This window comes from Cupressus sempervirens, chromosome 3, assembly GCF_028749045.1.
Source record: "Cupressus sempervirens isolate cs-2001-9-10 chromosome 3, ASM2874904v1, whole genome shotgun sequence".
Taxonomy (NCBI): domain Eukaryota; kingdom Viridiplantae; phylum Streptophyta; class Pinopsida; order Cupressales; family Cupressaceae; genus Cupressus; species Cupressus sempervirens.
In genome coordinates this window covers 619280785-619352873 of record NC_143120.1, presented here as the reverse complement: position 1 = coordinate 619352873, position 72089 = coordinate 619280785, and the positions used below count along the sequence as shown (strand labels likewise).

At 34.5% G+C, this 72089-nt stretch overlaps 1 pseudogene; it reads right to left on the bottom strand.

The window, feature by feature from the left end:
• Positions 1–27420: 27420 nt before the first annotated feature.
• Positions 27421–65085, bottom strand: LOC149568193 (lysine-specific demethylase JMJ13-like; annotated as a pseudogene).
• Between the last annotated feature and the right edge of the window lie 7004 nt (positions 65086–72089).

The following is a 72089-nucleotide window of genomic DNA, read 5'->3' as shown; positions in this document are numbered from 1 at the left end:
TCGGCCTTGTTTATCCAGCTCAGTGGGTAGCTTCTTAGAATCCTAGGATGAGAGGTGAGGTTCCTAGATTTTGTGTTGTTTTGCAAGTTTGTGAGGATGGATCCTATGAGAAGATTAGGGTTTCACCCTTGGCAATGTTGAAAAATCAAGTATTGTGAAGAGACCAATTTTTCCCATGTCATCTTGTAATGTGTTGTGATATCAAACTTCTTTTGTTGTTCCTTGTATTGGGGAAAGGATCTACTCCTTATTTTATATCATTATAAATGTGAAGGTGAAATTGGATGCTATGTGTATTATGGGCATTGTAATATATATATATGTGTGTGTGTGTGTGTGTGTGTGTGTGTACACATATATATCTATCTATATATATGTACATATATATATCTATATATATATATATGTACATTTATATATCTATATATATATATATATGTATATATATACATATATATATGTACACACACACACACACACACACATATATATATATATATGTGTGTGTGTACATATATATGTATATATATGTATATGATATACATATATATACATATATATGTACATATATATATATGTACATATATATGTATATATATGTACATATATATGTATATATATGTACATATATATATATATATATATTGTTGGAAATATTTAGGATAAGATAGGTTGCTGAGAGGGGAGGGGTGAATCAGTAATATATAAAACTTTTAAACAATTCAACATTTTAACCATTCATCATTCATTCATCTAATGTACTGCATAAATGAAAGATCAAACATTTATTGCACATTAACACAGAGATTTGGTGACCCAGAAACCTTCCAAATAGAAAGTAAAATTGGGGTGGGGATGATGCCCACTAAAGTTCAATACCATAGCATAAAGTTGGCCTGTTAAGGCTTACAATGATCACTTCTGATGATCTGCCCCATTAGGAGCAAGTAGGACTGCTAGATCCACCTTGTTAGAGGATTTTACAAACATACAATGAAGTATGCACTCTGTTAGGAGATTTACAAAAAGACTGTTAAGTCTACCTTGTTAAAGGATTTATAAACTGATTCACCTATTAGGATGAAGTAGTGGATCTACTTACAACTATTTTCTTATAAGATCCTTTTTGCATTGATCACTTGATGTGACAGATATAACTTTTTTGCTCCTATGTTGTCCTTGCTAAATCCCTTTTACTCTGCTACTGATTTGCAATACCTTCTTTACATGCGAAGATCAATCTCTTCAAATATTTTCATATATTCCCATGCTGAAAGTGATATCATACATTACATATATACCATTCCAATATTTACAATTGCAAGTTTAGCTAAAACACAAGTGAACAAAATATTACTGAGTCGGTCAGATAGTAGAAAACTTGGGTTCCTCAAGTTGACTCGGTGACCTTCTGATACTCAGCATCCACTACATTACTCAGCATCATCATGCACTCGGTAGAAGTAGAGGCTTAGTTCATACTAGGTACACAACATTGCTTGAAACTCAGTAACCATTGGTGACTCGGTAGATATAGTGTCACTCAGTAGAAACTAACTTCTTCATTTACCTTGCTTTTCTCAGTGAACACTAAGTCCTTCATTTACCTTTTTCACTCAATAAAAATTGAGTCCTTTATTTACCTTTTTCACTTGTAAACACTAAGTCCTTTGTTTACTTTTTTCACTCGGTAAACACTGCTGAACTTCTCATTCACTCGGTATCCTCTGGAATGCTTGATGAGAACTATTTACTTGCTGAACTTATAAGGTAACCACTAAATGCTTGATATACACTATAGACTAAGTGATGAGCTAGATAAGCATTCAGAATTGAATAAGTGTTTTCACTAATGAAAAATATACCATAATTCAAACAATCTCCCCCTTTGGCATTAGTGACAAAAACACTTATGAGCCAAAATTTATGTGCAAAATTTGATGTACTAATTTACATATATCTCTATCTCTTCTTTGGTACTCTATCTCCCCCTTTTTGACAATAATGCCAAAGTAAACAATATGTATTTACACAGAAACACCAAAATGGGAGATAAACTCAGAATGTACCTTAACAATAAGAGCCAAAGTCTTATCCCAATTTTCTTGCAAAATTGTGCAGGTGGAGAGTGCTATTTGAACTTTAGCTGAAAGTTCAATCATATGATCTACAACTGAGAAATTTTTGTTATGGATCAATGTTTTAGAGTATACAATGTGTTTCTGTATTGTGCCCATGGTAGGAAGGATCATTATTCTGAATGTCAATCAAGGTAGACCTGATCCTTGCTTCCTATCTCAACAATTCTACCTACTTTTTTGACAAAAATTTGATTCTGAGATGATGGGATGAACTTGAATTGGGGTCAAGTTGCAGCATTTGGGCACTGACCTTCATATCCTCATCAATTTTATTCAATTTTTCTTTGATCTCCTTGGTATACTCGGTAACATCACAAAGTTTGGAAAAAAGAAAAGTTACATTATTAAAAGAATTTTCAAGATTAACCAAAATTGTGGACAATTCTACCTATTTTATTGCAATGTGCTCAAGCACCTTATTATCAAATTTTATTTCAGCCTTTTCAATCAATTTTTCTTGACCAGAGGTGTACTCATTGAATTTATTTACAGCCCCTTCTAATTGAATCAAAATGTGTTGAGTAGAATCTACTTCAACACCTATAGCTTCTATAATTATATTCCTGGCATTCTCAATTATTCTATAATCCTTATCCCTTTCAGACCTTAACTGCTTTTGCGTAGCCTTCATCTCTATTAGTTGACTAGCATACCTCATCTCTTCAATGGTAGCATTTTCATAGTCAATTTTTGGAATCACTATCTTTGTATCTAAGTTAATATCTTCAAGAATTTCCTTTCCAGTGATCAGAAGTCTTACTGGTTGCTTTTGTTTGACTTCTGTGATGACTAGTTTGACCTTAGGAATAGACACAATAGTGAATATGGAAGGACTAGCAGTGAAAACTAGGATAGGACTTGAGGATTGAGTGCCAACAGGAGTATTTTCCAGATCAAAAACTAGAATACTTACCAAAAATGATGATACACTTGGTAATGTAGTATCTAAACTAACTGGATTTGAAGGAGATGCAGATAATGCTGAAAAAATTGTAGAACAAGCTAGAATCAAAACTGTAGAACTTACTGTTACACTGACTGATGATGATGGAGTTGAGGAGGCTGGCTTGGTAGCTGAAGAAGTAGCAGTCAACTCGGTAGATGAAGTGCTTGGCATATCTGTTTTAGATACCTAGAGCTGGGAGGAGGCCGATGAAGATTGAGCAATTGATGTGGAAATTGTGCTCACAATCTCACTTGTAGAAGCTATCAAACTTGCTGAAGCCGACTCCAACCTAGATGATGTGATAGTTTTAGGTGGAGAGTGAGGAAGGGATGTAATAATTGCTACTACAATTTTTATTGGATCATCTTCCTCCTTATCTTCCTCTTTAGCTTCTTCCTTCATTCCTTCTTCCTCCTTGTCTTCTTCCATTAATGCATGTAGCTCTCCTAGTGAGACTGTGATGGATGGAGTGCCATCAATATCCCCACTTTCATTTCTATCATCATCCTTGATTTCCACTGGGTCTTCACTGGGCTTATGCAAATGATAGATATTTTTCCACATGTTTGTAGCATCATTTACAACATGCTCAATGTCTTTGATCAAAATTAAACATGTTTGAAATCTTATCATCATTTTACCTTCATGGTTTTTCATCTCAGTCTTTAATTCTTCTCCAGTGAGACTTGGTCGAAGATTCTTTAGAGATTTCTCATAGATTTCTTTTACCATTTGGGTGGCTAACTCCCATTTCAATTGTAATCTCTCCAATAGTTCTTTTGAGATTTGGGAGGCAAGCTAGTCCAGGGAGTATTTCCATTTATCTACATTTTCTCAGCATCTGTTCTAATTTCAAATTTCAATGCCTTGAAATTTGTGATGCCTACTCCTTCCAATTGTTTAAGCCTTTCTTCAAATGTGGGTGCAGGCCTCACTAGTATAGGTTCCTGCTTACCTTTTCTGGTTCTTCTTGTGAATACTGCAGTAGGCTTCTTCTTAGGTTTGGTAATTATTGCCTTTCCTTTCTTCTTCGGAGGTTCTTCTTTAGATTTTTCTTCTTCTTTTTCTTCTTCTCCTTCTTCTTCTTCATCATCTCCTTCGTCCTCACCTTTTCCTTCCATTAGCATAAGAGGGCCAGATGCAGTTTTCAATTTTGCTATCTTCCTTTTGCCTTTGCTTATGGCCTATGGTAGCTTGATTTCAAGCTCAATTCTGGCCTTTGCTTCATCATAGGTTCCAAAAATTGGTTTCCTTGGGTCTACTGGCTCATTTACTAGTGCTTCTATGATGTATCTAGCTTCATCAATATTTACCTCATAGGGAAGAGGTTTTACCCATGCAACTCGGGGTCTGACTACCTAGATGTATACCTTATCATAGTCAACCATGAAGCATACATCACCTTTGTAATCTTCAACTAATTTTTGTGGAATCCAAAACCTATTATTCATTCTTTCCTTGAAATCTTCAAAATAATTGTCCATAATGCTATCAAAATTTTCACCCATCTCTGCTACAAACTCATTTATCTGATACAAAATTGGAATGTCTTTTCTCCATATGACAGTTCCTTTAGATGGAAAGAATTTTTGAGCATAGAAAAATAAACAGATCAATAGACAACCGAATTTACAAGGTTTATTCTTGGAAGTCCTTATACTATCCATATTTTTATTCAATTGTTTCAACAATACTTCAGACAGATCAAATTCAAGGTTTTTCTTTACAATCTTGAGGGCTAAATCCATAGCTTCACAAGGTTGACTATTCAATCTACTGGAACTGTATAATTTATATGCAATTACATGAATGCCAAATCTTAGTTTAACATCTGATACAGTGTTGAGCTTTAAACCTCTACCGTCCCACTCAGCTAGGGTTTTCTTTTGTAGGTCCTCCTGACCTAGGGTTTTGGTGGCTTTTTCTTTACTGAGCATATGGAGACCCATGATTTTGTGAATCATCTTCTTTGTGATTAGCACTGGCTACTCTAACCATAATTGTCCATTATGCACCCAAATCAAGATATACCTAATCCATTTGGTTTGGAAGTTTCTAGGCATATGCGAGATATGGGTCAAGCCTTTGGTTTCAAGATGCTTGTACTTAGGTTTTAGAGAGCCATCTACACTCATTTCACCTAGGGCATTGTCCATCTCTAGGTTTTCAATTTCTTGAACAGAACATTTAAAATGAGTACGAATATCATTGATAAGAAGTACCTTAGGTGGTATTTTTGATTGAGCTCTAGTTGGGTCGAGTGATTTTGCAATGGTCAAAAAAATCTTGAAGTTGGGAATTTTCCATTCTATACCCTTTACCAACATTTTTGAACCTCTTTTTGCCTTGGTATTGTTGGTGCTTTTGGATGCCATAGTTGCTCATTAAGTATAAGGAAATCTTGAACAAATTCTATGCTTGAAAATCACTTGAAATCACTTGGAATTTCCTCTAGATTCACTAAAAAATTCTTTGCTCTGAAATCACGATGAAGAATGAAATCAAATTCTACCCTTTTGACAAAAATATTGTCATTAATGCTTGGTATGAAAGTAGCTGTGATGACATAGTGCTTGCTAGTATATCATTCACTTGTTCGATAGAAGCTTGCAACTTGGTGATCAAACAAAACTTTTAGTTACTCCTGACCTAGCTCGGTAAGGTCTTCAACCAACCTTTCTCGATAGATGCAACATGATAAATGATAACTTTTCTTTGATCCTTGTATCTAAAATACTGATTTGATCATTTACACTCTTTCACTCTGGAACTGCTAAAGATATAGCTAGAAGATGTAGTTCTTGATTCTTCTTAAATCTAATTGGAAATGGTGGAGTCACCCATTTCTTGAGTGACATGACCATCATTTGAACTGTCTTGTTCGGTAGATTTAGGAATCCACTGTTGTCTCATCTACTTCTAAATGTTATCAGTTTTAGCTTTCCTTTCATCTTTAATTTTTCTAATATTCATGCAATTCTGGGCTATATGACCAAGTTCAGTACATGTGTAACATCTTATGGTTGTATCCTTCTTTCTTAGGTGATGTATTGCATAGTTTATCCCAATGTGTCCATATTCTCCACAATAGTGACACCTCCACCAAGTATTGTAGTCCCAACCAAATATTGCTTTGATAATTTTTTCTACTAGATTGAACATTTTTTATTTACATTCAGATGCCTTGTGATCTTGTTCTTGCATTTGTGACATTTGCCTTCAAATTTTGGTTTCTCTTTGCATTCATTAGCTTTGTGACCATGCTGATTGCAGTTGAAGCATTTGCCATTGAATTTTCCTTTTCCATTACTCCAACATTTTTTTGATGTATAACCTAACTTACCACAGTTCTTACAAGTGGGTCTTTGATTCCTTTGGGCACCTTGTTTGGAGGATTCACCTTCTTCCTTATATCCAAGACCAGCTTTACCTTTTTCTCTATGAAAGTTTTGCTCACTTTGCTGATTTAATTGAGTCATGTCTGCTTGAGATTTCATCATTCTCTCATTGATTTTCTTTTTAGTGATCAAGTCATTTTCCAAGCTTTCATTGATTTTTCTTTTAGATCTTAGATCACTTTGTAAGCTTGCATTGATTTGTCTTTCAGTGATTAAATCATTTCTCAAACTTTCATTCTCAGATCTCAGATTCATAATTTCTTCATTTGCATTAGATAGTTGACCTACAATATTTTCATGCCAAAGGAATTGATTATTTCTTACCTCTAAGTCTTCATTTTCCGTGTTTCTCTATTCCAAAACTTCACATAGCCTGATTGATTGGATTTTGTGTTCCCTTTTAAGCTTCCTTCCTTCTTCTTATAGAGAACCGTTCTTTGCTAGGAGTTCCTTGATTTCTTTATTAGCTTCATTTGAACTACTTGATAGTAAAAGGTCTTCAATCTTTTCTTCAACATACTGATGATCATTCATTTGTCTTCCAAGTTTCTTCCTTCTTTTTAGGGATTGAGAAAGATGCTCCTTTGCTTCTTTGAGTTGAGCCATGGCCATTTCTAGATCTAGTTTTTCATTTTCAATAGATTTGTCAAGTCTGAATATCTCCATTGTCCTTGATCTTTTCTCAAGCTTTCAAACTTTATACTAAGAACCACAAAGATCTGATACCAATTGTTGGAAATATTCAGGATAAGCTAAGTTACTGATAGGGGAGGGGTGAATCAGTAACATATTAAACTTTTAAACAATTCAGCATTTTAACCATTCATCATTCATTCATCTAATGTACTGCATAAATGAAAGATCAAACATTTATTGCACATGAACATAGAGAATTGGTGACCTAGAAACCTTCCAAATAGAAAGTAAAATTGGGGTGGGGATGATGCCCACTAAATCTCAATACTATAGTATAAAGTTGGCCTATTAAGGCTTACAATGATCACTTTTGATGATCTACCCTGTTAGGAGCAAGTAGGACTGCTAGATCCACCTTGTCAGAGGATTTACAAACATACAGTGAAGTATGCACTCTGTTAGGAGATTTACAAAAAGACTATTTAATCTACCCTGTTAAAGGATTTATAAACTGATTCACCTATTAGGATGAAGCAGTGGATCTACTTACAATGGTTTTCTGATAAGATGCCTTTTGCATTGATCACCTGATCTAATAGATATAACTTTTTTGCTCCTATGTTGTCCTTGCTGAATCCCTTTTACTCTGCTGCTAATTTGCAATACCTTCTTTACATGTGAGCATCAATCTCTTCAAATATTTTCATATATTCCCATGCTAAAAATGATATCATACATTACATATATACCATTCCAATATTTACAATTACAAGGTCAGCCAAAACACAAGTGAACAAAATATTACTGAGTCAACCAGATAGTAGAAAACTTGGGTTCCTCGAGCTAACTTAGTGACTTTCTGATACTTGACATCCACTACATTACTTGGCATCATCATGCACTCAGTAGAAGTAGAGGCTCAGTTCATACTAGCCACACAACATTTCTTGGAACTCAGTAACCATTGGTGACTTGATAGATATAGTGTCACTCGGTAGAAACTAACTTCTTCATTTACCTTGCTTTGCTTGGTGAACACTGAGTCCTTCATTTACCTTTTTCACTCGATAAAAAATAAGTCCTTTTTTTACCTTTTTCACTTGGTAAACACTAAGTCCTTTGTTTACCTTTTTCACTCAATAAACACTGCTAAACTTCTCATTCACTTAGTATCCTCCGAAATGCTCGGTGAGAACTGTTTACCTGTTGAACTTATAAGGTAACCACTAGATGCTTGGTATACACTATAGACTAAGTGATGAGCTAGATAAGCTTTTAGAATTTAATAAGTGTTTGCACTAATGACAAATATACCATAAATATATATATAGCATCTATCTCATTGTTGAAGGAAGTAGCTCATGCAGAGAGATAGCCATCATTATGAGTAAATTTAAAAGTTATGTAAATTCATTATTGTTCTTATGTAGATAAAATTTCAATCAATAGTTGAATATTACATATATCTCATGTGAAAGAATTGTTGAAGAGTTACTCAATGTAGATCTAAGGGACTTCATTGTAAGATTTTTTGTTATGTGTCTAATATAATGAAAATAAATGTGCATGTGCTGCAAGATTTCTTTTGAATGCATGGAAAAAGATTCATCATGTTTTCAATAAGAAAGAGATTCCTTATATAATTCTATTCATCCTTGGAAACATGCAAAATTGATCTTGTACATTTGAATTTAAACGTTGAACTATCTAGTACCTTAAAATCACTAGACTATAATGAGTAAGAAAGCACACCAAATAATCACCAAATAAATCCCGTTGATTTCATAATAGTAAAAGAAAAAATATTAGCTCCAATGTAATAAGTAGTAAAATAATCTACATGAGAAAATAAAAGTTGTAGATGCACATTCTCCCTCTAGAAATTTTATGGGAAGTAGGAAAATATCCCACTCCCCATTACAGACCAATAAATTAATCCTATAGAATATTACCTAGAATCTTGACTCCTAAATAAAGTTAATATACATAGTTCATGGTAATAACTTTTAAAAGAGAAAATAATATGAATAAAAGTCTCCTAGATGGTCATGTGACCCTTGAGAGGACCTATGTGTACCATTTTAAAATATATATATATATAATACAATAAATTAAGATGGAATAAGACCCACCCTAGAAAATACCATACACTAAGACAATTTATATTAAACACTAAACAAACCAAAAAAAAACCTTAGCTAAGGCAACCACCCTAGACCAAAGTACCTACCACCCTCTCCCCCATAGATGTGAAGGTGTTGGCCCCTTGGGATTCAATCATCCCCTCCCAAATGCATGGTCTAGGGATTATGCAACCATAATAAAATGGTTTTGGGGGGGGAAAGTAACCCCAACCAGATTAAAATAAGACCACCTTCTGAAACATAGGTCTTAGCAACTAGAGTAGGCCACTTGGGATAAGGCACCTCCTCATAACCCATGTGAGTATTGGAGGGAAGGCCATGCCTTGGGAAGGATAGGAATGTAGGTTAGGGAAGTATGTTAGAAGGTGTGGTTAGTGGTAAGTAGGCAAGGGGTTTTGGAAAATAATATAAGTTAGAAAGAAAAGGGGTAGGATGTGTATAGTAGGTCTCTTAGGAATATTTAATAGATTTAATATTAGTAGAGTAAGTAGGAGAGTGGTTAGTAATTAATTAAATGCTGGTATGTTGAGAAGGGTGGGTAGTGGATGTTATGAACTAAAGGGTTAAGAATAGATTTTTATTTTTTTTATGAATATTATTTAGATACTAGGGTATGTAGTTAAATTTTAAGATTAGTTGAGCAAGTGGATAGTGCTAACCTAGTTAGTAATAGTATTTACGTATATCATATTAAATTATTAAATTAATATTAGATTATTAATAGATACTTATACAAATGTGGTAGTGTTTGGAATTGAAATAGTTAGTAAATGATATCAATAATCTAGTTAGTAGCACATGGTCAGCAAACTATTAATATGGTTGCATCTAATTGAAATAAAATAAATGTACAAGTCCATTAAAAGCAAAATAAAACATATGTTGGAAAATGGAATAAAAATGGTAAAGTAATTAATCTAGGTTTATATATATATATATATATATATATATATATATATATATCACAAAAAAGCTAATAATTAGTATAATATGGTAATTCACACATTTCTGAATTATCAAGATTATGAGCCTATATTGGATGAAGAATTGAAGATTCACATTTATTGGCACAAGATTTATTTGCAAGTTATGATGAGGATTAAAAGTAATACCTCATAATGCCATCCAACCCTATGTCAATACTTGAATTTTAACAAAGGTGGTATCATGGAATCTTATAAAAGATAGATATCCTTTTATTTTCTTTACTTGGAGACTGGAGTTTTGAATGAAATGAATTCTTTTACATTGGCACCAAGTAGGATTATCTATCCAACCAACTACATCCTAAGGATACATAGTATGTAAGTATTCTACCATTTCTATCTTACACATGGTTGAGAATGCTAATGCTACCTAGAGTTTATAACCACTTTACTCTGTGCTTATTCAAACAAATTAGAGAATCACCCTCAATTTAATGATTGAAATATGCATCACCCTAATGTATTTAGTTGATATCAAAAAAAAATGTTGGTTGTGTTTTGCCTTGTAAAATTTGGGCATGACATTTTTTTGTACAATTTATGTCTTTGTGTTAACAATTCAAATAGGGGATGACACAACTAGATTAGGGAAAAGGTGTTTTATGATGGATTCTAAATTGGATATGGAAGTTATAGCCATAGGAGGACTTGTGAATTTGTTTTAGATCTATAAATCCATGAACCCGCAAACTACTATTGTTTGAGTATCTTCAAGTTCAATCATCTAAAATTTTGAATAGTTAATCTACGAAACAACTAAAAATCAATCTCTATTTTCTCCTTGAAGTGAGAAACACCATTAGATTGATAAAAATTAATTTGTCTTCTAGTATCAAATCTAACAAGGAAATTTTTTAAAATGAAGAAATCACAAAAGTTTGAACAAAATCTATTACAAAATGCAGTCTATGACATTTTGATAAATTGGTAAAAGAATATTACCATCATAAGACTTAAACAAAAAGAGAGATATCTCACAAACAAGTAGGTGTCAAGCATCTTGCTAAACTAATGAGAACTATTATGTGTAATTGTTTAAGGATTCAAGAGATGTTGAAGATAAGAATCATGATCATTATCAACTATTACCTAGTTGTTTACTATCCCAAAATTACCACCACAATATTTATGCATTTCATGATAGACACTATCTAAAACATGGGGAAAAACACATAATTTGTCCATATTTTATTCAAAAATTGATACCACCACATTTGATCAATAGAATAGTAATATGTTTAGGTTAATATCTAACTATGAGTTCTTGAACACAAAGCAATACATGTACACAAGGAAAGCTAGACAATTGCCAGAATGAATCATACCAAACTATTGAAATAAATAGTCACAACTCTGGTATTTGCATACTCTAAACTAAATATAGACTTTCCCTATTAAACAACCCGAATTCATGAAAAATAAGGAGCAATGGAAAGGCTCAATGAAAGTTGTTGAATCTATGTCAATATTTGCACATTAGATTTTATGTTACAATACATGTTTTATTCCATGTTTTTATTTATAATATATGTTTGATTTCATGTACAAATGAATGTTAGAATGCATATTAGATATCATGTAAACATGCATGTTAGATTTCATGTTAGAATGCATGTTAGATTTTACATTTTAGAATGTAGGTTAGATGTCATAATTTTTTATTTTTTATTTCAATTTATCTTTGCATGTTGCATATTGTAGTTAGAATTTGAAGGTTATGAATTTAGATGTGCATTTTAGCTTTACTATTTAGATTTAATGTGCATGTAATTACAAATTACTTTTAGAAAAATGTATCAATAATTCTTCTTCTATTTTGTATCAAATTTGTGCTTTACTACTATAAACCAATACACTGCTACTAGATATTTGAAAATTGTGTTCACTTATTCTTTAATGTCTATAAATGATCATAATAATGTCATGTTTCCATACACAAAAGTTCATTCAATTTTTAATGCAATATGATTTTTACATTGATATTCTCCACACTTCATTATGCTAGTTCACCTGTTATGTTATTCAAAATATTATTGATTTCAAATTTATATCCCTCTAGTTAAGTATACTTTTTTTCTTATTTTTTTATGCTATTTAAAAAAAAAAAATTCTTTTGATAAATTATTTTACCATTGACAACTTCTGATAGAGAGTCAAGCATTATTGACATGAGCCCAACAACTTCTCTCGGCTCAAACCAATTTTTTGAGACAAAGTTTAATAAGTGCAAATGAATAATTAAAGAGTGTTGTAAAACTATAGTCAAAGCTTTAACAATTGATGATGTACATGAAGTGGAGACAATTAAGATGGAAGATATTGTGAGATTTGTATGTAACACATACACAAAAGCAAACACGTTTCCATCCATGATGAAAGAAGTCTCTACAGATCATTTAACAAACAAAGGTCACAATATGATTTGATCTATGAAGAATGTGTGATGTATTTACACCATTATGGAGTTCAATGTTATGCATTTAATGAATTGATATCTTCAAATTTTCACTTATTCCTTCATCTAAATATTCTATTGGGAGATATAATTATCCTGTCATCTATGTTTGAGAATAATAAAATTTAATTTCATAATAAAGTTAAATCTTTTTTCAAGTATAGTTTCAAACATTTGCAACTTATAACTTTGTCTTTTGTGGTTCTAATATTAAACCATTTACATGACACATAAAACTAATATGTTAGGCATTAACTTGATGTGTTGTTTTTAAGAGTAAATATTTTCTAAAGAATAGGATTAATTTTATAATAATTTTATGTGTAACCACTATCTCAATAGTATCAAGTAAGCCTACATGCTAAAAGAAAGGCATGTACAACAAGAACAAGATGTTACGATAACTATAACTCTAAACATACTCCTAACCATAGTAAAAAGTCTAAATATAACCCTAATAATAACTTTAAACATATCCCTAACAATAACTATAACTACAACCCCATCACTAATCCTAATCATACAATGGTACCCTATCAATAAACCTAATCATATATTTGTAAACCTAAATTTATTCCTAACAGTATGTCTTAGGTGAACCCTATTTCAAATTAGGCACCATTTCGCTAAAATTAAGTCTAATTATAACCCTAACCATATGTGTAATGCTAAGTCTAACTCTAGTTCCCTAATTCTAACCATACACTATATTGATAAACCTAAGTCCAACTAAATACCTTACCTTATTTGTAATAATAATTCTAAGTCTAACCTTAATTATAACTATCCACCCTTTAGCTAAACCTAAGTCTAATTGTAACCCTACCCATATTCATAATTCTAGTTCTAACTAGACACTCTTTCTCAAACTTATGTCTAACTATAAACTTAACCATATTCCTAATGTCAAGTCTAACTCTAACCCTAAATATACTTGTAATGATAAGTCTAACTCTAACCCTGTCTTTAACCATACACTATTTCAATAAACCTAAGTCTAACTATAGCCCTAACCTTATTTGTAATAACAATTATTAATCTAACCCTAGTTATAACTAACCATCCTCTCACTAAACCAAAGTCTAATTATAACCCTAACCATATTTGTAATGGCAATGCTAATCTTAACCCTAATTATGACCAAACATTATTTTGTTAAACCTAAGTCTAACTATAACCGTAACCATAATCCTAGTACTAAGTGTAGAACAAGATTTTAGTGTGCAAGGAACATTAACATTAAAGAAAGCATTCACAAACCAAAACTAAGTTCACATATATGCTTAGACAAAGAAAACAAACAAGAGATGAAAACCTTAAAGGATGAAGCACTTCGTTTCTTTCTTGATTTTGTAGATGTGTCCTTTGATGTGGATGTATGCTCAATTTCTCAAAGTTGCTTCAATGGTGGAGATAGATAATAGCAAATTGGTAGCTTTGTGAGCTCTCAATTTGGCATTATAAGGGTATGGGTATGGATTTTGGCTCTCAAAAGGGCATGATAACTTTAGCTCAAAGATTTTTGATGAAATGGCTTGGGATGGGATTCAATTTATAGGCCAAGGGTAGAGGGATGTAGGGCTTAGATGAAAGGATGGGGAGATGGTTAAGGAGGGCTAAGATGCACTCAAAGGGGAGCACATGGATTGTGCTTGTTTAGCACCAATGGTAAGGTGACACTTGTCACAAGGAGGATGAGTGTGAGAGGGTAGGGTAAAGGTTTGGTTAAAGGCATGATGAGTGGGGTTGAGTATGTAAGAGGGATGTAAGAGGAATGAGTGTGGAAGAGGGAAGAGTGTGGAAGATGGATGTAAGAGTCATGAGTGGGCTTGTAAGAGTCTTTTATGGTTTGTAAGAGCACTCATGACTTGGTGGTTGGGATTTTTAAGGGGGGACTTTGGTTTGGTTTAGGAAAGTCTTAAACTTGTTTAGGGAATGTGACAACATTAAGGGGTGGATTAGGCTTGGGTTTAGGATTAGATTAGGAATGTTAGAGATGTTCAAGTGGATGGCATTAATGAGGGTGGGTGAGTTAGTGGCTAAGCTTGGTTAGTATCGGTGGATGGGGTGGATTAGGCTAAATGGAGGATTAGGGATAGGTTAGAGGCTTTTGGATTTGAGTATTTTATTTATCAAATAGATTTATTTAATAAATGGGGATTTTTGGAATTAGATAGAAGAATAGGATTTAATTGATAAATAATAGGTTATTTGATTTATCAATTAGGACTATAGATGATTAATTAAATTAATCAGCTAGGGGATGGAAAAGGATTAATTAAATAGAAATTTAATTAATGATGCCTTTAGAGATAACTAAATAGGATTACTAAAGCAGTGTAATCAAATTTAGGTGTCTACATTTTGCCCCTCTTTGACATAGTGTTTAGACAACACTATTTCAAAGAAGTTTGAATGAAGACAACACGAGGAAGATGTTTTAGCAACAAGGTTGCCCTAGTCTCGGATAAGAAGAGGAGAGACTAGACTTAGATGATGACCCCTCAAGAAGGCGGCAAGGAGAGAAATGAGGCTCGACGACTTCTTGAAAAGTACAAGAAATTGAGATGAGCTGAGACACAGGTTGGCAAAGAGAAGGGGTTGAATTAGCTCAAACTCTCACTATGGGAGAATGATAAAGGAGAAATAGAGGCACAATAGTAAAGCAAGCTTAAGACTTTCCAGGATTAGGGGGGGAGGATGGAGGAGTAGAGCGCTATAAAAGGAATCCATGGTAGGGAGATGGATGATGGAATGATAAAGTTGATGCAAAAAGATTTCAAAGAGTTAGATTGGCGGAAGATGGGTTTCAGAGATCCCTAGAACTAGGATTGTGGATCTCAAAAGATGAGGCTTGGTGGATTGATTTGATTGGTAGATCCCTAAGACTAGGATTGTGGATCCCTAAAGCTAAGTGTGAGGAGTGATCCAAAGAGATACTGATGCATAAGCTGGGATAGGTGTTGGATATGGATGGGGGATAATGGAGATGAAGGAAATCCATTGAAGCTTTTTGAGTGGGGGGATACTTCAAAGAGAAGTACCACCATGTAGTTGAGCACTAGATTTGCTATAGGACTATAGGTTAATTGCCAAGGTTACCAAGAACATCAAGGCCTTTTCACCAACTGTCTAGATGACTGACAAACTAACTCGAAACAAATACGCAAGGATTGCCCCAGTATCACACATGAATCCAAGAGGAAGCAGCATGGAAATGACACTAGGAGAACCCACAAGCAGAAAAGAAAAACAAATGAAAGACCTGATCAAGACCTTACGCTTTGATTGCCCCATTTGCAGCATACCAGGATATGGAAGATCATGGCAACCTTGAGGAGGGAACAAGGAGATTGCTTGGAAAAGATATTTCAAGACCCAAAAGGGAAGATCCCAAATCAAAAGAAAGCAAAAATCCAAAAGAGGACTATTTGCCAACGAGATGGGTAGGACAAGGTACTAACGGACCAAGATCAGACATGAGGAAAGCTATATCCTACAAGGACCTATCGGAGAGCACCTAAGCTAGTGGATTTGGATGAGTGATGTGTCTGGCAAGCTGAACTAAGAAGGATAACACTTTGGTGATAGGAAATCTAGCTAAAGGATGCATTGGAATAGCTAACCAAGGTGTGCAATGTGTGCAAGATGTAGACCAAGGATGAACTAACATGAAAGCTGAATAGATATAATGGTACTAAGCTAAAGAGGATGTACAAGCTGACGGACCAAGATATGTTACAAATGTACAAGTTTGTTCATGTTTTTGGTTTTTTGTGAGATGGAAATGTTTGTGAAGGATGGGATGTCTATAATAGGTGATAGGTGGATAGGTAGATGGTTTACGAAAAGCTTAAGTGAAAATGGCATTCTTTGTGTGCATGTGATAGGATACAGGCTAGGATACAAGATTATTTACAAGCCGGAATATGGTACAAGCTTTGGACAAGATTTGGATATACAAGGTATGGTACAAGATTTACAAGGTATAATACAAGCTTTGGTACAAGATTTACAAGCTAAGGTTCAAGATTTACAAGCTGTACAGGAGGTATTTACAAGCTTCATCAGATTTTGGATATTTGGTTGGAACACCAAGGGAACAAACAGGTATTGTTATGAGATGGTGGGTGAATGGATGAGGGATAGGATAGTGATAGATAATGGATTAGTCTTAGTACACAAGGTGCCTGAATTACTAGGTTTTCACCAAGGTACCTATCCAAGGCGCTTGAATTGCCGAGTTTTCACCATTGGACGCTTATTTCTCTTTACTATTTTTTTTTGTATTTTTCAAAAGCTGGGTATACCAAGGATCTTCAAGCATAGAACTTCTTGAGATGAATGATGTTAGTGGGATCATTCAAGAGTTCTCCTTCTCGTGTAGATAGCTAATAGGCTCCAAAGCCAAAAGATGTTGTGACAACATAAGGACCAAGCCAAGTAGGTTCAAATTTGCCTTTCTTTTCTTGATCTACTTGGACTTTCATGTTTTCTTTGAGGACCATGTCACCTGGCTGAAAGTTTCGTGGGAGCACCTTCTTGTTGAAATTTCTTTTGAGATGAGTTTGGTAGACTATGAGATGGTCATAGGCTTGTTGTCTCTTCTCATCTAAGAGATCTAGCTAGGTGAGCTGAGCTACTCTGTATTCTTCATCTGAGATTTTCCCTCGCAAAGATATGCGTAGTAAGGGAAGTTCAACTTCTATAGGTAATACTGCTTTGACACCATAGACTAGGGAGTATGGAGTTGTTCCTGTGGATGTATGGAAGGAAGTTTGATAGGCCCATAGGGCTGGATTTATTTGTAGGTGCCAATCGCGGCTGGAATCATTAACAACATTCTTTAGGATTTTGAGGAGGGTTTTGTTAGTTGCCTCTGCCTGGCTATTACCTTGTGGGAAATATGGGCTAGAAAAGTGGTGATGGATGCGGAGGGAAGTGCATAATTCTTCCATGTTGAGATTTTCAAAGTTACCTTCATGGTCCCTGAAGATGGTGGATGGGATGCCGAAGTGGCAAACAATGTGGTACAAGATGAACTTGGAGACCTGAACTCCTGTAGCTGAGACTAGGGGGATTGCTTCCACCCACTTAGTGAAATAGTCTGTAGCTGTTATTATCCATTTATGTCCAGCAGATAAGAGAGGTGTGATAGTTCCAACTAGATCAAGGCCCCAACAAGCAAAATGCCAAGGTGGTGCAATAGGCTGTAGATCTTGTGCTGGAGCATGCACAAGATTTGCGTGCTGCTGACATGGGAGACACTTTCTGACAAAGTCACAAGAGTCTTCTTCAATGGTAGGCCAATAGTAACTTTCTCTAAGGATTTGTCATGCTAGGACAATACCACTCGTGTGGGCACCGCAAAGTCCAGAGTGTACTTCTTTTAATGCCATCGCGGCCTCATTTTTATCTAAACATCGAGAGAGAGTATCGTGATAACCCTGACGATATAGGGTATTGGCTATGATAACATAGCAGGATGATTTTCAGATAAGGTTTTGGTGTTGGGTGTGTGTGAGGTGAGGGGATATGATACCATCTTGTAAGTAAGCATGAATTTCATGGTACCAAGGGGATTGGGGACCAACCAAGATACAAACACGGTTTGAATCCTCATTCACATAAGTGGGTGTGAGGAGCTGCTCGACGAAAAACTCATACTATGTAGCTTCTTGGGGAATTTCCAAGAGCAAGCCAATAGTGGCCATGGCATCTGCTGCCTTATTCTGCATTTGTGGCACTTGTGTAAACTGAAGCTTTGTAAAATGTTGGGTCAACTGATCAACTAGCTCTTTGTAGGGTAATAGCTTTTCGTCTTTGGTTTGATATTCATTTAGGACTTGCTTGATGATGAGATAAGAATCACCAAAGATTTCTAACTCAGTGATATTCCATTCTACAACTATCTTTAATCCTGCTACAAGAGCTTCATATTCTGCTATATTGTTGGTGCTAGGGAATTGTAGCTTGAAGGCTTTTGGAATGTAATCTCCTTGAGGTGTTACCAACAATATTCCTGCCCTTGATCCATGAGATGTGTATGAGCCATCAAAATAAAGTTTCCATGGGGGTTGTTCTTCAATTAGACAGATATGCTCATCTGGAAATTTTTTGATCAAAGGACATGCATCTATTAGAGGTGCATCAACTAGGTGATCTGCTATAGCTTGCCCTTTGATTGCCTTTCTGTCCACATACTGGATGTCAAACTCACTTAGTAGCATAACCCACTTTGCTAGCCAACCTGTGAGTGTTGTTCTGGAGAGCATATACTTGAGAGGATCAATTTCAGATACTAGTTGGATGGTATGACTTAGCATGTAGTGGCGAAGCTTTTGAGTTGAGAAAACAACTGCCAAACAAGCTTTTTCCATAGGAGTGTAATTGACTTCATAACCAACTAGGGTTCTACTGATATAGTAGATGGCTCTTTCTCTACTGTAATCATCAAGCTATTCTAGAAGTGCCCCTAGAGTAGTAGGCGTTGCAGATATGTACAAAATTAGGGGACGACCAGGAACTGGTGGAACCAAGAGAGGGGGATTGGTGAGATACTGCTTGAGCTGGTCAAAGTTGCACTGACATAAAGGATCCCACTTGAAGTTCTCATCCTTCTTTAGTAAATGTGAATATGGTGTACACTTATCTGCAAGCTGGGAGATGAAGCGCCGGACGGATTGAAGCTTTCCCTAAAGAGAGCAAAGCTGTCGCAGTGTCTGGGGAGGAGGCATGTCTAAGATAGCCTTGACCTTCTTGGGGTCAATCTCTATACCTCATTTAGAAACTATGAAGCCTAGAAGCTTTCCTGATGTGACCCCAAAGACACATTTCTTGAGATTTAACATGAGATGATATTGGGCTAACCTATCAAAGACTTTCTCCAGGTCAGTGAGATGATCCATGAAGGTGTGAGATTTGACTAGGATATCGTCCACATAATCTTCCAAAATGCTATGGATAAGATCATGGAAAATGGTTGTCATAGCTCTTTGATAGGTAGCCCCAGCATTCTTTAGGCCAAAAGGCATCATGGTGTAGCAAAAGGTTCCCCAAGGGGTAGTGAATGTTGTCTTATGTTGATCCTCTTTTGCAATCTTGATCTGATTATACCCAAAAAATCCATCCATAAGGGACAAAATTTCATGTCCAGCTGTAAGATCTACAATCATATCTATGTTGGGCAAGGGAAAATCATCCTTTGGACAAGCTTTGTTAAGATCTCTAAAATCAGTGCAGATTCTGATGTCACCGGAAGGCTTAGTGACAGGGACCATGTTGGAGATCCACTCTAAGTAGTCGATAGGTCAGATAACCTTAGCAGCTAACATTCTTTCTAGTTTAGCTTTGACCAGTAATGCCACCTTGGGGTGCATTTTTCTAAGCTTTTGTCTGATGGGCTTGATCTTTGGATCGACTCAAGATGCTGAACTACAAGCTTTGGATCAAGTCCTGGCATGTCTTGATATGACAATGCAAATTGGCCAATGTTCTCTCGTAAGACCTCAAAGAGGAGGTTAGCTTGGTCTTGTGATAGGGATGCAACAATGTGAACAAGTCTGGGGATCTCTGAAGAACCAACGTTGACTTCTCTAGTATCCTCAAATAGAATAGAAGACACCTTTGGTTGATTATTTTGAGGAGGCAATACTAAATCCTCATGTTCTTCTTGTGGCTCTAGATGTTCTATCTGAGGGGTTCTCTTTGCTACCTTAGCTAGTCCCCGATTCACCTTAGTTCTAGTTTTGGGTGTATCGGAACTAGGTTGGGGATTTTCTCCAAAATACCCCTTGGGATCTAGCTTATAGATATAGGTAGAATCTGGCTTTTTCTGCTTGTGAGGTGTTTCAGCTCCCATGAATCTTAGAAGCACTTCCTCTAATGTGAACTCATCAATGTGTATGATGCTTGGTTGGTCCCAATCTATGAGTTGAGGATGAGCGAGTGGTAGGTCAATGAGATGGATGGATAGTTCTTGGAGGACAGAGTCTTCGAGGGAGATTTGGTCTGGGATATCATCGTAGGCTCTCTTTTCAACTTCCTTAGGAATGTCTTTGATTTTGACAAGGTTGTGGTGGATGTTCAAAAAAGCGTGACCATTCTCATTGGTGCCCCCAGTTGTGGGTATGCCAAAGCCAAGACTTGACTTCGTTTCCCACTTATGTGCTTCAATGGGACATTGCATGCCCTTTTCTTTTGCTCCTAGTCCACCACCTTGATAGTTCCATTTTTTAGTGATGAGCTTATGTTCTTGGGGATATTTCTGGCTGAAGTTATCAAGGCGTGCTTGATTTCTTGGAGGTGCATCCTTATGTAACCAATTGTTGATATCTAGAGTGAGCTCTTCATGAAGAGGGGTTTTTGAGGACACAAATGTGGTTGGGCCAAACTATTTGTATCAAGGAGGTGGAATCTCCTTAGCTTTGTGATATGTCGGCCATCCATGGGTATGTGGATCAAGTGGGATTGCTCCAACAGCAAATGCATCTGATAGACTATATTCTCCACAGCCTTTGTTGTTGATCTTTACGGTAGATAGGGTGGAGGCGAGGATGGTTTTTGCGTCATTACAAGTGTGGGATGAGCTGGTGATGGTTGTGCTGATGTCTATTCCAGGGCAATGGTTTGTATATGAAGCTTCAACCGCATTGCAGTAAGCAAAGGGTTCTGGATCGGCATGGATGGTCACCTCAGTGCCCTGATGTGGAAATTTGATGCACTGATGGTAGGTGGATGGAACAGCCTTCATAACATGAATCCATGGGCGACTGAGGAGGATGTTAAATGGTAGGTTTAGATCAACAACATGGAAAATTGTCTCTTGGATGACCGGCCCAACCTTGATTGGTAGCAAAATAGTTCCTTCTGTGGTTCTTTCCAAGTTGTCATAAGCTTTGATGGTGATAACTTCACTGATCATATTTTCCTTAGTATACCCAGCTTGTTTTATGAATTTTAGGGTGCAAATGTTCAAGGCTGATCCATTATCTATCTTTACTCTTTTCATGGCAAAATTGGATACCATGATGGCTATGCAAAGTAGAAGGGTGTGATCTGGCTCGACCGCAGGTATGTCGGTGGGTTTGAATGATAGGGCACATGAGGAGGATAGGTTTCCAACGAGATTACAAAAATCAGTAGCGTTGATATTTGAAGGGACACGGGATTCTATGAGAGCACTGTCAAGGATGTCTTTTTACATAGGACTAGTGTGGAGAAGGTCTAAAATGCAGATTTGGGCTGGCATGTTCCCAAGGTGTTCCAAGATATTGTACAATCTTTTTGATGGAGCTGATGGTGCTGATGAAACTGGTGGGCCTGTGATGTTAAATCGCGCTCTTCAAGTGGTAACCGCACACTCATTGTCTGGTCCTCGGATATTGATAACATTGACAGAAGGCTTTTTCTTGGATATACAACCTATAAGGCTACCATAGTCTATATAGGATGAAGTGTGGTCATTGTTCTTCCCATGCTATTGGTTTGGCTGGCAGTTGTTGGTGTTGTTTTGGATAGGTGCTTTTCCAAGATTATTGTTGTTGTGTGGAGGAAAAGCATTTTGATAAATCTGTAAGCCTGCATTGGGAGAGGTTTGGGCACCAATAGTGATTTCTTTCCAATCAATGAGGTCCTGCACATAATCTTTCAATTTCATGCATCTGAGGGTGGTGTGACCATTTACCCTATGGAACTTGCAATACTCATTGTCCATGTACCATGCAGCTTTGGATTGGCTTGGATCAATTTGTTGGGTAGGAGGAAATTTGATGAGGTTTTCCTTAGCCAATTTCTCAAAAATGACATCCAATGGCTCACCAAGGGGCGTATAGTTTCTAGGTGTGGGTTGGAATCTTGGTTTTTTCCCTGCAGCTACATTGATGGCATTAGCTTGATTGTTAGACCCTTGAAAGTTGGGTCTTTTATTGTGGTTTTGATAGCTTGTTGGTTGTTTGTTTGATATGGTGGGTTAGATTGATTTTGGGAAGGACCAACAATATTCACATGTCTGGTGTCAGTAACCCCATCTGTTGCAACATGCTTGTTTTTGTTCCAATACCTAGACTTGTCATTGGAATTTGATTGATTTTGGTTGGCCTTTTTGTAAATCTTGACCACACCATCTTTGATGAGTCCTTGTTCAAGGATCATTCCTTTCTCTTTGATATCTTTATAGGTCTGAAAATAGTTCATAGTCATGTGGTGAGCCAAGCTGGGATGTGCATTATCAATAAACATTTTCACCACATGGCATTCTGGCAAGGTGCAGGATATGCGGGTGGTAAGGGTTTGCCATCTTTGTAGGTATTCGGCAAGGCTTTCTCCACCTTTTTGCTTGGTGTGGACAAGATCAACTATTGATAGCTTTGTTTCAACAAGATGGGCATATTGGGCTACAAATGCCTCAGATAATTCAAAAAAGTTTTAATTGTGCCATAGGGGATTCTGTAAAACCATTCAAGAGCTGGTCTAGCCAAGCTTTTGGGAAAAAGGTGCAAGAGGAAGACATCATTGTATGCCACGTCTTGGAAATCCATGTAAAATTCTTTGATATGTGTGATAGGGTCTCCTTTTCCTTTTAATTTGTCAAATTTGGGTACTTCAAAGTGTTTGGGAAATGGTGTCATGGTAATGACTCTGTCAAATGGGTAAGGACACACATTCTCAAACTTGAATGTCTTCGGATCATTCCCTTCTTGGATGGTTTTCAGAGCTGTCTTCATTTGCTCCCATTCTAAATTGATAGGTGATGGCTGGGGTGCCCCCAATGTATGAGTGCCTTGAGGTAGGTATGCACTAGATGGGGCCACTGAATATGGATGGCTATGAGGGATTTGCTAATAGGGATTGTACATTGTTTGGGCAGCTACATGGTGGATGATGGGTTGTTGAGGTTGGGATTGAGGAACATAAGCTGGCTGTGGGATAAATGGATTTCTTTGTGGAGGTAATGTATAAGATGGTTGTGAAGCTTGAGGAAAGGATTGGGGGGCTTGTGGGGTTCGACCAAGGTATGTGGGCTGTGCCCCCATTTGGGATGGTACCTGCAAATAATTGGTGGTTGGATGGATTAGTGGATTACCTCCTAGAAGTGGCATTGAAAATGAGTTGGTAATAGAAGGTAATGGATTAGTTGGTGGTGGAGGTGGTGGAAGTTGAAAGCTTGGGAATGGAACTGATGGGGTTTGATAGCTTGGTGGCTGGATTTGGAAGCTTGGTAGAGTGGTGGCGGGAGCTGGGGTCACTTGAGAGCTTGGCAGAAAATTGGTAGTAGCTTGTGGGATTTGATAGCTTTGTGGAGTGAAGGTAGTAGCTTGTGGATTTGTGGTTGATGGTATTGAGCTCCCAAGACCTAATGGAAATGATGGGATTGTGCTTTGGGCTATGGTGAACAAGCTGGGGGTGATGAAAGGTTAATTACTTGGTCCCATCGGTGGCATCCTTGTTGTATATTGCTGAGGTTGGCCAAAGATGCTAGCGCTGATTTGGGAGATGGGTGGATTTGGAAGGCTGGGTTGGGGAGTAGCAGTAGCAATAGTGAAGGGGGTGAACGAGGAGTTGTTTTGGGTAAAGGGGGTTTGGAGCGGAGAGGTATGAACTAAGGATGGAGTGGTGGTGGCTGGGTTGGCTTGCGGCGTGGAGATTTCAACTTGGGTGGATGATGGTATGTTTGGGTCTGTTGGATCATATGGATTGGCTGGAGGCTCTTCTTTTGGCATATATTGAGGATAATTTGGATCATAAGAGCCTATGGGTGGTGGAAACTACCCAAACAATAGGTGAGATGGATCTGATAATGGAGGGGATCTTCCAAAGTCAAAGGTTCCTACATTGTCCCTTCAAAAATTAGCCATGATTGTCTATTTGTTCTTGTCCATAATGGCGTTTACCAATACTACATTTCCTGGTTGGTTCATGAAAGCTTCAATGTTAGTAGGTGATGGCATAGCTTTCTTTGGGCTGAAGGATGGCTGAGTGCTCAAGGGGGGTGAGGCTATTCGATCCAAATGATAGGGCTCCATTGTTTCTTTCTTCTTGGCTAAGCGAGTAACGGATGGCATGAAAAATGCTCCTAGGGATGAGAAGCAACAAATGCTGGTGGATGCAAAAGGGGGGAAGGCTTTTCTATGCAAATGATTTCCTAGGTTGAGGCAAAGCTATAAGAAAAAACCTAAGGAGGATTGGGTTGGGGATTCTAACTTCAAATATATGTTTCCAAAGCACAAAAGGTCTGCTTTCCTATGTGCAAGCTTGGTGGTGATTGTGTCAACTTAAGGATAGACTAATGATCCTTTAGGAAGAACATGAGATTGACCACTTGTGGATCCCAACCTTTAGCTCAAGGTGATGATGGATAACAAGTGACAAAGCTAGATTACCCTAGACAAAGCTCTATCAAAGGGATAACCTTGGTGAGATTGGTGGACTTGGAAGATTTTAGGAATGGCAAACTTTTGGCAAAGTGACAACAAATTTTGAAGGCTTGGATGTGAAGATTTTGGATTGCTGGCTAGATGGTTTGATTCTAAATGAGATGGATGAGCTAATAATGCTTACGGGGATAAACTAAGATGGTTGGCTTTTCTACAAAGATGACTCTAAAGTGAAGCTTATCCAAGAAGATGTGGAGAAACAAGGGTGTCTAATCATAGAAATCATGCCTAGTTGGTAAGGCATAAGCAGGATTAACTCTTGGACATTGGCTAAATTTGATGGTGTTCTCTAACCAGGCCTCTTGAAGCGCTTCGTCGGTAGCTTTGTCCTCTGCTTTGTGGAGTTTGAAAATTTGTGGGCTTGGTGTTATTTCTTTTCTCTTGGCTGAAAGTTCTTGGTATTCCATAGATGGCTTGAGTTTGACTTTCTAAAACTTCTATTTGGGTTTGGGTTGTTCTGACATAAATTCCTAAATTTGCTTGGCTTTGAGAGATCTTAGTTGTTTTGCTTTGACTCGTTCAAATTCTAAAATAGGCAGTGACTACGCTAAGTGTGCCCTAAGCTAGGATTGACCAAGTTTGGCAAACATTCATTTAACAAGTAAAATAAAATCAAGCAATAGATAGGAACACCCAGATAGAAGTTTGTGGTTCTCAGAATTTGATACTTGTGTTGAGGAGTGTGTATGTTCTACAAACATTTCAATCAGTCACTTCAAACACATTAACATCCTAGCTGGTTGTCTACAAGGTTGATAGTTGGTTTAGCTAGGGAGTCCTCGATATACGCAAGGTACGTGAGGCCCAAATCTGTAGATTAGACCAAAAAGATGTCACACAGCTGAGAGGAGCACTAACCCACTTCTCCTCTTTCACTTCTCAAGGGTATAAAGTTCTTTGAGGCTTAGCCCGAGTGACAAAATCTTGATCCCAAGAGAGGTGTCTTTCGATTCACCTCCCGATTCTTATACTCTGTCGGAACGCTAGAGTTGAGGTCATTCAAGGGGTGATGAAATCCCCAAGTAGGCCTCCTAAAAAGAAATAAGGTTTTGGATCCTAATCTTATGCACCCAAGATGGCCTCGAAAGATGACAAGGGCAGAGAAGACTTGGATGACCTTGGGCTAAAAGACACGCTTCTTCTTTTACCAACTGACTCTTATGTGTGCTAATCTAGACTTTGCAAGCACTCATGTTTAAGAGACAATGTTCAATTCCAACTTGAAGTGCCAACAAAATTAAATCGATTGAAGAATGCAAACAATAAGAAGAGTTAGGGTCAACAAAAGAAAACTCGTGCGCTCGGAGGCCCTCCACGTCAAGTATCGATTAATTTTCTTTAAGACATTCAAGATTGAGTGTGAGTTTGTTTTAAGCCCAAAACAAAAGTGTGTGAGATTCAATTTCAACCGCGCGCCCGGAGGCTCTCCATGTCAATTGTTGTTCAATTTTAGTGCCCAAACTTGAAGTGTGATCAATTTAATCTAGAGTTTTGGTTATTTAAGAATTTTGGTAAAGTTAAAGCAAACGTTCAAAGACCAAGTGAGTTAGTTAGATTGTGAAACATTTAACACCTTTTTCAAGTAGACCCATCCCCATAAATAGCGTTGAGATTGCAACCAATGGTTGAATTGATGGGTGATTAGAAAAGAGGTGAGTCCAAGGAACTAATCAAATTGATTTTTGCAAATTTGTATTTAACTTAACAAAGTTTCTTAATTGTCCAAAAATCAAACTTTACCTAAGTTGCATGTGAAAAAGAGATTTGTTTTGTTCAATTTTAGAAGATCCAAATGAAGTATTTGATATTGCAATGGTTAATTGATCCTTGGCATTCAAGATTGGATTTTTTGTTTTAAGCATGCATTCCAAGGAAAATTGATTTTAATCCATGGCATTCAAGAGTGTGTTTTGAGCAACATTCATTCAATGAAAAATGTGTTTAACCATTCAAGTTCATTTTAGCAACATGCATTCAAAGACAAATGGTTAAACATTCAAGTTCATTTTTTATCAACATGAGAACCTACAAGAAACATGGTTAGTGGCTCCATATGTGCTCCAACCTGCAATGAGACAAAAAAAAGCAATTTAGTTAGTTACCCAAAATCTTCAAAAATGAGAGCTTAACTATGGGAAAAAAATTTTAAAATTTTTTTGTTGTTTTTCCTACACGTAAAAATGCTTAAAATGGTCTAAATCTTACGGAACCACTAAAAGTCAAATTTTGATTTATACTTTTTTTTTTTTTTTTTAACTACAAAGTGCAGAAATAAATATTTTAAAATAGAAGTGCAATAGAGACAGGCGAAGATGACTGTTCATTAGGCGCAGACGCCAAACTGCAGAGATGCTGATTTGCAGAGATGCTAATCTGCAGAGATGACAAAGGAAGAGGCAGAGATGATAGACTAAGTTGGCGGTGGTGGAGACGACAGTCTAGGTTGTGGAGATGATAGTTTGATGGCTGGCGGCAGCGGAGATGATGGTTTGATGGTTGACGACAATTCAAGTTGCAGAGACGACAAAGTAGCCAACAGAGGCGCTGATCTGCGGAGACGACAGTCAGAGATGCCAAACTGCAAAGATGACAATTTGGTTGCGAAGACAATAGAGTAGCTAGCAGAGATGACAGTTTGCAGGCCCAGACGCCAAACTGTAGAGACAACACTGCGCGAAAAAAAAGCTGAAAAATGTGGATTTTTTCTAAATTTTTTTTAATTTTTTGTTATTTTCAGATTTTTGAGGGTATTTCTTCTTCCCAAGTGCGTTCTTTAACATACAAAAATAAGAAAAACACCCTCACAACACACTCAAACAACAACAAACATTAGATGGTTAGTTTAAAACAACATATAGATAGAAATTGACGATTAAATGACCCATAGTGGGGTCCCATCGGGCGTGCCAAAATGTAGAACAAGATTTTAGTGTGCAAAGAACATTAACATTAAGGAAAGCATTCACAAACCAAAACTAAGTTCACATATATGCTTAGACAAAGAAAACAAACAAGAGATGCAAACCTCAAAGGATGAAGCACTTCATTGCTTTCTTGATTTTCTAGATGTGTCCTTTGATGTGGATGTATGCTCAATTGCTCAAAGTTGCTTCAATGGTGGAGATAGATAATAGTAAATTGGTAGCTTTGTGAGCTCTCAATTTGGCATTATAAGAGTATGGGTATGGATTTTGGCTCTCAAAAGGGTATGATAACTTTAGCTCAAAGATTGTTGATGAAATGGCTTGGGATGGAATTCAATTTATAGGCCAAGGGGTAGAGGGATGGAGGGCTTAGATGCAAGGATGGGGAGATGGTTAAGGAGGGCTAAGATGCACTCAAAGGGGAGCACATGGATTGTGTTTGTTTAGCACCAATGGGAAGGTGACACTTGTCACAAGAAGGATGAGTGTGAGAGGGTAGGGTAAAGGGTTGGTTAAAGGCATGATGAGTGGGGTTGAGTATGTAAGAGGGATTTAAGAGGAATTAGTGTGGAAGAGGGAAGAGTGTGGAAGATGGATATAAGAGTCATGAGTGGGCTTGTAAGAGTCTTTTATGGTTTGTAAGAGCACTCATGACTTGGTGGTTGAGATTTTTGAAGGGGGACTTTGGTTTGGTTTAGGAAAGTCTTAAACTTGTTTAGGGAATGTGACAATATTAAGGGGTGGATTAGGCTTGGGTTTAGGATTAGATTAGGAATGTTAGAGATGTGCAAGTGGATGGCATTAATGAGGGTGGGTGAGTTAGTGGCTAAGCTTGGTTAGTATGGTTGGATGGGGTGGATTAGGCTAAATGGCAGATTAGGGATAGGTTAGGGGCTTTTGGATTTGAGGATTTTATTTATCAAATAGATTTATTTAATAAATGGGGATTTTTGGAATTAGATAGAAGAATAGGATTTAATTGATAAATAATAGGTTATTTGATTGATCAATTAGGACTATAGATTATTAATTAAATTAATCAGCTAGGGGATGGCAAAGGATTCATTAAATAGAAATTTAATTAATGATGCCTTTAGAAATAACTAAATAGGATTACTAAAGCGGTGTAATCAAATTTAGTTGTCTACACTAAGTCTAACTCTAACCCTATTTAAAATTACGCACCCTTTCACTAAACCCAAGTTTAACTATAACCCCTAAACATTTTCATAATGCTAATTGTAACTCTAAACCTAACTCTAATTGTAAGCAAGAACTATTTTTCCAAACCTAAGTCTAACTATAAACCTAACCATTATTTTTGACAATTTGGCTAGGTTTACAAATAGGTTATGATGTTTTCATTTATGGCAACATATAGCTTAGATTAAGTTAGAAGATTTTGAAGATAAATTTTTGAGATTTAAACTTAAAAAATTGTTGAAGTGTCATAGAATACATATGTTTGCACATGAACCTTTTTGGTCAACAAGATTCACAAAGGCATTTCTAGCATGTGCGCACTTACCTAGAGGAAGGAAAGTATGTAAAGATGACATGTACAAGAGTGCAACTCTGTATGGACAATATGTGCAAAGATATTTTGGTTTTATAGTTAGAGTGTTATGTAGATAGAAAAGGTAACAAATATGAGATCAAGTATTTTGTATTAAGGAATTTTTTTGTTTATAAAAATAAATAAATAATTAATTAGGGACAACATCCTAGATGTTAACCCTAAGTTATCAAGAATCAATTTTGTATTTTGGAAAACATGTGATGGTTTGAAGGTCACTAGTCAAATAAATATGGTATAAAGGAAAATGTTTTGGATATGAAGTTGTGTGAGCAATTAAGAAAACTTGAATGTGAACTTCTAAGTGTATTATGAATTTTGATGTGAAATTTTATGTATGATCAAATATGTGCAAGTTGTGATAAGTTTTTGTGAAGAGTAGGAAAGGCTAAATTAGATATTGAAGATGTCAACAACAAAGAGGTTTTAATATCTATTTTTTTGTATTGAAGAATTTTATTGTATATTGCATGTTTGGTAAGTAGGCTCATCTTGTATACCTTTTTTTAATGTAAAACAACTCCTAAAAGGGTTGAGGCTTCTAAAAAGGCCTATGTCCTCTAATAATAAATAAGACACTATATATATGTAACATACTCCTAATAGGGTCAATATCTTTCACAAGATACTATTGGTTAGTGGATAATTTTGTGGGTACCATCCCCACTAGGGTTTTCCCCTAGTTAGGGTTTCCCTAAGTAACAAAATACAATGGTATAAGTTTCATTATTTTATGGTTGTTTTTAATGTTCAACATAATTAATTTTCTTTCATATGCAAGTTATACATTAATTAATGATATCCAATTTTGGAGAAAAGTTCTTGAAATACAAATTCAATCTCGCCTTCCCCCCCCCCCCCCCCCCTTTCAACCCATCTCAATATTTACTATTTCTAACAATTGGTATTAGATTACAATTACTTAGAGAAGTCCTAACAGCTTAAGTAAGATCCCAATGGATATGCAACAATTATAGAAAAACCTAGAAGAAGCTTTTGAGAAAATTGATATTCTTACTAAAGAAAGAGATACTTTGAAAGACAAATATGAAGATGCTAAAGACTACATTGGGAAGCCAAAAGATAATATACATTATCTTAAGACCAAGAAAGATCCTAAAGTTAGATCAATGTGTTAGAAATATAAGAGGAGTAACCAAGAGGGGAGGGGTGAATCAGTTACTACTCAAATAAATTCTAGATCCCTTAGATGTCAAATAAAATCTAGATTAATAAAACTGATTACTATTGATACTCGGTAAGCATACAAAAAATGTTTTAACTTGATAAATGTAGAGTGTATATTACTTTAGTATATCTTAAGATGTTACCAATAATTTACTTGCAAGCATGAAAGAAATAACATGAACACATATGACAGTAGGATTTAACGTAGAAACTCAATTTGGGAAAACCAACAATTGTAACTAGTTACTATTTTTCACTCTTATGAAGTGAGCCCTATTAGGAGCCAACCCTATTAAAGGTTACAAAACACATTGTTAGGCATGACCCTATTAAAGGATTTAATCACCCTATTAGTAGTGGCCTTGCAAAAGGTTTTGAAACAATTTAATGGAATTGCCACCTGTTAGAGGATTTATAAATAGCCGTTAAACCAACTTTGTTAAGAGATTTTAGTTCATTGCTATAATGGTTAGAGAGTAACAATGAAATGAATTGATTGTGATGCAAATGAATTTCTGATTACAGATCTCTATTCTAGTTCATACTTGATCCTTCTGATTGAATAACACTTTTTTGCTCCACAAGGATACCTTCTTATCCTTCAAGTTTGCTTCCTCTCTCCTTATCCTTTTCATTCAACTTGCATATCACACACTTTGAAATTACAACTTGACATTTTACTTATACCTTCTAGATTGTCAGGTCAACTCAAATAAAAATTAGAATAACCAATATTCATCACCTCAGTTGGCTAGAATAAATAGGTAAAATAATTGAGCTTTACATGCTAAAATAAAAAAACCCTTTGGTAGCTGACCTAGCTCGGTAGAAACTGATTCTAAAGTGATTTCCTATGTTAATCAATAGGAGCTTAGTTAACACTGTAAACTTACAAAATGGAATGTCTCTTTACTAATTTTGTATGATATTTCAAGCCTCAAATCAAATCTTTAAAATCAAACAACCAATATTACAAAGATCCACCAATTCCTCAATAAAACCCAAATCAGGTATGTCTAAAATAGTGCCAAAAAAAAAACTTCACAACTTCACAAATTATTAATAAATCTAAAAATGGACATTTTTACAGAAATTTCAGTAGCATAAAAGCCTACAAAATGACATTTTCAGATCTGTATAGCCTTTACACAATAGTTCACAAATGTAGGACAAAAACTATGCACATTGGGCTCCCGAAATTAACACAAAAATGCTCGAAAACACCACAAAAAAACTAATAATCTATCTCATAAGTTTAATCACGTCCCAATAAATATATTCAGCTATATTTTAACATCTTAAAGTCTGAAATATAGCAGCAACCCAAACTAATATGAAATACTCAACTGAAAACACCAAACTCATACAAAAAAACACACCCGAAAACTCACAAATCTGCACTATTCAGCACAAAAGCAAACTCTGTATGAGCATGCACATGGAATGGCTTCAAGCTCCCATCCTTAGCCTTCCTAGAAACCTAAAAACTCCCATTCTTGGGTCTGCTTCTCCACAGGTTTGGCAGCCTCTAAAGAACAACAAAGAAATGAGCAAAAATCAAGTTTTGGAATGAGCCCAAAATGCCTCCAAACCCCTTAAAAGTGGGCATAACCCTAACTCACGTCCAAGAGGGGTTAATAAAATATAATTTAATAATAATTTTAATTAATTAGTCCATTAGTTTCCAAATATTAGCCCTTTTTGCCAAAAATTCACCCTTTTGGAGCCTGCCTGCCTTAGCAAAGTTTATTATTTTTAATTATTTGAAAAGGGGACATGACACAAAATCCCTTTTCTAACTGGGTGAACTTGGTTAATACTAACTCTATTCAACTTTCTCTTTTTTAATCAAGTGAGCTCACTTAACACTCTTTTCTGCGTAACTTCCTTCGATGCCCAAGTGAGCTTGGTAGATACTACCTTCTGTATAGAGTAAAATTAGGAATGTTCGGTAGACTAGGAAAAATGTCTTCACTAACCAAGTGAGCTCGACATTCACTGATTATCAACTGATATGAAATTTTTGTAACATCAAAGAAAACACACAATTAATCAATTGTATCCAATAATCTCCCTCTTTGGAATTGATGGTAATAGAATATGTCATATCATAATGAAATTTTTAGAATAAGACTCCCTCTATTAGAAATTTTCTCCCTCTTTGATTTTATACAACAAACTTCTCCTATAGTATTTCTCCCTCTATGAATGAACTGCTTAACTTCTCCCTCTACAAAATTTCAAAGAAATATGATAGCAAACTTCTCCCTCTTTGACAACACATGCCAAAGATAATTATCATTAGTATCAATGTACCTTGAGTACAGATTCATCTGCAATATGTCCTTTTCAATACTACATCAACTGATTGATCTTCAACTTAGTTCTTGTTGATGCATCACTAAACTTTATTTAGTGAGCTTCAGATAGGGGAATGACCCCTAGCTTACCTCTTAGATACGAAAATGCATCCTTAGGTAATGGCTTTGTGAATATATCTGCAATTTTTTTTTTGTATGCACATATTGCAATCTAATTTCTTTTTCTTGTACTAATTCTCTTATAAAGTGATATTTTATAGTAATGTGCTTTATTTTGGAATGCATCTCTCAAATCTTTGATATGTTGATTGCACTGGTGTTATCACAATACATGACTATTGGCTCTTTGATTTCAACCTTCATTCCTTCTAACAACTGTTTGAACCAAACAATGTTCAAGTAATTCACTGCTACTGCTACATATTCTACTTCTATTGTGGATTGAGATGTGTAGTTTTACTTCTTGCTTGTCCAAGATACTAGCCTTTTACCAAGAAAAATACCCCACCTCTAGTGCTTTTACTGTCATCAAGATTTTTTTCCCAATCAACATCAGTAAATACTTTTAGGTCAAGGTTTCCTCCAAGTTTGTACCATAAGCTGGATAGTCTTTAGTACCTTTCAAATATCTCAAGATTCATTTTATTTCCAACATGTGGTTTTCTCTGGGTTTTGTTGAGAATCTTGCTACTATCCCAACTGCTAAGGCAATATTAGGCCTTGTAAGTTCTACATACTATAATTTCCCAATCATTGATCTATATAAGGTCTGATCTACCTCTTTGGATTCATCATCTTTGGTAAGATTAAATCTAGTACACATGGGGGTTCCAAAAAGTTTTAAATCTTACATTCAAAATTTCTTGAGTATCTCTTTGATATAATTAGATCGAGTGATATAGATACCATTTTTGTTCTGTCGTATCTACAATCCAACAAAGAATTTTATTTCACCAAACATGGACATTTCAAATTCTTTTTTCATTTCTTTTGAAAATGCTTTGCATAAGTCATCATTTCCTATTTATAGAGTATCATCCACAAATATTTCTACCAACACAATCTTCTTATCTGGTCCTTCCTTGATGTTCAAACTACTATTATCATTTGTTCTTTGAAAACCAATCTATATCAAATAGTTATTTAGTCTTTCATACTAGGCTCTAGGAGCTTGTTTAAAACCATATAGGGCTTTGTGTAATTTGCAGACCATGTCCTTTTTGTCTGGATCAAAAAAGCCTTTTGGCTATTCAATGTAGACTTCCTCATCAAGAATTCCATTAAAGAATGTAGATTTAACATCCATCTGATATAATTTGAATCCTTTGCTAGTTGCATAAGCCAATAAAGTCCTAACGCCTTCTAATCTTGCAACAGGGGAAAAAGTTTCACTATAATCAACACCTTCTTCTTAGGAATAGCCTTTACATACCAGTCTTGGTTTGTTTCTTGACACTTTTCGATCTTCATTCAGCTTATTTATGAATACCCATTTTGTACCAATCACATTTTTATCTTTGGCCCTAGGTACAAGAGTCTAATTTTTATTCTTTTTTATCTGTTCTATTTCTTTATTCATAGCCTCAATTTGACTTTCATTTTCTAGTGCATCTTTAACACTTCTAGGTTTAAACTCAACAAGTAAACATGTACCTTTTAGTTTTCTTCTTGTCATTGTTCCATCTAATTTGTCTCCAATGATCTGATTAGGTGCATGATGCCTTCTAACATATTTAGCCAATATAGGCTCTTTGACTTTTGAATGAATTGTACTATCTTCATTTTGAATCTAAACTTCAAACTTGTGTCCTATCTATGGCTTAGGTTCTGTAGACTCAGTATGCACTAACTTGGTAGCTTCTGAATGTGACTCAGGTCCTTGTGACTCAATTCGCACTTCCTACAACTCAGTAACTGATGCAAATTTGCTTAGCTTGAGAGATGAAGTCTCCTTTTTGTCAAATGTGTTTGGCAATGCATTAGGTTCATAGTAGACAAATCTTCTATAATCTTCTGGCTCCTTTTTTCTTTTTTCTTCAGTTTTTTTTGGAAACTCGTCAATTCTCACATGTGCACTTTCTATGACTTTGTGAATGGATAAATTTAGACATTTATATGCTTTACTTCTTCAGGAATATTGTAGAAATATATTTTCATCACCTTTTACATTGAATTTTCCTTTTTTAGATGGCTCAAAATTGATCTTGTGGTTAGCACTATATCTATTATTCCCATTTATCATATGGTTTCAATGTTGGAGCCATATTTTTTTAAAAAGTGGTAGCCGATTTTATGAAACAACAAGTACTTGAACAATGTAGAGATAGATAGGTGATTGCATCATTGGAGTAGCTAGTTGAGATGCACCATGATCAAACTAGAAGAAATCAATGATAAATCAAACATATAATGTAGAGAAAACTTGAATGCTAAAATGCTGAAAGGAAAGCTATCAAGGATCAAATACCTATGCCAAAGTCATAACACAATGTGAAGTTGATTTTAGATATGGTAGAGGCAGGTATTCAAAAGTTTGATCAAAATTTAAGGCACAAGAGAGAGTCTATAGCAATATATCTAGGAAAGTGTTGTGGTAGCTACTCTAATATTGGAGTCACTTGCAAGTGTCTTTGAGAATTTACAATCCAAATATAGTGAGGACTACAAGTTGTGGAATTTCTCATGTATTGCATCTACATTTAGAGGAATAACAAAGTGTGCTTGAAATAATGAAGTTTATTCATCTGCCATTAGTGGAAAAATATAATCCTCTCATAGATATAGTCTGCAGATACAATGCCCTTATTTCCAATAACCCTTTTTGCCCAAGTTATGTCACCAAATTGTCCAAACATTTGAGCAAATTGAGTTAATTTTAGTATGTTTTCATCCCCTACAAAAAGCTTTATTTTGAGATTAATTGTTTATGTGAGCTACCTAGGATTTCTATAAGATTTTCATAATTATGCTTTACCTTAAGAATAACCTTGTTTTTGGGCTTGCCACTTTTAATTTTAATTTTCAAATACCTAATAGTGGTGATTTACTTTATATCTTTTATCTTTTGATAAAGGCTCTTTTGTTTTAAAAAATATGACCATGTGAATATGGTTAGTCGGATGGTCAAGGACCCTAATAAATCTACAACTATAAAGGGTGCGACCTAGTGAAGTCAAGATTTCCCTTTGATTTTTGAGTTGTAGTGGGTTGATGGTAAAGTATTTTCCTAACTGCAACTGAGTGAGGCAAGTAAGGTTACCTTGATCTTGCAATTTCCATAAAAAAGTGTGGATGTGATTGGGAGATTATTTTGATTCCTTAGTCAAGCATTTGGTTAATAAAGGTCTATGGTTAACTGCAAGATGGTGAAAGATATGAAAGAGGGTGATCGCAGGGTCATGATGTTAGCTAACTAGTAAAAGAAGTAAGTAGAAACCTAATGATCACTGTTATAAAAGATACATAAGTGTTTGTTTGCCTAGTCACATCAGCAAAAAGGAAAAATATGTTTACATAGTGATCTATTGAAGATGGTTAGAAGAGTTCATCAATTGTCACATGGTCAGTAAAAATAAAAGGAAGTTTGACCATGACAATGTGATGTAGTAAAAATTTAAGCTAAATGTAAGAGTCACTAGGTCACAAGAACAAAGTTATAAAAATTCTTAATCGTGTGCAATGCCATGACTTCATGAATTTAAGGTGATCTCGGGTCCTTGATGTTAGGTTTTAATGCTAACATAAGTTGGCAACTGCACGATTGAAGCAAAATAAAGTATCAGAACCTATGGCCTCTTGATCACATAGTTAGTTGTCAACAATAGAGAATAGACTGCAAAGTGGCAGAAAACATAAGATGTTGTGGTCACCTAGTTGTAAGGAGGAAATAATAAGTGAAAATTGATTGTTGAAAACCCCATTATGATTTTAGAGATTATGTCCTATCAAAAGATCCATGAAAGAATTAAAAAATTAGTTGAATATGTCATGGCTCTATACTTTTGCAAATTTTGAGATTTCCCACAAATGTCAACATTAAGATACATAAATGCTCATCTAAATTTTTATTTTCATTAAAAGGTTGATGTAACTAATTCCTTAGTTACAATATTTTGCATAAGTCAAGAACAAGAATTTGAACGCCAAAAAATTTGCAAGAATTTTCAAAGTTCTCAGAGCTAATCTTGATAGATAATTGTTCCAAAATCTTTAGTTACAAAGATCATGGCACAAGAGGAAGGAAATATGATAGCATATGTTGATGTGGAGGGATCTTCATAGGCCATAGAGCAAGAAAAACTAAAGTTGGCAAGTTTATATGCATCAGAGTGGGTGTATTTTGTCTTGGGGTCCTCACATGCTAAAACTCTGAATGCCCATTTCTTCAAAGATATATACTCCTTTAGCAAGGATGCCATTGTACCAAAGACTAATGGGAATGAATTATTATGGCATTTTTATCAAAATAGGTATGTAAAGTCTCCAATTTGTAACCGATGGATCAGAAACATGGAAAACTTAATAATGCTAGAGGTGATAGTTGACATTGATTTGGTGAAAGAAGTGATTAAGTCTTACAATTTGACTACTAAGGCCTTTCATAGAAAATATATGGGTATCCTATGCAGATTGGATAGGGAGACCTTTGCTAAATTTTTTCACCTAGGAGGGCTCCTCATGAAGAAAATTGAGAAATAAAAAATGAATAAAACCTTCAAGAATTCTCAAAATTTCTAGACTGGAACTGTCATGAGGAGGCACATTTCTAAATCAAAGAAAGAAAAGGGAGAGTTCCCCAAGAAGGTAGGGGAACTAATGCCATTAAAATTCTTCTAAAAATATTTTAGAAACACCATCTTTGATATTGAGAAGGTACTAGGAGTTGATGGTACCATGAATGCCCTAGGTTATGAGTATATCATAGCTTTGGATATCCAGGATCCAAATCATAATGTCTATTATGATTTTGTGGAATACATCATTGATAGAATGCATGAGGAAATTGAAGCAGCTCAAAAGGGGGACATGGGAAACTTAAGGTTTTTCCATTATTCATTATTGATACATATCATCCTTTTCAAGAACATAGGGCACATCAGTCCAGACTTCATCGAGGCTATTGAGGAGAATGGAGAAACCTTACCTATGAAATTATGGACTCGCTTATGGAAAAGGTTTTATCCCTATGCTAGTACTATTGTTTTCTATAATGATTTTGTATTTCCAATCATGAATATGTTAATAGATATAAATGAAAGAATACTCTTCTTGGAAGTGTGTAGTGTTTTGACCTTATGTTGTGGTCATGTAGTAGGTGCATGTTGTATTTGGTCACTTGTTGATGAGGTAGAGTGGCTTTTTCCCTTACCTTCTATTCTTGACCTTATGGCTTGACGGGTTTTCCTCGAACATAGGAAGTTCCTTATTAGAGCACTTTGTGTTAGTGTGACACCTATTGTCTTTGGTTAACCTATATGGGGGTTAATAAGATGGTTTGAGAATGGGGAGTGATTTGGTTTGACTTGTGAAGAAGTCAGTGAGTCATCCCTATTGCTCAGTTTTGATTTTTCTCTTGGTGTCTTTTGGTTTCTATTGTTGGACTGTAGGCTTCGAAGAGTAAGGCTAGTATTTGGGGGGATGATGTAGTGCCTCTCCTATTTGACTTATGGTTGCAACCTTGTTGGTCTCTCCTTGAGAAGAGATCATGATTTTGACCAGGAGTGGTCTACACCATTGAGGTGATTGGATTTATGTTTTGTATCAATTGCTTTGATTATGCTTTGGGTAATTTTTGATATTACGATGTGATTTATGCTTCACTAAGGTTTGTGCTAGTGGTTACTAGGATTGATGTAGTATCATGATGTTATTTCATAATTACCCTGAGATGTGTGTAGAGATTGCATTGTGTACTATTACCTGCTACATTAGACTAGGTTCCTATAGCAATGGTAAGCCATGTTTATGATTATGTTCCCTTGTAATGCCCCACCCGGAGATCCTTGGAAAAAAGGATGAAATAGAAGCGAAGATTTATTTTTTACAAGTATGAATGCACATGACAACAACATACAGGGATCACAATGATCGCAATAGAAGACTTCACCACTATCTTGGCAACTAATGAATCTCCAAACACTGCTACCAAACTGACTCACACAAACAAAGCCAACAACGACAAACACACATGATGAGGGCTCAAGAAATGATCACTCATCAACAAAACACCAAGTTGGGTTAGAATGTAGAAACCTAAAATTTGGCTAAGCCTAAAATCTCAAAGCCCTAAAAATTGGCTAAGTCTGGATTTCTGAAGCCCTGGAATTTCATAGAATCTTTATCTTATCTCCGAGAGATCTAAAACCTATCTCAAAATATTTGTCACATATATTAAAATATATCTTAAGTATAACAAATTAAATATATGTCAATTTATACTTTAATGGTATATTTTAAACCCTGAAGAATGAACTACAAAAAAGACACAACTGAAATTCAAATTGTGTTGCCAAGGGATTGAAGAACACTTGAGAGGGTACCCAGAACCATCCCTAAAAAGTTTGGATAGGACCAAAAAGTGCCCACTGCCCACCCGCGCAGGTTTCATAGAAACTGTGCGACACTTTATCAACACTATGTGATACTTTACCAGTATAGTACGACATTTTTCCAAAGGAGGTGCGATACTTTCCAGTATCGCATGACATTTCTCCAAGAGGCATGCGATACTTTCTAGCATCGTATAAAACAATTTCTATGGGCATGCGATACATTTTTATGTCACACCATGCTGATATAATGTCACCCAAAGAAACACAAAAACACTTAAGGAAAACACAAAAGGGGAAAAATAGTTAAAAATTGAGTTTAGAACCTCCACACCGGGGAGTACCAGATCCACATATATTGACAAGAAAACACTCGAGTGCACAATCAACAAGATGCCAAGATCAAGAAGGAGATACATCTACCATCTAAAACTATAGTAGAAAAGAATGTACTAAAATAAACATCACAGGAAAAAAAAACAAACCAAACTAAGTACGTGGTTCCTCCCAACCATCAATAGCATCATAAGACCATCATGGGTCCTAGCCATCCCCCCGTGTGTAACATCCCAAGTCACTGATCCGATCATCGGTACTATCATAATAGGGACATTACTACTAAAACATGCAACAATATAGGCATAAGGAATCTAACATGCTACTAGAAAAGCATAAGATAATCCTACAGTAGATAACATCACCTATCACATGCTAAACATCAATAAGTAATAGATATGCTACTATAGCAATTCACATCATCTAAACATGATATCCAAGCATTCTAATGAAAGAATAAATCACAAGAAAGCATACTTTGAAACCTGAAGTACCAAGTGACAACATCCAATAATGGTCGCACTAGGACAAGACCATCTCCGTACATTGGTCCCTAGTAGTGGTGAAGGTAGTTACACCTCCCAACCACATGGAACCCATAGGTCCACACGTGTTGTGCTAATAGAGATAATGATCCAACCACAAACACATATAAAACACAACATTCAAGGCTAACACTCATGCCAGACAGTATGATGGTTGCAACCAAGAACCTAAGACAATGCAAGGAGTATAGGTCCTGGTCAGATACTCAATAGGCTACTAAGTAGGGGTTGACATCATGGAGAGTCACTTGGCATCGATAAGCCCAAGCTCGGATCTTCCGTTTCAACTCCTTAATGGAGGGCCCCACACACATATTTTATTATCTTAAGTTTTAATACGTGTCACACATTTTCTTTAATTATCACTTATTTAAAACTTCCTCTGTGAACCCTATGGAACTGAGGTCACCAAGCTGCGAGATAGAAGCCCCCTCCATATGCTACACTACCCTACCCATGCTCATCGTATGACAAGTGCCTGTGGGCATGCATACTCCCATCCCAACCTCAATGATCATAACTTTTGGAAGTACCACAGAAGATCAGGCCTCGCAAGTCACCCAAAAAATGTACATGCACATACTCATGTGTGGCGTACCACCATCACGAAGATCATAACACAAGGACAAGATGAGAACACAATGCAAAAGATAACACCCAACTGAAAGCAACACAAGAAGGATGGATTCTACACAAATTCCAAAGCCAATAAAAACCATACATCATAAAATCACTCAACTGGCCTCAATTTGAGAGTATGGATTCTACATGAATCCAATGATGCAACAAGACCAAACATCATGAACTAACTCAACTGGCCTCAATTCAGAGTATGGATTCTACATGAATCCTAGTGCTCATGAAACAAAAGCAAAGATCCAAAAGAAATCATAACAACAGGTATAAAATCACTCAACTGAACACAACATCGAGAGTACAGATGCAACATGCAACCTAATGCAACATAAAAGTGCAATAGTGGTCTGACTAATATCCAAAAAGATCATCAAGGTTCATGACCCACATTGTGCCAAGAAAACCTGAGAAAACAGGGTGACATGCAAAACGAGGTAAAAACTCCAAAATTTTGAAAAACTTCAAAATTAAAACCCATTTAATCTTTGAGCACAAAACCCCCAAAAATTCAAAAATAAATGGAATCGGACATCATATGCAAAAACAGCTAGCATAACATGCAAAATCCCAAACCCTCATCCCAAAAAATAGGGAAATGTTCATACCCGCCCAACCGGGTAGAACTAACATACATAAATGGAGGGGAACACTAGTTCTCAACCTCCAAACAAATAGCTACAAAAAAAGAAAAAAAGAAACAGAGCCAAAACAATAAAACAAGAAAGCCCTACCTCACAGCCAAAAGGGCAAAATGAAAATTTGAACCAAAAAATAAAATGCTTGCAGAAGTGGCCAAAAATTGTGGTAATCCAAGGTTTCCCCGAGCTGGATCCAATGAGCTCAACCTTGCAACGATCTCATGCACGTAGCTCCCACAACGAACAAAATAGTAAATCCTCATGAAGAGGATTTTGGGTTTTACTCTCCAACTTTCTAATTCAAAAGTGAGAAGTGAGGAATTAAATTCTTTTTTGGATATTTATTCACTTTTCAAGTGAATAATCAATTAGGAAAAATAACCAGCCAACCTAATTAAACCCCGAATTGACCCAAACGAAAATAGGATATTCCTAAAAATAGGAATTCATCTATGGCAAAGCTGTGAGAAATTAAAATAAATCAATTTAAAAGCCCAAAAACCCAAAAAGACATAAATTTCTTAATAACTTTCGCGACAATGCGAACCTCTAAATGCATAGACATGCTTACTGGTCTAATCACATAATGCAAATGAGTTTGGATTTAGTAACCACCAAAAGGTTTAAATTAAACATTTAATTAAGGATACGTCAACCATACAAGGATGACATTGGTAAAATATGAAAGGTTGAATCACTAACTCCATGTGCCACTGCCAGGGATATAAATCCTACACACTAAACAAAATGATCAAGTGCAATTGTATTTAATAACATAGCCGAAGTAATAAATGCATTAAATCACCTAATTTAACCATTAATTTAATTATATTAAAATAATCTATTTACATCACTCACGTTTGCATAAAGCATAACAATGTATGAATGAAGTAAATAACCATAGCATTAAATCCATCACCTAACATAATCAAAGGTATGTCCAAATACCAGATAACCAAATATCATCATAAAACACACTATCATCTCAAAATGGCATCATCATGCAATATGATTAATTGAACATCATAGTAGTCTAATATCTATGATACTGAAATCAAGGTATAACATCTAACCCTCGAGTTGTCTCAAATGTAAATCATCACAAAGTAACACATAACTCTCAGATCAAAATATCATAAGGTAAATGTTCACAGCACATAACCAAATAATCCAACATGAATAATCCATTTTTAATTACTTATGCATTAAATAATGATTGTTTAAAGAACACTTAAAGGCACTTAAAAGATATAAGTGAACAAAGTCATAAACATGACTACTCACTACTACAGGAATCTAGTCCACTGTAACATGGTGAAAAGTACATAGTGCAATCTCTGCACACATCTCAAGGTAATCACAAAATGTCCTCATGATACCACATCAATCCTAGTAAGCACCGGCACAAACCTCAGTGAGCCATAAATCAAATCATAATCTTAGAGATCAATCAAAAGAATAATCAAAGCAACTGATACAAAAACATAAAACCAATCACCTCAATGGTGTAGACTACTCATGGTCACAATCATGATCCATCATAACAAAAGATCAAGAAGGTTGCATCCATTAGGATGACTTACAGAAGTCAAATGGGAGAGGCACTACATCACTTATATATTTTAAGTGTTTTTTTAATGTTGTGTAAACTACCATTATTAAATACTTAAATAATTAAAATAGATTATTGATGTTGGATTCATTGTTTATGTGCTACAGATATTTACCTTGTTGCATGTTGATCTAAGAGATATTTGTTACTCATGTTATGTTTTACCTTTGAGATGACCTAAGGTTTAGGTATTATACTTGATTTTAGTATCATAGATGTTAGACTACTATGTCGTTTAGTTTATCATAATTGCATGATGATGCCATTTTGAGATGACAATATGTCCCATGATGATATTTGGTTATCCGGTATTTGGAAATATCTCTATTTATGTTATATGATAGATTTAATTCTATGGTTATTTACTTCATTCTTGCTTCATTATGCCATATGCGAATGTGAGTGATCTAAATAGACTATTTTAGTATAATTAAATAAATGGTTAAATTAGTTCTTGAATACATTTATTTCTTTGGCTATGTTATTATATTTAATTGCACTTGATCATATTGTTTAGTGTGCAAGATTTATATCCTTAGTAGTGGCATATGGAGTTAGTGACACATCTATTCATTTTTTACCAATGTCATCCCCATATGGTCGACGTATCCTTCTTTTAAATATTTAATTAATCCTTTTGGTGATTATTAATTCTAAAGTCATTTGCATTATGTGATTAGACTAGTGAGTGTGTCTGTGCATTTAGAGGTTCGCATCATCATGAAAGTTGTTAAGGAAATTTTTGTGTTTTTGGGTTTTTGAGATTTTAATTTTATTGAATTTAATTTTTGGTAGCTTTTCCATATATGAATTCCTATTTCTAGGAATAGCCTATTTTCATTTGGGTCAATTTGGGGTTTAACTAGGTTGGCTAGGTAATTGCCCTAATCAATTATTCACTCACAAAGTGAATAAGTATCCAAAAAGGAATTTAATTTCTCACTTCTCACTTTTGAATTAGAAAGTTTGAGAGTAAAACCCAAAATCCACTCCATTAGGATTTACTGTTTTGTTCATTGTAGGAGCTATGGTTGTGGGATCATCGTTAAGTTGGTCTTGTTGGATCTAGCTTAGGGAGACCTTGGATTGCTATGATTTTTAGCTACTTTTACACGATTTCTATTTTATGACTCAGATTCCTATTTTTCCCTTTTGGCTATGAGGTAGGGCTTTCTCATTTTATTGTTTCTTCTCTATCTCAGCTTCTATTTTTGGTAGCCATTTGTTAGGAGGCCAAGAACTAGTGTTCACTTCCATTTTTATATGCTGGCTCTACTCGATTGGGGGGGGGGGGGGGGGGGGGTTATGAGCATTTTCCTATTTTTCAAGATAAGGATTTGAAGTTTTGCACTGTTATGTTGGATATTTTTGCATACAAACTCTAAACCCAAATTTTATTTAATATTTGTGGCTTTTGTGCCCCAAGACCAAATGGGTTTTAATTTCAAAGTTTTCTAATTTTTGTGGTTTTTACCTCAATTTGTGTGTCACCTAGTTTTCTTAGGTTTTCTTAGCATGATGTTGGTCATGGACTTGGATAATCTATATGATGTCAATCCGACTATTCTTGCACTTCTATTTTTGCATTGGGATGCATGACATATCCATACTCTCAAATTTGTGTTTGATTGAAGGATTCTATACCTAATGTTATTTTTTCTTTTGGACCCTTATTATTGTTTCATGGAAACTAGGATTCATGTAGAATCCGTACTCCTAGATTGAGGTTAGTTGAGTGAGTTCATGATGTTCAGTCTTGTTGCATCATTGGGATTCATGTAGAATCCATACTCTTGAATAGAGGCCAGTTGAGTGATTTCATGATGTATGGATTTATTATCTTTGGGATTCATATAGAATCCATCCTCTTGAGTTGTTTTTGGTTGAGTGATATTTTTCTCATGTTCTCATCTAGTCCTTGTGTTATGATCTTCATGATGGTGGTGTGCCACACATGAGTATGTGCACATACATTTGTTGAGTTACTTGCGAGTCCCAACTTTTGGTGGTATTTTTGGAAGTTATAATCATTGGGTTCAGTTACAAATATGCATGCCTATGTGCACTTGTCATAGGATGAGCATGGGTAGGATAGGGTATCATATGGAGTGGGCTTCTATCTTGTAGCCTAGTCACTATTTCCCAGAGGGTTGGTAGAGGAAGTTTTAAGTAAGTGATAACTAAATAAAATGTGTGGATGGTAACAAAATTTAAGATAATAAAACAATGCTTCAGTGTGAGAGCCTTCTGTTGGGAAGTTGAGTCTACACAAATCTGAGCTTGGGCTTGTCGATGTCAGGTGACTCTCCATGATGTCAACCCCTACTTAGTAGCCCATTAAGTGTCTAACTAGGACTTTTAGTTTATGAATTGTCTATATTTTTGGTTTAGTCATCATATTATCTAGTGTGAGTGTTAGCCTTAGACGTTGTGTTTTTTGTGTGTTTGTGGTTGGATCATTATCTCCATCAGCATGATACGAGTGGACCTATGGGTTTCAAGTGGTTGGGAGGAATAACTACCCATACTACTACTAGGGGCCAATGTACAGAGATGGTCTATTGCCCTAGTGCGACCGTTGCTAGATGTTTTCACTTAGTACTTTAAGATATAGAGTATGCTTTCTTGTGATTTATCCTTTAATTGGAATTCTTTTATATGATGTTTAGATGATGTTATCTATTGATGTATTTCCTTATTATGTTGATTAGCATATGATAGATGATGTTATCCATATTTGTAGAATTATCTTATGCTTTACTTCTAGCATGTTAGATTTCCTTATGTTTATGTTGTAGCATGTTCTAGTAGTGATGTCCTTATAAGATAGTATTGATGATTTGATCAGTAGCTTGGGATGTTACACATGGGGGATGGCTAGGGCCCACGATGGTCTTATGATGATATTATGGTTGGGAGGAACTGCGTACCCAGTTTGGTTTTACTATTCATTGTAATGTTATTACTATTTATTGCAATGTTGTTTTAGTACACTCTAATGTTCCTTCTGTACTTTCCCTTCACTTCTTGATTATATGGTTAGATGTAGCTTCCATCTTTAAATATTGTGTTCGAGTGTTTATGCCTCAAATTGTGGATGTAGTACTCCCTGGTGTAGAGGTTCTAAATTTTTTTTATCTTTTTAGTTGGTCCTTGAGTTTTTCTTTCTTTCTTAGGTGACCATGTGTTAGCATGGGGCAGTACAATTTAGTGTCACATGCCCAATAGAGATCTATCATACAATCCCTAATTGTATCACACATCTCTTAGAGAAATGTCATGTGATACTTTCCAGTATCATACCTCCTTTAAAGAAGTGTCGTATGATACTTGTAAAGTATCACATGCCCTTAAGAGAAGTGTCACCCAAAACCTAAAAGTGTCACACCCCTTCTTGAGAAAGGTCATATGATACTAGAAAGTATTGTACCATGCTGATTTAAAGTATTGCTTAGGTTTTGGAAAAACCTATCTGGGCGGATAGCAGGAACTTTTCAATTTGACCCAAACTTTTTGGGAAGTGTTTTAGCTACCCTCTTAGATGTTCTTAAATCCTTTGGCATTTAATTTTGCATTTGGAATGTTTGATTTGATTTTGGTTATGTGTCTTCCATAGTTGGTCATTTTTGTTTGGTTGTGGCATTTGGAGATTCATTGGTTGTTTGGATTGTTGGTGAAGTCTTCCATTGTGATCTTTGTAATCCTTGTATGATGTTTTCATGTGCATTCATACTTGTAAAAAAAAAAAAAAGGTCTTAGCTTGAATTAAATCCTTGTTCCAAGGATGTCCAAGAGGGGCATTACATTTGGTATTAGAGCCCATGTTCAAACATTGGTATCTTTGTGTATATGTTGCCCATATGATCATTGTTGCATTGTGTGAGTGTGATTGTCTTGTTGAGAGCTTGTTAGTTTTGTTTCTTTGATATCTACTTGTGATACGATTTCTTGTCCAATAGATGCCACTAGAGAAGTGTGAGGAGAAGGAAGTGATTCTTTCCTTCATTCATAGATGGGATCAATGTGCCCTGTTTGGTTGGTTGTGTATGTGACCCTTTTTGGATGGAACCACTGATTGGTGTCCATGATTTGGCTTTGATTGTCTCTTTTTTTTCTTCTTTACCTATTTTCTCCTATTTTTAAGTAGAAAAATGAATCTTATTTGTGATTCTATATTTTATCATCATAGTAATGAAATGGTTCCCTTCATTAAGAAATGAGTGTTTATTGAGAATCATTGCAAGAAGTAGGTTTTGTAAATTATATCCTTGGGCTAATGACTTAAGTTCCCAATATGATTGCTTCAAAATATTATGGAATTGATGGCTATATAAATGTTGCATTACATGGAAATTATTTTTTTCTACATATGCATGAGGTTACTAATGGTATACTGCTTGATGTGAGTGAGTCTATTCTCTAGCACTTCTAGGATGATGTTTTCCTTAGCATTGTGTGGTGATCCATCCCTCTTGTGTGACTATTATCATTCATCACATGTAATGTGATTTAATTGGTGCCTTATTTTATTTGGATAGAGGTACATTCCTCATGTTTTTGGGCTAGCATTGGTTTTTGGTATTTTCCCTCTTCCAAAATAGTCATCAAATTTTATATATCACTCTCTTTGTGATAGTTTTCACATTTGATGTATCATTGAAATGTGTACTTTTTGATATTTACTATTGGAATTGACAATTCCCTATTTTGGATTTCTATTTTGGTTCATTATGACTATTGAAATGTGTTTTAAACTACTTCCTAGTTGTGTTTTGTGACTCTATCATGTTCATCTCAAACCTCTAGTAGTATGTTCAAGGGATATTATCAAAGAAAACATACAAGTGTGCTTGTAGTAAATATAAATTTGTTAATATAATTGGATGGTTTAAATAGTGATTAAACTTAATGAACTCCACTAGAAAGAAATTTGAAAAGATAGGTACTTGTTATATGGAAAGTGACTCTTGAACCCTTGCTTGGAAATCTTTTAGTTTCATTATGCATTAGTGCTTACATTATGTTTAATTAATTAAATTGTGAAAAAAAAGTAATCATGGTTTCAATGTGTGAATAACCTAAATTTTCATAACCTTTTTTTCATTTTGGGCATATGTGCTCTTGATTTGTTTTGGATGTTTATCCATCACTTGTCTTGGTAACTGAGATGGTCTGAGTTTCCTATATATATTTTATCTTGAGTTATGATGAAGACTCTTAGATATTAGGTCTTTCTAAGCTCCATCATTTTGTGGGGCTCATTAATATCTTTTTGACAATTTTTGAATGGAGCCAATTGGAGTTCAAACATGAAAGTTATGGCCTTTGAAGTGAAGCCAATTTTTATGCTGATTTGAAATTTTGCATAAGAATCAAGTGATCATGCACTTTCTCACCTGGTTCATTGCATTTTCTTGCTTGTTTTAGTGATAAAATTCATGTGAGATTGTGTTAATGCAAAATTTCACCTGGGGAACAACAAGAAACTCTTTTGCACTCCTAAAGGTGCATATCAATGTTTGGAGTACCCTTTATTGAGTAGAGTCCAATTTAATCATGACATATTATATTTATGGCCATTGGAGAAGTTCAACCCTTCTAGTTATTATTAGGGAGGTGTTAACAAATTTTCATAATCTACTAGGTACTTTTTGGGGTTTGTGCTTGGGTTTGTGTGTTTCCTATTGCATTGACCCACCCTTGTACGATGAAGTATGGTTTGTGAGCATTTCTTATTTGAGGTGGATGTTGCCTTGTCATTTGATAGTGACTTAGTCTTTTGGTGAGTCTAGATCCTCCTTTTGGACATTGTCATTGGTGCATCTCTATATTCTTTTCTCTCTTGAGAAAATACGATAGTGTGGTTCTACCACTAACTCTACTAGTGTTGGATGAGTATATTGATGGTTGGTGGAATTATGAGTTCCCTAACACATCTTGGGCTGATTTAGTGTAGAGGTTAAGAGTGGCTCCCTCTCAATCCTAATACTCTATAATTTCCTTCTCTTCTAACCTTGTATTTTTTAGAGGAGTGTCTTAGTCAGGTTTCTCATTAATAGTTGACTTAAGGCTAGAGATTGAGTTTAGTGGTAGGCTGGGTGTAGTATTCCTAGCATGTTTCTAGAGGGACATGGTATCATTGGATACACATTTCCATATTATGAGTTGGTATGAATATATTGCATGATTTTTTCCATTAATAAAATTCTTTGCAACCTTTTAGAAAGGTGATATCTTGTCTAGTTTGGTTATGCAACCCTAGTTCATAGTGGTAGTTGAGCTTTTTGTACCATAAAGACTATGTGCTCCTACGCTTGGTGGTTAGTAGTGGTGAGTTTCCTTTGGAGTGTGTAATTTGGTTAGTAAACTATCATCTACTTTTTTCAAAAGGTGAGTTTACATGGTTTCAAGGATGCTCATGTGTGACATGATGGTATTCTTGGGAATTTGGGATGGTTATTCCCCATGATTCTGAATCTTCTTAGAACTGTAGTGTTTTTACCTTGTGTTGTGCTCACATGGTAGGGTCATGTTGTAGTTGGGAACCTATTGACGAGGTAGAGTGGCTTTTCCCCTTACTTTGTATTGCTGATCTTATGACTGCATGGGTTTTCCTAGCACATAGGAAGTTCCTTGTTAGAGGACCTTATGTTAGTGTGACACCTATTATCTTGTGGTTAACCTATATGGGGGTTAATGAGATGGTTTGAGAATGTGGGAGTGATTTGGTTGGACTTGTGAAGAATTCTATGAGTTATCCCTATTACTTGGTTTTGATTTTTCTCTTGGTGTGTTTTGGTTTCTATTCTTGGACTACAGGCTTCCAAGAGTAGGCCTAGTCTTAGGGGGGATGATGTAGTGCCTCTCCCATTTGACTTTTATAAGTCAGTCTGATGGATGCAACCTTGTTGGTCTCTCCTTGAGAAGGGATCATGATTGTGACCATGAGTGGTCTACACTATTGAGGTGGTTGGATTTATGTTTTGTATCAGTTTCTTTGATTATGCTTTGGCCAATTTCTGAGATTATGATGTGATTTATGGTTCATCGAGGTTTGTGCTAGTGGTTACCAGGATTGATATGGTATCATGATGTTATTTAGTGATTACCCTGAGATGTGTGTAGAGATTGCACTATGTACTATTACCTACTACATTGGACTAGGTTCTTGTAGCAATGGTAAGCCATTTTTATGACTATGTTCACTTATATGTTTTAAGTGCCTTTTTAATGTTGTGTAAACTACCATTATTAAATGCTTAAATAATTAAAATGGATTGTCCATGTTGGATTCATTGGTTATGTGTTGTGGATATTTACCTTATTGTATATTGATTTGAGAGATATTTGTTACTCATGTTATGTTTTACCTTTGAGATGAACTAAGGGTTAGGTATTATACTTGATTTTAGTATCATAGATGTTAGACTACTATGCTATTCAATTTATCATAATTGCATGATGATGCCATTTTGATATGACAATATGTTTCATGATGATATCTGGTTATCCGTTATTTGGACATACCTCTATTTATGTTATGTGATGGATTTAATGCTATGGTTATTTACTTCATTCTTACTTCATTATGATATATGCAAACATGAGTGATTTAAATATACTATTTTGATATAATTGAATAAATGGTTAAAATAGTTATTTAATACATTTATTGCTTTGACTATGTTATTATATGTAATTTCACTTGATCATGTTGTTTAGTGTACATGGTTTATATCCTTGGTAGTAGCATATGGAGTTAATGATTCATCTATTAATATTTTACCAATGTCATCCCTGTATGGTCAATGTATCATTATTTTAATTATTTAATTAATCCTTTTGGTGATTATTAATTTTGAACTCATTTGCAATATGTGATTAGACTAGTGAGCACGTCTGTGCATTTAGACTAGTGGAAATTAATTTTATTTAATTTAATTTTTGGTAACTTTTCCATAGATAAATTCCTATTTCTAGGAATAGCTTATTTCTATTTGGGTTGATTTGAAGTTTAACTAGGTTGGCTAGTTAATTGATCTAATCGATTATTCACTCTAAATGTAAATAAGTATCTAAAAAGGAGTTTAATTCCTCACTTCTCACTTTTGAATTAAAAAGCTTGAAAGTAAAATCCAAAATCCTTTTCATGAGGATTTACTATTTTATTTTTTGTGGGAGCTACGAGTGTGGGATCATCACAAGGTTGATCTCATTGGATCTAGCTTGGGGAGACCTTGGATTGCTACAATTTTTAGCTACTTCTACAAGATTTTTGTTTTATGGCTTCGATTCCCATTTTTCCCTTTTGGTTGTGAGGTAGGGATTTCCTATTTTATTGTTTGTGCTCCATTTTGGCTTTTTTTTTTGGTAGCAATTTGTTAGGAGGTTGAGAACTAGTGTCCCACTTCATTTTTGTATGCTAGATCTACTAGTTGGGTGGGTATGAGCATTTCCCTATTTTCCAAGAAGAGGTTTTGCACTATTATGCCATCCTTTTTGCATATGAACTCCAAACCCAAATTTTATTTAATATTTGTGGCTTTTTCACCCTAAGACCAAATGAGTTTTAATTTTGAAGTTTTCTAGTTTTTGGGGTTTTTACATCGATTTGTGTTTTACCTAGTTTTCTTGGGTTTTCTTGGCATGATGTTGGTCATGGACTTGGATTATTGGTAGGATGTCAATTAGACCATTGTTACACTTTTATCTTTGTATTGAGATGTGTGCCACATCTATACTCCTAACTTTGTGTTTAATTGAGGGATTTTTTACTTGATGTTATTGTTTCTTTTGGACCCTTGTTATTGTTTTGTGGACACTAGGATTTGTGTAGAATCCATACTCCCAAATTGAGGCCGGTTGAGTGAGTTCATGATGTTTGGTCTTATTGCATCATTGGGATTCATGTAGAATCCATAGCCCCAAATTGAGGCCAATTGAGTGATATCATGATGTATGGAGTTATTGTCTTTGGGATTTGTATAGAATCTGTCCTCTTGAGTTGTTTTCAGTTGAGTGATATTTTTCTTGTGTTCACATCTAGTCCTTTTGTTATGATCTTCATGATGGTGGTGCACCACACATGAGTATGTGCACATATATTTTTAAAGCAACTTGTGAGTCATGACTTTACATGGTGTTTCTTGAAGTTATGATCATTGGGGTTGGGTTGGGAATATGCATGCCTATGGTAACTTGTCATAGGATGAGCATGGGTAGGGTAGGGTAGGGTAGCATATGGAGGGGGTTTCTATCTTGCAACTTGGTGACCATTGCCCAAAGGTTTGGTAGAGGAAGTTTTAAGTGATAAATAAATAAAATGTGTCAATGGTAATAAAATTTAAGATAATAAAACAATGCTTCAATGTGAGAGCCTTCCATTGGGAAGTTGAGTCCACACAGAGACAAGTGAATATCCATGATGTTAGCCACTACTTAGTCACCCATTAAGTGTCTAACCAGGACCTTTATTTCATGCATTGTCTATGTTCTTGGTTTCAATCATCATATTGTTTGGTGTGAGTGTTAGCCTTGGACATTGTGCTTTTTGTGTGTTTTTGGTTGGATCATTATTTTCATTAGCATAGCGGGCATGAACCTACTAGTTCCACATGGTTGGGAGGCATAACTACCCATACCACTACTAGGGACTAGTATATAGAGATAGTCTATTGCCCTAGTCTAACTAGTGCTAGATGTTTTCACTTGGTACTTTGAGATCTAGAGAATACTTTGTTGTGATTTATGCTTTCATTGGAATGCTTGTATAACATGTTTAGATGGTGTTGGTTGTTGATGCATTTCCTTATTATGTTGATTAGCATATGATAGATGATGTTATCCATATTTGTAGGATTATCTTATGCTTTACTTCTAGCATGTTCTAGTAGTGATTTCCTTATATGATAGTATTGATCTGATTAGTAGCTTGGGATGTTATGTGGGAGAGATGGCTAGGGCCCACAATGGTCTTATGATGCTATTATGGTTGGGAGGAATTGTGTAATTAGTTTGGCTATACTATTAATTGCAATATTATTTCTATTTATTGTGATGTTGTTTTAGTACACTATGATGTTCCTTCTATACTTTCCCTTTACTACTTGATTAGATGGTTAGATGCAGCTTCCATATTTTAGTATTGTGTTTGAGTGTTTATGCCTCAAATTGTGGATCCAATATTCCCTAGGGTGGAGGTTTTGAACTATGTTTATCATTTTAGTTTGTCCTTTAGTTTATATTTCTTTCCTGGGTGACCATGTATCAGCATGGGGTGATACAATTTAGTGTCAAACACCCAATAAAGATCTATCATACAATCCTTGATTGTATCGCATGTCTCTTAGAGAAATGTTGTGTGATACTTTCCAATATTGTACCCCCTTTGAAGAAGTATCATATGACACTTGTAAAATATCTCACATCCTTGAGAGAAGTGTTGCCCAAACCCTAAAAGTGCCACACCCCCTCTTGAGAAAGGTTGTATTATACTAGAAATTATCATATCGTGTTGTTTTAAAGTATCATCTAGGTTTTGGAAAAACTTGTCTAAGTGGATAGCGAGAACTTTTCAGTTTTACCCAAACTTTTTGGGAAGTGTTTTGGCTACCCACTTAGGTTTTCTTTCATCCTTTGGCATTGAATTTCATATTTAGGATCTTTGATTTGATTTTGGTTGTGTGTCTTCCATAGTTAGTCATTTTTTCTTGGTTGTGGCATTTGGAGATTCATTTATTGTTCAGGTTGTTGATGAAGTCTTCTATTGTGATCTTTGAGATCCCTATATGATGTTTTCATGTGATTTCATACTTGTAAAAAAAATATCTTAGCTTGAATTGAATCCTTGTTCTAAGGATCTCTGGGTGGGGCATTACATGCCTGCCCCAATAAGGATAAGGTACTTAGCCATGATTGGGCTAGTTTATTTTTATTTTAAAAAATTTCAATTATTAGAGTGTTTGGTTGTCCTTAGTCTCCCCATGTGTTACCTAGGTATGTACTTGAAACATAGGCTAGTTATAATTCTTCTAGCAATTGGTAATGATGAATAGAGAGTATCTAGGCCCTGCTATCAAGAAAGACACTTTTGTAGCTAGAAACACTAAAATAGGTGATTTTTTGATTGGAAAAGATGCCATAGAAGAAATAGATCAATATTTAACTAAATTCAAACTTCCCTATGCCCTAGCTAGGACCTATTATCTAAATTATTTGGTGAGGACTACTCTTAAAAAAATGAGGAAATATACCCTTCCTAATATCAAACTAATCTGGGAATTAGAAGATTGCATCATGAACTACTTGCAAATAGAGGTATGTAGGGAGAGGACTTAGAATTAGAGAAGGATAATGAAGATATAAGAATCCATGAAGGATATAGATCCATCATTCAAGGGTTTCCATCATGATGTGCCATACCTTGATAAATATAATAAGTGCCTAGATAATTTTGATAAGCTAATGACTCAAGTCCCTGCAGAATTTAGAGTTAGAGTAGAAATGCCACCTCCTCAATAGTAGGATGTTATAATTGTAGAGGTTTAATATGATCAACCATAGAGCTCTTTATAGGATAAAGGAAGAAAGAAATAGAAGATGATTCATATCTCTTATAAGGTCCGAGGAAAGGTAGTACAAATTATGCCTCAAGAATCAACATTCTTTGATACAATTAGACATAATTTCCTAATCAAATAGGTAGGTGAGCATAAAAAAATCCCCAACATGGTTGAATTGCAAATCCAAATGTTGGATGAAAGAATAATCTAGGTTGAACAGTTCACTAAGGATGACAACTTTGTAAATTTTGATGAATTTAAGTCATTATTTTATAAGGTAAAATAGAATGAACTTGCCTTGCAGTTGCAACTTGGGGATTCACCTAAGGAAATTGCAGAGTACAAAGGTTGTAGGGTTATGATACCAACAATGGGAATCTCATAGTTGAGGAGGCAAGAGAATTAGTGGCAAGAAGTGGAATGTTTCTCTTTCTTGGTTGGGAACTTAGTTCCTATTTTATGTTGGATTAGATAAGAAAACAAGAAAGATCAGTCTCTTTTGAAGACAATAATATCATTGGTGAGTTGCAAGGCTTTGAATTCAACATAGACAACAAAATAATGGCAATTTGGATCATGGCTCTAGATGATAATAAATCAACTATTATGGAAATAAAGAAGTCACCCCAGGGAAATGTTATTTTTTGGACTGTTTCTACTATATCTAGTGACCAAATCCACAATTTGGTGAATACATCATCATTAGAAGGGAAGAGAAGTATTGGTACATTGAAAGAATAGTTTTACACAACATATCATATATCCATTGATGCAAGGAAAAAATAGGAAGAGAAGTTGAAGAGGACTTATGTCTTGGAAAAGAAAATTGATGACATGGAAGAAGAAACAAGGAGCTTAAGGGTTGTAATTACACTTGTTATAGGGGTAAAGGATAGTGAAATTAAAACTAAAGCTAATATTGTAGTTGTAGGGGAGGACCAACACATGGATATTGATGAATGGGATGGTGCTAAGGAGGTAGATATAAAGTCAATGCAGAATTTCCTCATGCACAAAATTGGTGCCTTATAAATTCTTTCACAAATTATGCACAATAGCTACATAATCCTATAAGGAGTTGAATACCAATGTTCAAAGGCATTAGACCTTTTATCCCCTTTATTCACAACTTGGGGTCCCTATGCTCAATTAGTCCCTCTTCTATCATAGAAAAAAGGATTTACCCAAGTTGGTAATCATTAATACTAGAAAGATGATAAATAGGGTAAGGGAGTTGCATGGTTTCTTCATAGGAAAGTTTCAATTAATCCAAGGAAAAATGAAGTTGATTGCTATGGGAATACCAAATTTCATTCCTAGTATAATAAATAGTAATGGAGATCTTAAGGAATGGCTAGAATGGTCTTCTTCTTGTGAAGATATTTTGAGGCATCCAAGGTTTTGAGCATATTCTCATAATGAGACTAATATTAATGTTGTATATGATTTAGTTGATTTCCATTTTAGAAATGAATTAGATATGAGTAAAGTATTCAGAAAGGTGAAGGCTATTACTAATTCTAAGTGGAACAAATATGTAGAAGAATAAAATGTAGTAAGGGATGCTACTTGGCTAGAAGTAGAATCATATTTGGTTATTTAGGAATTGATTACAGACATCAAGGCTCTACCATCCTAGGAGGATGACTAGACATAGAGAGCTATGAATTTTCTACAAGAAGACAGAAGGAGATAGAAGAGGATGCAACAATTAAAGAAAAGGTTCATTTCCATAAATGACATCTACTTTATGCACCCACTTTCTTGTCTATTCTCCAACTACAACAAATATATTAATATAACTTTTAAAAAGGTCTTTTGTTTTTGTTTTGACTAAATAGTTTTGATACCTGCCCTCCCATCCGAAGTTTATTGCAAACCTATATATAAGGATTCCGAAGATGTGGAGTAGAGGTCAAGATTCTGTAGAAATTTTCATATTTTATGCCCCCTTTCTGCAGTCCGTCTAGTTTTGGTAATTATCTTAATGTAATCAATTTTGTATTCTCCAAAATATAGTAAATATCAAATATCAGTTATCAAGCATTGATTTATTTTTTGAATCTGTGTTAGTATTGTAAAATTTTTCAAAGGAAACCAATACAAAAATGGAATTATCTATATATCTATGTCTTTGAGTTTTGTCTCCTTCTTTATATATCTTTGAGCTTGAGATTGAAATGAACAAGTTCCTTTCAGTTTAATTAAGTTTGAATGAATTTTGTATCTCTTACTGATTGCTATTAATTCAAAGAATTAAGTAATTGCTTTTTGCAAGTGATAAGCTTTAGGGTTTATAAGAAGGATATTGTAAGAATGAAACTTAGAGTTTACTATTGATAGATTTAGTTACAAGTTGACTAAATAGGTCTAAGCTGCTAATCTTGACTCTATATACCAATGGATAAGACACTGGTTATTAATTTCTAAGTTGCAAACTGATGATTCACATAGTTTCTAAATACACAAAGTATATACAATTAATCTACCATCTTTGTTAATGATGATCTAGAAGCATTGGTCGCTACTTGTTTGCTTTTCTTTCGTTTTAATATAGTTAGCTACTATGATTAGGAAGTTTATAAGAAAATCATAGAGTAAAACTAATGATTTCTACTATAGGGGATAGTCTTGAAGAGAAGAATATCAAGTAACTAAGATCAATCCCTAATTTTTTCTTGTCTTGGCCCTACAAAGCCTAAAGTGAAGTGAGTCCTAAGGACTCTATTAATGTTGGCCCAGAACTAAGATTTAACCCAGCTGAATATAGGATTTAGCTAATCATTAGGCTTTTCTATGTGTTATGCTTCTTGAAATTAGGTTTAAAACCATCTAATATGTTCCTTACTATAAAGAACTCCAAAAAAGTCTATATATGATTTCCATTAGAATTCCAACATATATGCAATTTAGACCCATAATGAGACCACAAAAACAAAATCTACAAGATAATTTACAACATACACATCAAATCATAAAATGAAATCTCTATCTACTTCACCATACCAAAAGATTTATAATTTACATATGAACCATTTCAACTTGTATGAAACTCATCTCCTTGTTAGATCATCTAGAACTTCTAATCCTTTCATAACCTACACGTGTGTGTACCAAATAAAGTTGCAATTAAGAAACTCATCTCCATTAGTAGATCTTAGACATGAAATCCCTTTACAACCCACACTACCAAAATCTCTATTGAATCTACAAAGAAAATATAACATAGCCACCAATTCAAAGTCAGTTCCATAGTTAGTCAATAAAGAGATTTCCATTTATAACCCACAAGACCAAATGATAATCCTTTTGAGTCCCATTTTCTAAACATATAACCATACCCATAGGTTACATCACTTAATACAAAATGAAATGGATTCTTATAATAAAACTAATAAAAAAATGAATGATAACAAGAGAAATGTATATGAAAATTTAATAAACGAAATCACCTTGAGAAACTTGTGTATGCTTTTGGAAAGCATTTCATCGAAAATGTTCATGACATTTTTTGCTTCTACATTTTTTACATGGAGCCTTCACACACCTAGTGCCAACAAATGCCTACTTAAGAATTCTTTATTAGTTGGATTCTAGATCAATTTTTCTATTGTACCAAGATTTATATGTGTATATACACATATATACATATACATATACATACATACATACATACATATATATTAAATAATAGTAATATATGTATTGTATCTACATTTTCTTTGCCATTTCTTATAAGAGTGTTTCAAGTTTGGGAACCCCTTCAACATCCTTTGCATGGTTTAGAGGTAATGTCATTGTGTCAACTTAGCTTCTACAAGGGAATGAGCCTTGTGAGTTAACCTATAATGTCTTAAAAATAGTTAGGTTTTGCCTAACTATTTCTAAGGTGTCTGCACACTAGAGTCATACTTCACCCACCAGGATGCCTACATACCCATATCCTTGAGATCAATACCCTTGAACTACTCACTCTAATGAATATGTAGTTTTGATTTCTAATTATTTTGATGTAGTTGTATTCCTATGATTACTGGTGATATTTACTCACCTAATACAACTTTTTGCCATCATACACCTAGTTGGGTGAATCAGGTGGTTCTTTATAATTACAATACAATAATACCCTGGTGCAACCTTTGTGTTGTAATTTATAGTTAATGTAAGGTTAATCTATATATGTCCTAACCCACTCCTTATATAATTATGATTAAAAGTTGGTTTTGAAGCACATATTCCTTTTATTAAATGTAAGGTTGATTGCTTGAACATCCACATATGTATAAGTATCATAAGTTACTTGGAATGTCATGAGATCAATCTTTAAAGTACCTAGAATATCCTAATCACCTCTAGCTACTCTTAGGGGAAGTCCATCTTCATTGCTTATTAGAAATTCATCACATAGGTACATCCAAGAATGTCCTCATTGCCTGTTGCATAACATGAATCTAATATTACAAAGTGCCCCCTAAGAAATAATAGTTCAAGTGAAATAAACACATGAAAAATGAGAGTGAAAAAGAGGAATCTGCTTACCAATAGGTGTTTCCATTGCATTTGTGGCCATGCTACCTATTGAGTGAGTTGTATTATTTTTCTATTGTGCCAAGATCTCTCTATTTATATAAATATGTATACATATACACATATATACACATATCCATATGTATATATATGTAAATAGATACATACACACACACATATAGAGATCATACTAGTAAATTTTGACCCATTTTTGATGAAAAATGGTCAAAATTTTCACCCATGTTAGTCGAATTTGAGACCAAATGATGCGTTGCAATTTTTGTTATCAAAATTTTGATGAAGCCTCCAATTGGTTATAATTTTGACCAAATACTTGATCAAAATAGGCTATATTTTGTATGAGCATTATAGGTGTGATTTGGTCAAAATTTTGACCAAACTTTGTCAAAATGGCCACCAAAGTGTGGTCAAAAGTTTGACCAATTCTAGTCTATAAACATCTAGGAAGCCATAGTTGTGACCAAGGAATTGATCAAAATTTTAACCAATATTAGTCAAAATGGATAGCAAACTATGGTTGATAGTTTGACAACTCAGGTCTATCAATGACCATGATGCCATACTCACGACCAAAGAATCGGTCAAAATTTTGACCAAAACTTAGTGGAAATATTGACAAAGATTGGTTGAAACTTTGACCAATCTCATTTGTTTTAAAAAATATATAGAAAAGGTGAAAGGGAATGACAAAATCCCAATTGGGATGAAAAATGTTGGAGAATTATTTTAGGAGAGAGTAGTAGTGATAAATGTTGAAGATTTGTGGTTGATGAAATGCCAAATGAAATTGGTGGTTGAGGTGTTGATCTGTGCAATGTCCAGCTATGGTGGTGGTAAAAGATAGAGATGAAAATGGTTGTGGGTTTGGGAATGAGCTTCTTCTTGTTCATGTTGTGGTGGTTTAGTAAAGCTTATTTGGTATTAAATTGTGTTCACTAATGATGACATGAGTATACACAATCAGCCTTTTAGTGACCTCCTAAAACTTGTTTGGAAATGAATTGTCTACAATTACTTTTCAAACTATAAGTATCAACTCAATTGATGGAGAAAAATGACACTCCAAATAGTGAAGGTTCAAAGGGAATCTCTCTCCTTAAATTGAATATGTAATATAGAATATATCCTGGTCATTAATGTGAATATTAGAATTATCAAAGAACTTGGAAAATAAAGCATGTATGAAAACCTCCAAAAGTAACACAAAATAATTTAAAACATACCATTTCTCTCATCTTCAACGTGAATGTCTTGGCATCATATGGATTCACCTTTATATCTATAATAAGATCACAGAGTGATTTGGGGATTGTTAATCCTTCTAGAAGTGCTTCATTGTTTTCTTGCAAGAGAAGTTGATATATGTCTCTTCCCATTCTCTATAAATGCTACATGCTCTAGGTTTAGATTCTAATAATTGTAGAAGTCCCATGATAGAAACAAATTGATCATTCCTCATTAAAGTTATGCAAATAGGGTTGGTATTTTAATTTTTATCTTTATTTTATAGATCAGTGGAGCTTCTTAGCACATCTTAAGTAGCAACAAGGGAGAAAAAATATTCAAATGACCTATTGACTAAAACATTTAGTATCATGAGCATTTGAATCTTAATATATTACTACTAAACCTAATCAAGAGAAGCCATAAAGCACCTAAAGCATACTGACAATGAAAGTCATAAAGAAAGACAAATTTAATAAGTATCTATGTGTGCAACAGTCATAGTGGATAAGTGAAGAATAAAGAGATAATCCTATGGTTGTTAACAACTTTTTGAGGTGATGCTTAACAATGGTAGTGGGTATGTGCAGGATCATGGTGTACCAAACTATGGCCTTAAGTGGTAGTAAAAAACCAACAAATCAGGGTTATGTCAACTAGACACATAATTTTAAAGTGGTTCTAGAATTTATATCAAAAAGTTGTAAGAAAATAATTTGTAGGAAATTGAATCTAGTTTCTAAACTACAAGGCCTTATCTGCAGAAAAAAATATTTGATTGGTCAAAAGTTTGGATTTTAATGCAATACTACAAAAATTTCAGGGCAAAAATAAAAAGTAGGTGTATGTCTAACCACCTTAATAATAATCAAATGATAATATTTTTAAATATAATTTTAGATATCAAAAGTAGACTCATGCCTAGATGTGACACATATTTTTGAAAATTTTTATTCCAAATAAATAATTAATTATGAATTTTCTACTATATTATTTTCAGAATTAAAAAACTCCCGTGTCTGACCACCTTAACTAGTTCAAAAAAAATCAAAATTAAGTTTTTTTTTTTTTTTTTCTTATAATAGTCAAAGCATAGAATGTGACACATCTTTTGGATTTCACAAATCTTATACAATTTGAAAGTTATAGCTATTTTTCAACCAGTATGCCAATCAACACTTTGTAGGTAACTCCATTAGAAAATAAGTAATAATTACTTACTGAACTTGTAATTTGACAAAACTTACATTTATGGAAAGCTAAGAACATTCTTAAGAAACCCTTTTCATTACATCAAATTTTGGTTTAAAAAAAGTCATCAGCTACATGCTTGAAGTAAAAAACACATAAGAACATGCCAAAAACACATTTTCGGGATGTTTTAAAGATGACCATATAAGGTTGGTATTGAAAGATATAGTAGGAATTATAAATGTATTAATTTTTTTCATTTAGTATTAGGATGGGTGGAAAAAAAGTGGGAATAGATTTTGAAATTTTTTGAGGCATTTCAGAACTACATATTTTTCAGATCGCCACTTTTTGGCACACCATGATCCTGCACATACCCTAGTAGAAGATCAAAAGGATATGCTTACATGAAATTAGTCTAAGGGTGGCTTCAAAAGGAATAACTCGGTCCAATGAACAAGAAAATAGTGTCAAAATCTATTCAAAGCCTAATCAAAAGAAATGCAGTCATGCTTTTTATAGGTTGCAAGCCAATCATGGTCCTACATATCCTAATTTTTGCATCCTTATTTGTTTCCTTGAAAATTTCTTCCAAACATTTTGATAAGATAATGACTATGATATGATAGGACAACATTAAAGCCCATGTTGAGGGATGAATGTAAAGAATTTTAAACACTGATTAGTTAAAAACTTGAAATTTAATACCAAATAAATTATATATAACACCTAGTTGCAATTAAATTTATTCAAGAAAAAATCATTATCTTAACAATCTTAGCTAGAACCTATTATGAAAACACTTCCTATGCTGACCTATTATTAGATTAATATAAATATATGTTATCAATATTTAATATTTAAGGGGATTACATGGTAGGAAAAACTTGTCCTAGATGTGGTAAATCATTTAATGAAACCTTGGATGGAGCATGATTGGGTACACTAATGCAATTTTTATACCTTGGTTCTTCCATGGAAAGTTTATCTGTTTCCCCTTCAACCTAGACAACATCAAGCTTATTTACCAAAAAGATCATCAACATGAATTTCAAAGAATCAAATTAAAATTGGATTAGTACAATTATGATGTCTTGAACTCCCTTTATATCATCTATCTTGTAAAAAATCTTTTCACCATGATTTCATAGAATAGAGAATGAAAGTTCCTACTTAAGAACTCTATTGTGGCCATTTAGTGGCTCAATAGTAAGATTTCTATAGAGAAGAAGCAATAAATATCAAAAAGTTGAATTGCAATCAAGATGTTTCTTAGTACTAATATTCATAATCTATGTTGTTCATAATCTAGAATGAAAGGAAAAAAGAAAACTTGTAAGCAAGTAATTTGAATAGTAAAAATACCAAACCAACCTCATTGGAATATTCCTTGTTAGAACCAGAGGATGTTATATTATTTTGGCTGCAACACCTGAAAAAGAAAGAACACAATTTTGATTTTTCTCTGAAATGACACTAGAGTATGGAACATAATCATTGTGTTCATCAAGCAAGATAGACAAATCTTTCAAAGATTCTTCCAACACCACTTCCTCTTTTTCAAATTCTTGGGCCACTGCTTCCATTATAGATATATCATCTCCAAGTAGATGGTTAGTATGTAACCACATCCACATTTTATTGTTGCAAATTAAAAAATACCAAGGCATGTAGAAAATCACTAAAAGAGTCCAATATATAGTTAATACCAATTTTCATGGTAAAAAAATTGTCATTGAAAGAAATATTATGTATACAAAGGATAACCACATAGAGAATGCATTTGTAACTACTAATCAAATTGCTACTTCATGAAATAAAATCCATTTTGATGTAAACCAACAATTATGAGTAAAATATTTCTCAAGATCATCTTTAATGTCCAATGAAACATAAAGGATGAATGATCAAAACTAACAATGAAAAAGAAAGCCATACCATGATTTAAACACATAGTGTGCATGTTGGATTAACATATGCCAAATGTAACATAGCACTTATGATTGCAAACACTACATAGTACATTTCTTTCATAACCTAGACAATAAAATATATGTGCTTATTGCTTCTTCAATAACCAACATGACTGATGTTGATGTCTTATAAGGTGAACAAATGCAATCTTCATCAAGTGTTATACTCCTCCAGAACCTAGTCTATTGTTTGCATGAAGCATTGCCTCTTTACATAGTAGTTGCTCATGAGGAATTATTTGTACAAGTTATTCAAATTTTCATATTGTTTATAGGTTGCTACCCAAAATGGAAACTAATCAACTAATGAAAAATTTACTACCTCACCACAATTAAAACCTACAATAATATTTTAATATGTCAATTAGAATTTACTTCACTTGAGTAATGCAATCAACAATTTTAAGAAATCAACTAGACACAGCTAACAAAATGCACTCAAAAAAAAATCTTTCTTATGTCTTTACCATGGCTAAAGCCTGCATGGTATGCCTAAGGAAATGTAATTACAAACTCCCCAGGCTCTTGTACCATGTTATAAAAAAGAACTCCATGGTCACATTATATTTTTGGTGGAAACGTTGTTGTTTTTCCTATCAAAAAAATGAAAGCTACATCTTCTTCTTCTTGGATGGCCATTTTTGTGCCATACACATGTTCCACAACTACATTTTCAAAATCATTAGATTCATGTTCAGGAACACCATACCATGTCTTGGATGCACCATAATGATGATAGTTAATTCTGCCATGAAAATAGAATAGTTAAATAAATTAATTTCCAAAAAATAGTGTAATTTTAAATTCATAATAGTGCCTATCATCATTTCAAATATGATGATCCTCAAAGAATAAAAACTAGTATAGATTTTAAATTAGACTTACTTGTATAAGTAGTGATCTTCAACATTCCTTGCAAACATGCTAAAAAGTACTCCAATGTAAAGAATTGGATCACTCAACCCCTACACCAATAGAATGAAAATTTAGCCGGGTACAGATAACATAAATGATAGATGTTGCATATTTTGAACTACTAGACAGGCTATAGAAAAAATTATTATAGGAATTGGAGCTTCAAGTAGGTGCAAAATAAATTTTGGAAGTCTTGAAATATCTTGCATGCACCCAAGAAAGGCAATGTATCAATAGAAGAAGTTAGAGACTTGTGGCATAAAGTATTTAGAAATCTTTAATGAGAAATATAATTTTCATAAAAAGCATATATAAGACTATGAGTAATGCATGATGTGTAGTTACCATCTTAAAAACTACAAAAAATGAACAAAAATACCCAGAGTTTCATTGATCCATAAATAATTAGCTTGGACAAATTACATGCAAAAATGGTACAGGGGCCCTAGGTCCTAAATAAGGTGGTCAAACACCAAGGAGGAGAATATAAGGTCAATAAATGTCCAAGATGACACAAGTTAGTTGAGGAATGTTTATTTTGCATTTAGGCAATTTGATTTCATGTTATGCTAAGGTTACAAGAAAAGTCAAAGGGTGGTCAGTGATTGGTCAAATATTAGGAGTTGACTGAAAATTATAATTTTTAAGTTTAATAAACCTTTTTCATGTTTTGGTATAGTTTGGTATTCATTGTAAAGTTTCTATGTTAAGGGTTTGGAGAAAATGTAAGAATTGTTAAAATTGCAATAAAAGTTGTCATGCAACTTTTCTTGCAAAAGTTTGGAAGCTCAACAGTTAGAGCTTTGATTGGATTAAAAATGGGTAGGTGAAGTTGTAAGGTAAATTTAAGGGATATATATATATATATATATATATATATATATATATATATATATATATATATATATATATATATAATATTCCACCTAGAGGGGGTTGATATACAATGTATGGATTTGAAGTGGCTAATATAAAATTTTTGAAGTGAATTTATGATGGGGACACAACCCAAGAACAGAATGGACACAACAGAAGAAGGAAAATTGTATTAACTAAAAAATAAGCTAGTACATTTAGTACAGAGAAAATAAACTTCAAAACATGCCCTAAGGGCTTACAATAGCATAAATGTGGAGATAATTTCTCCTATTAGTACCTCCTCTCAAACTCCACTCCGAACTACCTTCTACAATGCCAAGAATCTCCTTAAATAGATCCCGGAGGGTTAAGGACTAGGAATACATTCTAGAAAGTGCTAGTAGGAATCCACCGACCAAATAGAAGGCTCTAGAAGCTGCGTTAGAGGTCAGCACAAATCTAGAAGAATCCAGAAACGGTAGCCAAACTTTCGGGAGGCATAACTTTTGAACCGTAGCTCCAATTGACAAACCATTTACATTTTCAAAAAGCTCTCGAAGTGCTCTATAGCCCTATGGATAGCTTTGCTCATCCCCCATTTTTGGCCCTTTTTGAGGTCATTTAATGCCCCTAACCTAACTTTGAAGCATTCTTAGGAGGTCTCCAAAACTCGAAAAACTGCAATAACTTTCAAACCATGGGGCCTTTTGACCTGATTCTTTTTCTGGAATGCTCTAAATCACAATTACATTCATCTGGCCAATTCACACCTTCTAGTTTACCAAAATGATGGCCCAATTACATACTCCTATTTTTTTGAGATTTACTAGCACACTGATAGTGGAACTGTGAGAGTTGGAACCTTTATTTGACCCAAATGGGTGTCCAAAAATGAAAACACATGAAACAAAAACTAAGTCTAAGTACATTTTTTTGGGTGACATAGGATTGCCCTTATACCTCTGGATGCTCCTGCATCAATTTATGTACATTTAGCAAGCATCTTTCCTTATTTGGTTGTAGGGTGATAGTAAGTGACTAAATCCATTCTTATAAAGTTTTATCTTTCTTCTTAAATGAAGGAAATGATTGTGTTGTTCAAATGTGATAAGGTAATAGTTAGTTTTGGCTTATTCTTTACCTACTGTTTATCTTAGACTAATATAAGGATTTGTGTGTACATATTGTTTTATCTTAATACCCATGGTGAAACTTCCTAGTATGTTTTGAAAGAAGGTTTGGATGTGTAAGTGATGTGCATGGTGAAGTTCTTGATTTTGTTTATCAGATTGAGATATAATAGCCACATGTTAGGACTATTATCTCTATTTTAACATGTTAATTGACCAAGAACATAGCACAAAGTTCATTTTATGAGATATGGAGAATGAAAATTTAGTAGAAAAAAATAAATTATGATTACAATGGTAATGGGAGACAAAATTCCATCATGTGTTTCAAGGTTGTGAGCCTACAAGGCTAAACAACAATTCGAAGCCATAAAGCCTAGAAACTAGAGCTCGAGAGGAAAGGGCTTTAGGGTTGAGATCCTAAACTCATATTTTGGATTTAGATATGGTATTTTATGCACTAAAATATTATACAATTTATTTGGAATGTTTTTTGTAAGTTTAGAGTTTTTGTAGGTAAAATAGTGCTACTAGAATTGAGCCCCTTTTAGGCCTCCTACTATAACTTGAGCTTTTGATGTAGTGAGAAGCCCTAGATCTATTAGTTAGAAAAGAAACTTTGTGGAATAGTGGAGAATGATGTATTAGGGTATATTTATTAGTACATATCAAAATAATAATTGTAAAGCTCTATGAAAGGAATTAAGTTGTTACTCCCTTATAACCATAAAAGTAAAGTCCACACCCCACCACTATCTAATTAATAAAGAACCTACAATTCACTCAATTTATTTTTGAGCTCTAAATCCTTGAATTCATTATCAGTTGCAAGAAGTTAAGATGATGCAACATCTAGTTTCATGACAACATGACATACTTTAATTTGTGTAAAGTATTGAACTAAATCCTCTTTCTTATTTATCTCCTAGGAAAGTATATTGAGGGTTAGAAATATGACAATCATACATAAGATTAATGCTATTGTAAACATAACTAAATAAACTATCATATAGAGCCATGAGACCACTTTTTTCAATAGCAACACATGGTTTTCCATCAAATTCTACCTATGGTTTTTGGAGATCTATGAAACTATTCAATATTGTAGACATCAATGTCAATATAGTAGAGTTTTCTAATATTATTTGAATAAAAGAAGCAATATTTGGTTTTAAATTCAATGCACTATATTTTTGAGGTGATTGTTGAGCATTATAAACAAATACCTTTATAGGACATTTCTTCCCTCTTTCCTTAGCAATATGCTGAACATGTAGCAGAAACTTGCCACACTACTTGTAGAGGTCACTGCATTAGTTGTTATTATCAGGTAGTTTCATTAGCCCACTCACTATAGTACTCAAATTATGGGTATTTTGGAGTAGCAACACATGATCATTGCCCATATTTAGGTTCAAAATATAGGTATTTTGTGAAATAATCATATTGTTATCTCCATTAGGTTCTTCCATTGATAGACTTGTATCAACAACCCAACTAAGTTAACATCATATGATCTCATAGACCCTTATAATCCATATATAGTACTTCTCTTCACCAAGTATTAGAAAGAACCAATAAATAAGAATATATTTCATATAGAAATGATGAATCTTATAAGCTATTGAATCTCGCCCCTTTTTGCCACTAATCATTATTTATGTCACATATGTATTAGATTTAATTACTAAAGTGTATCAGATTTACAAAATCTATACTAGATAATTATTTTCTCTTCTTGAATAGACTGTGAGATATTTTTTAGAATCAATGGTGATCATAGTATGAAAGGCTAGTGTAAGCATGTGTTGGACATGATTATATTTTTAAACAAAATTATTATGAGTTTTAAATTTAACGCTATAAGGAGTTCAATCTATAATGCATAGAGATTTGTATTATAGGTTGTGAATTCAATGCTATAATGAATCCTAGAGAAAAATAGTGGAGAATCACCACAGAATCTCAATAACAATTGATTTCAATTTACTATCTCTGCCCATATCCTCCCTCATTCTAGTTCAAACCACTTTGTAGTTCAGTTGAATATCATTGAGGATTCACTCCCAAAACAATGTCCTTTCAAGTTTGAAAAAATGTAGGTGAGGGATTAAAAACTAATGAATACTATAGAATAGTAGTTGAAGGAAGCAAAGGTATCAGGAACAAAATTATATTTCTTGGTAACTACGCTAAAGATGATCAAGAATAAATTGCTACTTTGGTAATAGTTTTGAAGCAAAAGAAAGAATAAAGTAGGAAATTGAGAAGCCTAAAAGGGTAGTGATTGATAAAGGAATGGACATAGAACTCTATTTCAAAGAAAAGAAACTATTAGGAACATATCTTTGGTATGTTAGTTAGAGATTTACTTGGTTTCGAGAACACTTTAATATTATCTACTTAACAAGGCCAACCATGTTAAGGTGGATGCTCATCTGGCCTCAGCCCCCCCTCCCCCTAACATCAATCTAAATTCTCCATTGTCATCTAATTACATACTTCATTCATTCATTCATCCATTTATGAACTATAACAATCAATCAATACAATCACATAGCATTCATTAATATGATATAAAATTCATTAATACACAATACTAATCAAAACTTCATTAACACATAAAAAAATTCATTAACATGAAATAGAAATTAATTTTAATACACAAAATTTATATACAATTACTTAAAACAATGCTCTTTCATTATCCAAAAAAGTTTATCAAACAAGGTTTATCAAAGAGCATTTAAAAAAAATCATTGCAATACTTTTGTTTTTCTTAATTCTTAAAAAAATGCTGATTGGAGTGTCAATATCTTCCTCATTCTCCTCCTCTTGTGGCATATGTAATGTCAAATTATGATGCCTCCTCCTGTTTTGAGGTGCAAGAGGTTGTTGCACTAAAGGGGGCTATGTTGCAAGAACAAGTAAATGGTTTAAATTGAAATACTCTTTTTCTTTTTTTTAATTGTTACAAGTATTTAATTAACCAATAAAACATAACATGCACTTTTCTCACCCAAAAATGCCACATCATGTACATTAATATTTTGATTTTTCACCACATCAACATGTTGAACACTTGGAACATGTTCCACTCCTTCACCATGATGTTCAACATACTCTAAAATATTCAACAAAAGGTTACATGTCAAATTACAATTGAAGATGTTAAATTGTATTCATAAATGTGTAATTTATTTCCAATATCAAATCAATACCTCCACCACTATGATGCACATCATGGCCTTCATCATGCACATATTCTATGATAGGATTTGAAGACTATAGTGAAATGTTATGTGCATTGTTATGCAGTCAATCTATGTTCCATAGACATGTTGTACTTAATGTTTATATTTGCACATATGGTTTTGAAATAAAATGTTGGTGTAATTAATGTGTATATCTACAAAAATATTGGACATGTTGTACTTAATGTTTATATCCACACATGTGCTTTTGAAAGAAAAATTTGGTCACCTCACTCAAATTCACCCATATTATAATATCAACAACTTATTTATTTTGATTAAGTGAGTAGCATTGTCAATGGAATCCTTGGATTTATTTCCTTGGTGAACATTATGTTTAATGTTCTTGTGAAACCTAGAATCATTTCAAGGTCACTAGGGGCTTTTTGGTTCCATGAGAAAGTCTTTAAATGTTATTATGTGTTCACTTGTATGTTCCTTGTGTATTGATAGTAGATGTAAAAGATAAAATTATGGATTCTTATATGATTCCTTTATTATTTGTGGTATATTTTTAAAATCTTGATGCTTTGTATTGGGGTTTAACTTCCTCAATGTATCTTGAGTATTTTAGGTGAAAATTGAAGATTTTGGGGTAAACCTAAGCAAGTATTACCTTAACAGTCTTTGTTTTAACCTTCTTTGTGAATTTTTGTGGCATAGGGATTTGTGTCCTAGGTGAGTGGCTCACCATTGGTGCTAGGACCCAGAAGTCGCACCCAAGGGGATCCTACATACTAGAGGCTAGAACATTGAGTAGGTTGGCTCTACATGTGAGTTGCAAGAAAGTAGAAAAATTAATTAAATGAACAAGTTTGGGAGTTTTTTGATTCACTCTTTAATGAAGATAAGTGATATTTTAGCCACACTCATCTTGTTGGAGTGTTGCTCCTACATGGCATCCTATAGAAGGCATAATTGTGACAATTTTCATCAATTCAAGAGGTTGATCCCAATATTAAGGAAATTGTGTGGATACCCACCTAGTTGCAATCTAAGCCCTCACTCAATTGCTTAATTGCATCTAGAACTCTATGTGAATGTTCTCCCTTCTTTTTTATGGATTAACCCTATGCGTTATATCAGCTTAGAACCTATGTTGTTACTAGCTCATGGGGTGGATCATTTATGGTCCATGTGGTTGGTTGGTAAATCATTTTGAGGTATTTTTCATGTTTCAAGTCAAGCCCGAATGAAGGCATAGATATGTCATCATTAAATTTAGTTGATGTCAAAGCATTGTAAATTTTGAAGCCAAAAGACATATTTATGTATATACATAATCAAAAGTGATGTAATATGGGAGGGTAGCTTAATGTAGGAGAAAATGGTAAATTGGCTTATGAACAAGTGCACTATGTCTATATAATTCCTCCCTAATGTGATGAAATTAGAAGGAAATTTTTTTTTTTTGATAAGATAAACAGGTTTTATAGGGAACTTGAAACCTGAAAGTTAGTACATAAGAAGGCTAATAATAAGCATGACAACCCAGCCAAAAAAGTATAAATTCAAAGGCTAATAATAAGCATTAAGCCCAGCCAAAGGAAAGAGTAGTGAGAAAAGACTAGGAAAAGGAAACAAACAAAGCCACGGCCAGAAGCCAGAACAAAAAGCCAAAAGACAACGATAAACAAAAGAACAGGCAAGAGTTATTCCTCATTCTTTTGCTCTAGATCATGCATCACCTCAACAGCCTCAAAGGCCTATTGATTCTCCTCATCATCCATCTTTTGTGCCCTTTGATTCACCTAGTCCTAAGCAGGAGTGGAGTTGTCCTTTTCAGGGTCGTCCTCCGTTCTGGCCTTATCCCTGTCATTTCCATCCTCATCATCTTGCATTTCTCTATCTTTGATCTAGCCCATGAGAGAGATGATGTTGTTATTGATGGAACTTAATAAGGAAAACATCTGGTTTGCAAGGTTGTGATTATAGTTTTCCAGATTGTGTAGCCTCTATTTCACTAGAGTG